Source organism: Vicia villosa, unplaced genomic scaffold (genome assembly GCF_029867415.1).
Source record: "Vicia villosa cultivar HV-30 ecotype Madison, WI unplaced genomic scaffold, Vvil1.0 ctg.001102F_1_1, whole genome shotgun sequence".
Lineage (NCBI taxonomy): Eukaryota > Viridiplantae > Streptophyta > Magnoliopsida > Fabales > Fabaceae > Vicia > Vicia villosa.
This window is the reverse complement of record NW_026705480.1, coordinates 278,030-350,118: the sequence shown is the minus strand read 5'-3', so window position 1 is coordinate 350,118 and position 72,089 is coordinate 278,030. Positions and strand designations below refer to the sequence as shown.

At 37.1% G+C, this 72,089-nt stretch overlaps 2 protein-coding genes across 2 annotated transcripts; one reads left to right on the top strand and one right to left on the bottom strand.

Moving 5' to 3' along the window:
* The first annotated feature begins 30,309 nt into the window (after positions 1-30,309).
* LOC131633268 (uncharacterized) lies at positions 30,310-31,685 on the top strand. The gene is made up of 2 exons (XM_058903979.1): positions 30,310-30,764; positions 31,473-31,685. Exons 1-2 carry the CDS (start codon positions 30,349-30,351, stop codon positions 31,519-31,521), a joined length of 465 nt encoding a protein of 154 aa, XP_058759962.1. The 5' UTR covers positions 30,310-30,348; the 3' UTR covers positions 31,522-31,685.
* A 515-nt stretch (positions 31,686-32,200) lies between these two features.
* Positions 32,201-32,521, bottom strand: LOC131633256 (uncharacterized). Its single transcript, XM_058903962.1, has one exon. The coding sequence runs from the start codon at positions 32,442-32,444 to the stop codon at positions 32,235-32,237; it is 210 nt and encodes a 69-aa protein (XP_058759945.1). The 5' UTR covers positions 32,445-32,521; the 3' UTR covers positions 32,201-32,234.
* Between the last annotated feature and the right edge of the window lie 39,568 nt (positions 32,522-72,089).

Here is a 72,089-nt window from a genome sequence, read left to right as displayed (position 1 = left end):
TGAGTCTTTCACTTATAAAATGTCCAACCTCCATTTTTCCAAGAAATAAAGGACTCACACAACTCACACTTGTTTCTCAACAATCTCCTCCTCAAGTGTGAGTCCATCCACTATTCTTCCACTCAAGCAGAAGCTCTTTCATTCACATAATTGTACCGTCGTTGACATACACCCTAACCACGTCACGGGAACTTCAACGAGACATGTCGTCTGACCACCACCATGTCAGGAAGACTTTCGATACAAGGATCTGGTCCATTACTCGAACCATGCTCTGATACCATTGATATGCCATCATGAAGAGAAACATCCACAGTTAATCAAAGACTCACATAAAGGTTAAAGACTCACCCAAACAAGTGATTGAGGCACCACATATTAATCCAAATCCTTAAGGCAATGGGTGTATAAGTTCTTTCACTTATAAATTGTTCAACCTCCACTTTTACAAACAATGTGAGACTTACACAACTCACACTTACTTCTCAATAATATCTCCCTCAATAGTGAGTCCATCTACTATTCACCCCTCAAGTGGAAGATCTTTCTTCCACATACTTGTATCGCCATTGACATACACCCTTACCACATCACGGGAATTCCACGAGACACATCGTCTGAACTCCACCATGTTAGGAAGACTTTCGATACAAGGACTCGATACCTATGTGAGGGGAACATGCACATTGAGTTTAAGACTCACCTAAAGGTTAAAGACTCTCTCAAACAAGTGATCAAGAGACACCACATATTCATTCAAAATCTTAAGACAATAGGTGTATGAGTCATCTCACTTATAAAGTGTTCAACCTCCATTTTTTTAAGTAATGTGCGACTTACACAACTCACATCTGTCTCTCAACAATTATTGTTTATGGTTGAATTAGAGATCATAAAAGGATAAAGTGATGATCATGTGATTAACGATGGTCAAAGTGGTGTTTAATAGTAATCTAATAATAACTAATGACAGTTAAAATTGTATTTGTCAGAATGGTGGTTGGAATAATGGTTAGCCATCGGTGGTAGTGACGTCTTCGTGTTAAAGTAAAAATAGAAATTATAACTTTATTTTTAATTTTGAATTTTAGAGAAAGAACATTTTTGAAATTAAATAAAATAATTTTTTCTTTATTTTTTGAATCTTAAGTTCGATTATATGGTATCTATTATTGAGGAATTTTTTTTCTCAGTGTTGTTAGTCGAAGAATTAGTAAGTTCCTTGTAAGCTAGAAAAGAGAATGTAGAGAAGTCAAGAAGACTTGTTAGATAGGGCAAGTACTCAAACTAAAGATTCATTGAAGGATGATAGAGAATTCAATAGTCAACGTAGCAATACCTATGAAATATCTCGAATGAGTTACTATATTCCATGATATGTTGTGATAATAACATCTATAAAAGAAATATCTTCAGTGACCATTTATTGATTTATTCCTTCCCTGTTATCCCCTTCATCCATGAGATTTTAGTTTGGCTGCACATGCAAAAGAGATGAATAAATTCCCTTTACGTTTCTGCTTGTCAATATTGCAACGTGTTAGTGGATGGGATGGTGGGGAGCTGATGTTACTCCTTATAATTGCAAGTTGCAACAACATAACATTGCTTGGATGGTATTGACATTATGATCCATTAGATAATCATTCTTGGTCATGCTCATTAACTACACAAAATTCAACTGACTTTCCCTTGAAACAAGACTGATTCAGACTCATTTCAAATTTTTGGAGGTTTTGATAGGAAGTTAATCCTACCAAAACTATAGTCTAGGGTTTGTAATAGAAAAGGGAAGAACACTAAAATTAAAGGACTTAAAATAAAAGATAAACATAAACTTTGATTTCTTTGATTCCTTTTTAATGTGTCAATGACACTACATATATAATGTTACTAATGGGCCAATAACTAAAATGCCCAAATACTAGTGGAAACCCAATTCAATAACAATTGAACTAAATTACCAACTAATATAAAACCTTAAATTAATAATTCTAATTAAACTAAAAATATTAAAATATAACTAAATACTCTCTATCATTGCCGCGGGGTTCACTTGAACCTTGTCCTCAAGGTTCTAAAATAACTCCCGGATCCCATTGCTTAAACGGATGATGTTTGCACTCCAACCTTTGTTGTATTAAAAACGGAATTTCTACAATCTGGGAGGACGCTGACAGACCAAGGAGTTAAATTATAGTGCATGTTGTTGAAAAGCACTCTAGCAGAAGACTTGGAGTCATAGTTTGAAAGAAAGGCAGCACAATCTCCAGATTTTGTTGAGTATACATAGGCCTGTTGGAAGTTTCCTAATGAGGTAACAACCGGGTCAGTTGAAACTAAAGCTTGCTCGCACATTTTGATAGCCTTATGAAGCTCCTTTAGATGACCATATTTTGGTTGTCTAATCAAACCATATTCGTCTAGTGGAGCATCATAGTCATAGCTGGTTGTGATAAAAGGGCCTCCTTTTTGTATGAACCTGGCAACTGCAAATGCCAAATCCTGAACAGGTCTTTTGTGAATTGGACCACCGAATTCTGAAAACCAGCCACTCCAAGCCTCTGTCCACATTGTAGGCTTGTAAGGTTTATTGGGAGTAAATTTATCACAATAAAAGCCATTGCAAGTGTTTATGACTGGATCTGGAGCATCATCTTCCTTGCACATCACCCATGGAACCCCGGTTCCCATTTCGACAGCCATTTTTGCAGCCCAGCTCATATAATTATAGCCGACAGGTCCAAGTAATTTACTCTGTGCCCCATACTCATTCTCAATCTGAGAGAGGATGATAGGACCACCTTGTGACTCATAGAGACATTCACTCTTCATCAATCCCACAATCTTCTCTGTGAACCCTTGCATTGCCTTCTTGAAAGGTTCATTGTCTTGTCTAAAGCTAATGCCTGGAACATACTTCAACCACACAGGAAAACCTCCAAAATTCCATTCTGCACAAACATAAGGTCCAATTCTAAGATGAGCATACAGTCCTGCTTTCTGTACTGTCTTAACAAACCTAACCAGATCATTTCTTCCTTCAAAATCATAATTTCCAGGAGAAGGTTCATGAACATTCCAGAAGACATAGGTTTCAATTACATTTAAACCTCCTTCTTTAGCCTTATAAATCAGATCTTCCCACATCACTTCACTTTGACCAAGCATAGGAACAAAGTCGAATGTTGAGTTTGACCTTTGAAATTTGCATAACCATTTTAAGATTGAAGAGATCGTCAGAGGCTTCATATTGCTAAAGAAAATTTTTCGATTCATCTTCAAAGCCATTTGATTCCACTGTAAAATATAAATACCATAACACCACATTCTCCACGATTCCCGTGGCCAACAAAAAGCTTTGTCAGGTGGCCATTCCATCACCGAAAAGGAAGCCGACACCGACATACGTGACGAAACTGCAGGGTTGTTGTCGTGACGATACCACATATGCAAGCAAAACCAGTTTGACAACCACCATTCATTTGCCATGACGCAACACTGCCGGTCCTGTGGCTCTGGTGGTGGTGGAGGATTGTCATTGACATCGCAGGTCAAGTTCGGCAGAGATATTGAAATTAACCGCTCAAGAAGATGGCTATCTAAATGAAATGGTTTTGAAAAATAGGTGATAGACTTACATATTGCATCGGTGTTTCTCGCTGCGTTGGAATCGATAAACCTGATTGAGTTGTTTTTGAAAGAGGAATCTGTTGCAATGGATTTTGTGGATACGAAAGGTACATCTTTATCGGCAACAATTTTGTTATCCTCGAACGATTCTACAATGGAGATAGGGGCGTCCATGGTTGCTTCTATTAGATCAACAATGTTTTCATTGAAATCATTCGTCAGAGGCACCGTTGTCACCTTTAATAACGTCGCTTGCACTGTAGGTACTTCGATCCGCTCTGTGGAAAGCAAAAAATCATCCCAAGCTTGGAGAATCTCATTCCTCTTTTCAGGTTGTTCTTGTTCAGATTCCGAATCGGATTCGTGTTCGGAGAGTTCAATTTCTTTGTCGCTGGGAGGGTCGAAGATGAAACTGGGTGACATTGTTGAGAGTGAAGAATAGAGGTTGGTTGAATCAGGGTTTAGAAAGGGTTTCTTTTTCTGTACTGTATCATGGTGTTGTCTATTTGGATTCAGACTCGGATTCGAATTTGGATCGCTCCAGCTTTCACTCGGAGCAGAATCACCGTTCCCAGCGAAATGCAGTGAGATTTCGGAGTTCAAAGAGTCACGATCGTGAGCATCGGAAGCGAAGGAACAGCGATCGACGCTAGCGGAAGCGGAGGAGAAGATACTGGCGTTAGATTCGAGAGTGAAGATGACAGAGTCAGGGCTTGTATCACCGGCCACAGTGACGGTGGTGGCGGTGTTACGTCGTGTTGAACCGGCACGCCTCCATGATATATGTTTTTCATGAAACCCTAAATCACACATTGTGAAGGAACAATACTCTATCACATTTAGATTTGCATTTGGATTTGCAAGGATTTCATCAAAATTTGCAACTCCAGCGTTGGTAATACTAGTAGGATTCTTACTGACAACCGTAAAACCCTTCTTAAAGGTTTTGGGTCTTTTCTTAAAAGAGAGGTGAGACACTTGCAAATATTTCTCAAAATCTCTTCCATGATTAGAATGAGTTTGAAATTTAGGACCAAGTATGGAGGATTTATTTGTTGGGTGTTGGAATTGATAGAAATTGTTGTAGTAGGATGAATAATGAGATGTAGGATAGGGTGAATATGGGTTAGGTGGAGGAGGTGTATACCCATGATTAAAATACAAGTATGGTGATGGAGTTGCAACATATGGATTTGTGTAAGAAGGTGAAAAAATTTCCCATGGAAATGATGGAAATGAAGGTGTGGTAGGAGTTGTGAAAGAGGGGTTTGTGGGATAAGTAGGAGGAATGCTCCATTGATGAGATGAAGGTGTATGATAAGGATAATCCATAGGAGGATTTGAGTACATGGATGAAAGCACCAATTGATAGGAAGTTAATCCTACCAAAACTATAGTCTAGGGTTTGTAATAGAAAAGGGAAGAACACTAAAATTAAAGGACTTAAAATAAAAGATAAACATAAACTTTGATTTCTTTGATTCCTTTTTAATGTGTCAATGACACTACATATATAATGTTACTAATGGGCCAATAACTAAAATGCCCAAATACTAATGGAAACCCAATTCAATAACAATTGAACTAAATTACCAACTAATATAAAACCTTAAATTAATAATTCTAATTAAACTAAAAATATTAAAATATAACTAAATACTCTCTATCAGGTTTTGTGTAGGTTAGTTATTATTTAATTATTATTGAAAAAAATAAAGGTTATATTTAATTACGATTTAGTTTAACAAATATTTTATGAGATTTTAAATAATTGTAACACGTGCTATACGTTTGAAAGCTGAACAAAAACCAGTTCATGAGAATTGACGAAACATTATGGTTCTTGCTAGATGTGGCAATAATGAATAGCATGTAATTTGTGTCGCTTTGATACTTTGTGTAGAGAGAATTATGTTATGTTGTAGTTTGTTTAATATAAATAACAAGTTTGCAAATGTTTCTCTTTAGCCTCTATGCATGAATTTTAAAGTTCAATCTTTTGTAATTAAACTTTCTTACTTCTCTAGCAAACTAACAAAGGTAGAGCTATGAAAAAAGTTATGAGGGCTCTTGTCTCTACAAAGGAAACAAAAGTTCATTAAAAAATGTTATTAATTTTTTATTCAATACAAAAAATATTATTTTTAAAGGCAAATATGATATAAAAAAAAGGAATGTACTATGACCAAAGTACAAGGGATTTTCGAAAGAGAAAAAAGGCTACAAGGAGTACCAATCTCGAAATCAAAACCATAGAAAAAATATAGTAAAATCTATTATAATAACTCCTACCATCAAAGTTAGAGTTCTCCAACTTAAGGACATTTGAAGGAGCACCGGAGTCACAAAGAATGCAGCAAAAACACATCTAATAGAGGTCAAAATCACTCACCCCTCTACTTTCATAGAAATAGGATATGATTCACAAGAAAAGACAAGAGTTTTCCATGGACCTACCAAGATATTATTTCTAAACCAAAAAGATGTTCATGACTTCCACGTTTTTTAGTGTCACCGATAATCTAGAAAATAGAGTAAATATTGTTATTTGTCACCTTCGTAAATAAATTTTTAAAGAAATTAAATATTTATAAGATATAAAATCATTGTACTGAATTTAATTTTTCTTCTAAGTTTTATCAATTCATTATCACGTGCTAAACATGCACACAACGATACAAATCAATCATATTTAAAATGAAACATCATTTAATAAATTTTTAGCTATTTTTGGAAGGATGAAAGAAATGGTTGTTGAAGGTGGTTAGAGTAGTAGTTCGAGTGTCGCCAAAGGTGGTTTTACCTATGGTGTACGAAATTGGTGATTTTGGTAATTCTTTGCTATGGTTAGAGTAGTTAGTGGTGATGATCAATGATGGTCAACATGATGGTTTGAGTGGTAGCTAGTGGTGATCAAATTTACTGATCAATTCTAGATTGTTAATGATCATAGTGGTGGTTATAGAGTTTGGAGGGTGGTGGTGTTTACGGTGATTTCCGGTAAACAACCGCTAGTCCTCCAAACTATAAATATACTTTGGTTACTCGCAGGATCGACTAGATTGATCCTAGGACATAGTCAAATAGTTGTCTTTCGAGATAATTTGGTTCATGTTTGTTGGTCTTTTGCTTCGAAACTCGGTTATAGTATGAACATGTAAGTAACTTGCGAAATAAACTAACAAAGAATGTACACAACTGAAACATAAACTGGTTATAAATGTAAGAAAAGCTTTGACGAAAAGATAAAGGAATGTAACTTTCAGAAACGTAAAGTACAGAAATGTAAAGTGCAATAATGTAAAGATTTATCGAAAAGAAAACTAGAATTGAAGGAAAAATTGGGCGAAAAGTAAAAGAAACTTAAAGACACTTTGATTCTGTAAATAGAAATACAAACATATTAAAAGTGTGGTGTCATACGTACATTTCTCAGCGAACTCTTTCTCTTAACACTTGATACTTGAGTGATTTGTGAGTTATTTGTACAAAATGAACACATTGGATCCTGATACTAAGACCCTTATTTATACTAATTCGACCCTAACGGTCCTACGCTAACGAAATGCCACGTTGCTCACATGCATACGTTTCGAATCCCTGGGGCGCCATCTGTCCTTGTTCGGTTATACAGAATATTTCGAAATTCAAATCCTCCCGCCTGAATTCTCTTTCGATACGTGGGAACGTGATCTTTGGTGAGAATGCAACGAAATACGTTAAGCTTCAGTACTCTTGTATTTCGAAAAACGCTTAAGTCTCAAAGACAATCTATCTCGATTCAACTTCGATTTCAACCATCTTCATCATAAATAACATCCTCAGAAATGGCCTTTAAAAACCATTTATTCTCAAGAATGGCCACCGAAAGCCATCTTCTTCTTCGAACTCTAATTCTTCAAGAAGCATATCCTTCAATCGAAATCTCCAGCTAACAGGTGGTCAGATTGATGGATGTTGATGGTCAAGTCAGAGATAAAGGTGGATGGGAAACATGAGGAAAAAATCCACATTGGGTCAAAGAATCGTCTAAAGTTCAAAGATTCATCAAAAAGTGAGAGAGACACAATATATTCATTCAAAACCTTAAGGAAGTGGGTGTATGAGTCCTCTCACTTATAAAGTGCTAAACCTCTATTTTTCCAAGAAATATGAGACTTACACAACTCACACTTATTTCTCAACAATCTCCCCCTCAAGTGTGAGTCCATCCACTATTCTTCCACTCAAGCGGAAGCTCTTTCATTCACATAATTGTACCGCCATTGACAAACACCATTACTGTAACGACCGTTTTCTTTAGGTATTTTGTGTTATTGTGTGTTATGTGAATTAATTGATAATTATGTGTTAATTATGTGATTAATTGGTTTTGTGTTATTTTATTGGAAATTATTAGTAAATAACATGAGTTAGTAAGTCTATTAGTATTTGAGCCTGTCATACCCCAAATTTGTCCTACCCTTTTTTAATTCTAACTGGCTTAGGCTTTGCATTCATGTACATACCTCCATTAGGTCATCTAACACACCATGCATTCATTCATTAAAAAATAATCTTGGTTCATTAAAATCATTGGTGATGGATTGAAGGCATCAATTGAATTTAAAGGTCAGGATTCCATCTATGCATGAAGATTGGAGTGCCCATTTGTTTGCAACTCAAGTTTAGCTGTGAGTTTCATATCATAAGTCAATTGGTCAGAATCTTTGTTACACATAATGGAGAAAAGCTTTGGGAAGTCATTTTGGTCAATGTGAACTTCTAGTCATATGTTGACTAAGTCTTATGGATTCTCTCTTTTGGGACCAATTACTACATATGGATCAAGGTTGTTATTTGGATTCATTTATTCAAGATTACAAGGATTGGGGAGGATTTTAGTTGATTACTTGAAAGGCAAGTCACATGAAAAGGCAATAAAAGTCAAAGGTGCATTCGAGGTCGAACTACATTGTCAAAAGTCAACATCCATATGAAAAGTCAAACTACATTGATACCATCATCAAACTTCATTATATTTTCAAAACCTGATTCAACTCCATCACATACATTCATACTTCCAAGTCCATTACAAAAAGTCCACAAAAATATCCAACATCCATCACAAAGGATTCAAATGACCAAAATCCAAAGAGTTTCATTCAAAATTCATTACATCCATTTCAAATTACAAAATTCAATTACACCGAAAAATACAACACTTCCTAATAACCTATCCTTCTCTTTCTCCATTTCTTCAGAGCTGTTTCATCTGTGCCATGTTGATAAGCGTTTCGTGTTGTTCGAGCAACGGTGCATTCCACTCTGATAGACTTTGCTCCAAACTTGATTAAACCTGCATATAAAAGAAACCAGCAATACCAATCTTGTTCATCCCTACAAACAGACCATGTACAAACGTCACAAACAGGTCCATACCAAAACTCACTTTCAAATCACTTCCAATCAACCATAAAATTCAATACAGAAAAATCCAGTTCTATACAATGCTTAAAAAGACCAAAGTACCACATCACATAATTCTGCCTATCATACCTACTATCCATCCAACACCACAAGTTCACATAATAGACAAGAAAGCCTGGTGTAGACAGTCATGCGTCTGAGTCAATTCACAAAGATTCAGCTCAGCTCCAGCTCAGGTTCAAGCAGGCAATAAAGGGTTCGATTCAAAACTGACTAGCTTCACATTCAGCTCGAAATAACAAAATACCATTCCAATTCCGACCCACACTCAATTTGCTGCAGCCCTGCAAGAAAACCAGATACAAAACCATACACAAAATCATGCCCAGTTTCAGTTTTAACAGAATTAACCTTCAGTCTTTTTGAATTCAATAATTCTAACAGGTTTATAACTAACCAAAACTAACTGCTTGCAACCTAACAGAAATAACTACTTTCCTAACCTCCTAACTGAACCTATAACGAACTTCCCTTTCAACCACCAAACAGAAAAATAACAAACTGAAAAACAGAATATAACTAACCTCGATCCTCACCACTAATCTCATAACAGACCTCACAAATCCAAGGGCTCCCATTCCATTCCCCTGTAACAAAAATCTCTCAGCTCTCACAACAGCCAAACAGAAAAATAACTGACATAACAGAATTCAGAAAAACAGAATATAACCAACCTTCATAATCAACTTCAATCCCCACCATCCAATCACTAACCGAAATTCAAAATCCAATGGCTAACAATCCCTCACACTCTAACTGAATCTCAGAACTTCAACCTATATAACTGAACCTCTCTCACTGATTCAACAGACGCCATTCTCACACTTCACTCATCATTGTCTTCATCTCTCCCAATCATCTTCTTCATCACTCTCACATTCTTCTATCATCCATCTTCAATCTCACGCCACCATTCTCCTTCATCCTCTCCCTCAATTCACTCTGCAACAAAACCTTCTTCACCCTCCCTCTCACTAGAGCTCCTTCGACATACCTCTTGAAGCCTCGCATCGAAGCTTCGACGAGGTAGAGCTAAGCCTCACGCATCTTCTCCATCGAATTCTCTCCCGTACTCAACAATTCAACAGCGATAACTATTCACTCTCTCGCTAATTCTCACTCAGTAGTTCGCAAGAATCGGAAAAGAAGAAGAAGAGAAAATCGGAAAACAAGAAGAGGAGCAGGGGGTATGCGTACGCAAGGAGAAGAAGAACAAAGACGATACCTGGCTTGAAGCTTTCCTCGCGTATTTCAGAGGCGCCGGACGGTTCTCCAGCAGGTAAGGCGTTCTTCAATCTTTCTTCGATTTTCTCGATGCTATGTGATTGATTTGTGTTCTCTGATCATTTCCCCTAAGCTTTCGCGCCTTGATTCTTCTTATGCGCCGTTGAATTTCGGTTTGAATTAGCTAGGGTTTCTGAACTTAGGCTCTCTAGTTCCGCCAATCGGTGTGGCTATCTGTGAATTCATGGTTAGATTAGCGTCTAGGAGTAGATTTTCGTTAAAACATGTAGAGGAGGTTGTTGGATTCGAGGTGTTTGGTGGCGGCGACGGCGGTAGTGTTCGCCGGAGATCGTATCAAGGAGAGAGAGGCTTTGAGAAGCTGAATAGTCACTAACGTAGAACCCTGAAATCCCTTTTTGTTTTTAGTTTTATTTTTAATTCTTCTTTTTTTTGTAAAATAAAAATCTGAAATTGAATAATGAAAATTGGATCAGTACACGCTCGGGCCAGACGAAATCGCTACACCCTCCTGAGCCCAATCATGTTATTTCTGTGCTTGTGCTGCAAACAGTGAAAAATCACCATGGGCCCTGCGCCCAGTTTCTATGCACACTCCACTCTTCAACTCTCACCCCTGTTTACATTTTTGTTTTAGATTTTAGTTAGTTTTTTTACCATTTCTTTTAGTAATAAAATTGCTAATTTTTCTTACTAATTCCTAGACTTTAATACATATTTTGTCATAGAAAATGTTCATAAAAAGTTTTAGTTTTTAGGCTTATGGTTTTAGTCTCTCTTTTTGCTTGATTTAGAGTTCACCTTTCATATCAAAAACTCATAAATAATAGTACTTTTAATTCACTTTTGTGCTATATTTTGACTTGTTCTATTTCATGCTCTTATGCTATTTTCATATACTCCACTTTTTGCTTTATTTTTCATGTGTCTTTTATTCCTAACCTTAGGTAGAAACCATGATAACATTAGGTAGAAATTCCCTTCATACCTAGGCTAGTTTCTTTTTCTTTTCAACATAAAACACTAATAAAAATACTTGAATAAATTCCCCATAAAAAATACAAAGAAAACACTTAAAAAACATTAATAAAAAAAGTGAAAATCTAAAAAAGGGAATGGAAGCTTGAACACCCCTTGCTTTAGGGAATGTTCGAGTGCTTGGATCTCCCTTGCTTTAGGGTCCCATTCAGGCGTAAGTTCCCAACTTCTAAAAAACACAAACCAATTTTCTCTCTTTTCTCTCCTTTCTTAAGGGCATTGTTATCTCCGCTCTACTGCATCCTAGGCTGTCCCCTTATGCAAGAGCGTGAGCGTTAACTCCGCCCAACTAAAAAACACAAAAACAAACAGAAAATCGTGAGCCGAGCTACGGTAACTCTGATTCCTGAAAAGGATACGTAGGCAGCGGGGTAGGGCCCGTGCGAGTACAATTCTTTATTTTCCCTACATTTTACATTCATTTCGCACTTAGACATAGACATAGATACACACCCTTTAGATAGAGACAAACATAGGTGGATACCATCGAGTACGATGGGCGTGAGAGGTGCTAACACCTTCCCCTCGCGTAACCGACTCCCGTACCTAGATTCTCTGGTCGCAAGACCTTGTTCTTATTCTTTTCCAGGTTGTCTGATATTCCTTTCCCTTATGGGATAAATATATTGGTGGCGACTCTGTTCATTTTTCGCGAGCGTGCGACAGCTGGCGACTCTGCTGGGGATACCTAAGCAAGTCGATCCTAGCCTTTGTTTGTTTCTTTTATTGGGTGTTTATTTATTTGTTTATATGTTTACATCTTGTATATATGTTTGCATATCATGTCTATTTTCCTGCTTGCATATCATGTTTACTTTCCGCATGCATATGGATTATATTTTGTGTTCCCTGGGGTCTTCTGTTCTGTTTTGCAGGTGGGGGGTTTTTGTGAGGTAAAAGGCCCAATACCCAGGCCAGAGTTGACACATAGGATACCTAGGATAGAGTGGATAGTCATGACGCCAACAGAATGTCAGGTTCTGTTGATTGCGATCATGAGACCCACGACCAGTCGAGGTTCAAATGAGATACCGTTGTTGGCATGTATTTGCGACAATGATGGTGTTTCAGGAGAACTGATAACGCTGGAAGCCATTGACCTACCTTGACCTAGATTCACCTGTGAGTGGGGTGGGATATACATGACAGGTACCGTTGGTGACTATTCTGTTCTGTTGGTGACTATTGGTTTTCCTGGTATTCAAAAAGGTGTCGAACCTTTGATCCTGTGACATTTGACCTGTATCAGTTATTCAGAGGATTGTACGGTGGTTACTAAGATTATATGGACCGTTGATCCCATGCTTTTGCATTGCATAACATCATTGCTTTGTCCACTTCATTTATGGGGGGTCCTAAAGTCTATTTCCAAAAAAAAGAGAAAATAAAAGAAAAGATATGTAAAAGAAAAGGAAATAGAAAAGAAAAAAAAAAGAAAGATATTCTATACAAAAAAAGAGAAGCTTTGATTCCAAAAAAGAAAGATGGAAGTGTGAGAAAAGACTTTAGGATCTCTCATAAATGAAACATGCATTCATACTATCATGCATTTCATGGTCCTTTCAAAGACTTATGGGACCATTTCTATTCAGATTCCAAGATCAACAACAGATTTGACTTCTCACCGTCACAACTCCAAGATCAACTATGGAACAACTCCGTGAGGAAATGGATGAGATGAGGGAACAAATGGGTCATCTCATGTTGGAGATGCAAGACTTGGTCCATAATCAGGATGCACTAAAAGAGGAAAACAATCAGTTAAAGACTCAGTTGAGCCTGATCATGGAAGTTCTGAGGACGGTACTAAGAAAAGAAGGTGATGTCGTTCCTGCTGCTGCTACAGAAGTTGTTGATTCCTTCTTCCCAATAGGATTCCTTTCCACTCATGGAATGCCTCAGGGAGCTCTCCCTCAATTTCAAGTGCCATTACCTCCACATCAATCTGTTCATGTCCCTAGAATGAATCAAGGGGGCCAAATGTGTGGGAAAAAGCCTAAGATACCTCAGAGGCTTCTCAATCCGATCCCGATACCTTATGCTCAGTTACTTCCTCGCCTGCTGGAACTTCAGTTGATTGAGCTACGAGATTTGGCTACGCCTGAAAAGCTTCCCCCCAATTTTGATGCCAATGCTCGATGCGAGTTCCATTCTGGGGCACCTGGCCATGATACTGAGAATTGTAGGGCGCTGAAACATCAAATTCAAGATCTTATCGACTCAAAAGTAGTTTGGTTCATCCCCGAGGGTATGATTGTTCAAGGAAATAAGATTCCATATGTGGTGGAGGAAAAGGTTGATTCATACTTCTATGAAGGATCTACTTCAAATCAGAAGCATAATGCACCATCTTGGGTTCCAGATTTCCCACTTCATCAGTCTCCGTTTGTTTCACAGCCAGATCAAAAGAGGAAGACACCTGAACAGAATGGGTACTCGAATCATTGCCATCAACAGGGTCCACAAATGCCAAGGAGACCACCAAGAAGAATTGACCCAATTCCTATGACCTACAGTCAGCTGCTTTCTCATTTGCTCAAGGATTCTTTGGTCCAACTAAGGGAGTTTAAGCCCCCTCCAACACTGATTCCTCAAGGATATGACTTAAATGCAAGGTGTGAGTACCATTCTGGGACGTCTGGACATTCAACTGAGGATTGTAATGTTTTGAAACACAAAGTCCAAGATCTCATTGACTCCAAAGCAATATCATTCATTCCAAATGGCCCGCACATAAATTGAGGAGTCATGAATATCCGTATTCCATGAAGCATCACAAAAAAAAAAAATAAGCCCAGATGGAGTTAAGGCTCCTCAACGATGGCAATCATCATTAGATTTTTGTATTCTCATTTCAGTATTTCCTGTTTTGTTGAAGGCTACTTCCATGATTGAACTCGTTGGTATGATAATAATGAAAACACCACAAATTCTCGAGCAACTTTGTCAGAATCTTCTTTCCAAGAAGTGATCAAGATGTTATGTAGAAGCATCTCTCATTCTCAAGGTTCTTGTGCTCAGTTATATCCGTGAAGATTGGTGTTTCAGTTGGTGTTTTGGTCTTTCCTTACAACAGATAGCTTCTCTAAGTTTGATGACCACACAAGGTTCCTCCATGTACGATGGCAATTACTACTCTAACGACTATGCTTGGGGCTCCCGCACGAGGGATAAGCAAGACGTACTCTTATCTTGAGCATTGCGCCATTTGCATTGCTCGAATCCCTAAAAGCATTACAAATTCCTATGTGAATCCGTCACAATCTTCTTCCGTGTGATAACCAAGAGTGTTCTTCACAATGATTCTCATTCTCAAGGTTCTACTTCATATATCAGTTGCCTTTTCTCAGGATCTCCTTCTCAGTGGCTTTGCTAGTTAACAGAGACAAGAAGAATATGAGAAACAAATTGATGTGATTGCCTTGTGCTTATTCGTTTCCTTGTTTGTTGGAATCACAATTGGTTAAGATTCTAGTATTGGGTCTTCTTCACCACAAGTGGCTCTCTTGAGTTGATGATCATACAAGATTCTTCCCATTTATGATGGCGATTACTAATCTAGCAGCTATGCTTGGGGCTCCCGCACGAGGGATAAGCAAGACATACTCTTATCTTGAGCATTGCATCACTCGCATTGCTCGAATCCCTAAAGCAAGGCAAAAGTTTACAACTCATGGGTGACTTTGTTGGAGTTCTCTTTTGAAGTAATCTGAAGTGTTTGGAAGGAACTGCAGAAAGTATTCAAGCTCAACAAGTCCAGACGGAGTCAAGTCTCCTCAACAACGACACCCATTTAGTTTCTTACTGCATTCTCATTGTAATTTTTCATTTGTGTGTTTAAGCATCAATAGCATGTAAAAACTTGTTAATTTCTGAATGGAAATCATAATACATTGTCTATGTTTGTCTTGAAGTAATCCATTCGTTATCACTCATAAAATGTTTTTGGCATTACGATACCAACTTTGCTAATCCCTTGCTTAGGCAAAGAGCGGAGGGAGAATGATGAAAAATAAAAATGCAGGATCTCCAATTGTGTGTTTTCGAATAAAACCCTACTGAGGATGTACAGGCATTATTTCAAATCCCCAAACACCGGAGATATAAGGGAGATAGACCCTCGTTAACCCCTTTGAGCCTTGAAGAAGGAGTTTCTTTTCTAATCATAAAAAACCCTTATTTTAACCTTGGGGCAGGGTAGTGTTCATTTAACTTGATCGAGTGTTCAAAACTCACCAAAAGGGTATGCATCCAAGGATACAACAATGGTTATCCTCCAAAAGGTTGAGGAATGTCAAAACCGCGATGATTATCCTCATTCCATTAAGAGATCAAGAGATGACGATACCACAATGGTAATCCTTCATCAAATCAAAGGAGTGAGGCAGTCGCAATCACCTCAAACGAATCAAAGACTATGCGAGGTCACACGACTTGTTCAAAAAAAAAAAGGCGAAAAAATAATGAAAATAAAAGATGAAAAGAAAATGGCAAAAGAAAAAAGATGATGAAATTGCCAAGCAAGAACAAAGTCGTGTGATAATGAATCAGAAGAATAAAAGGTGAGCGATCGCCATGCCCAAAAACAAAAAAAAAACCCCATTGATTCTTCAACCATCTCAAAATTCCTCGTGAGGGATGAACGCTCATGTTGAGTTAACTGAACATAGGAATGGAGAACATCACGAAGGGGGTGGGTACAAATAATTTTGAGCCTAAAAATCCTTTGTTTCTAAAAAACCGTGAACCCGGCCAAATTACAACCCTTAAAAGTCCTAATTGAAGTAGGGTTTATTTTGAAAGCGCACTCCGATGAGATAGCGTTTAACTGACTCCCAATGAAGCGAGACACATATCCATGTTGGTATCGTATGCTTGCTTTATCTTCCATATGCAAAAATCGAGGTTGTGTCGCAACCTCATAAAAAGTTTTAAAACTTCAAGACTAACATAGGCTTTGCATTAGAATTATCATTCTTAGAATTAACATTCTTTTGCATGCAAAATATGTGCTTAACATCAAGGAAATTTTCAAAGATGAGAATCAGTGAGTAACTTGATCATGTCAAAGTACAAGAGACTTGAGAACTCCGAGGAGGAAAAGATAATCATCTCAAACGTTGACCATCAAGGGGAAAGTTATCCAAGGAACTCCGTTGGGCATGAACAGTTGATGCGTTCTTCGATTACTCTGTGAGGAAGAGTTTGAAGACTCCGTTGAGCGTGGTAAAGTTGTCTCCATGTTCGTTTGACTTCAAAACAAAGAAAGCTTGAGGATCCTAGTAAGATGTACCTAATCAGGGGCAATTGAATCGAGGTTGACCTCTCAAATTCAACCAATCTGGGGCAGTTACGTCGAGATTTGACAAATCTTTCCAAAGATCCATTGGGGCAAATTCCTCCATAAGTCACGAAGCTTGGGGCACGATTCTGAGTTTTTTGTCGCTCCATGACCATAGGAGTTTATTTCTCCTAGAATCTTGGTCTCTCCCCAAGCATGGAGTTTATTTCTCCCAAGAGTTTGTTCCATTCCTCAAGCATAGGAGTTTATTTCTCCTAGGAGTTGTCCTACTTCCCTAATCAAGGCTCCTTATCTGGATTTCTCATCCCCAACATGGTGAATCAAGGGAATCTCCCTAAGCTGAAAATCCTCCAAGCAGTGGCACATGGTGAGAAGTCATAAATCATTCTTCAAGTCAACAAGAGTGTGCTCTTACAAGTCAAAGTCCAATATCTATTGGCACCTCCACATGGTCCTTGAGACTAAGGGGATTCTCCCTGGTGTTTACCTCACTAATGCCTTTATTTGGCACTCTGCATATAGCGTTCACTGCATATAACATTGCATCCTCAAAAGCGTAGCATATCCATCAAAATGGAACATTACGCCGTAGAAAAATTCAAACATGCATACAAAGCATAAGCCAGATAATACAAATCAACACTCAATCAAGACAATGATACTTCCCCACATAAAAGTTGTCCTTACAAACTCCGATTGATATCTGCTACCACATTGCAAATCTCCCCAAGCCACGGTGCCGATACTTGGTGTCCTCAATCCCCAGAAGAAGTCTCGTTTTTCTCTCCAGTTTGGATCGGACACAATGTCTTTCTTCGTCAGAATCGTTGTCTCCGAGGTTATTTCCCGTATGTTGCGCGCAGATTAGAGCGTGAATGAGGGTGGGCATTCAACCCATCTCATTTTTCAATCATTTGGATAACCATACTTGGTGTGTGGCAATTCGAACGATTGCCGCTCTTGAAGAGTTACACCCCGCCTCTGGCCTGAGGGATCAATGTAATTCTTATGCTTCGCAAGCATCAATATCTCCGTAATCTCCAATGGTTACTATCATCTTCTTATCGAGTCTAGTCGTCACTAGTCTTGTCGCGGTTATTTCCCGTGTGCTGCATGCAAATTAGAGCGTGAATGAGGGTGGGCATTCAACCCATCTCATTTTTCAATCGTTTGAATAACCATACTTGGTGTGTGGCAATTCGAATGATTGCCACTCTTGAAGAGCTACACCCCGCCTTTGGCCTGAGGGATTAATGTAATTCTTATGCTTCGCAAGCATCAACATCTTCGTGATTATGTCTTTTCGATCGAGTCTAGTCGTCACTAGTCTCCGTGGTCCCTTCCCCCGTATGGGAAAACTTTTCAAAGTCCAACCCCCGTGTTGCGAACCCCTGGCCTTCCGACCTTCGAACCCTTCCAAAGCCCAGTTTCCAACCTGGCAAACCCTTTCAAAGCCCAATTTCCAACCTGGCAAACCCTTTTAAAGCCCAGTTCCAACCTGGCAAACCATTTCAAAGCCCAATTTTCAACTTGGCAAACCATTTCAAAACCGAACCACGATGGTGAGTCTTAGATCGTACGAGGTCTATTCTGTCCTGAGGATCGTACGAGGTCTTCTCCCGATGTTGAGTCATAGATCGCACGAGGTCTATTTCCTTTCTGTCTTGAAGATCGTACGAGGTCTTCTCCTGATGTTGAGTCGTAGATCGCACGAGGTCTATTTCCTTTCTGTCTTGAAGATCGTACGAGGTCTTCTCCTGATGTTGAGTCGTAGATCGCACGAGGTCTATTTCCTTTCTGTCTTGAAGATCGTACGAGGTCTTCTCCTGATGTTGAGTCGTAGATCGCACGAGGTCTATTTCCTTTCTGTCTTGAAGATCGTACGAGGTTTTCTCCTGATGTTGAGTCGTAGATCGCACGAGGTCTATTTCCTTTCTGTCTTGAAGATCGTACGAGGTCTTCTCCTGATGTTGAGTCGTAGATCGCACGAGGTCTATTTCCTTTCTGTCTTGAAGATCGTACGAGATCTTCTCCCGATGTTGAGTCATAGATCGTAAGAGATCTTATTCTTTCAAGTCCTGAAGATCGTACGAGATCCTCTCCTGATGTCGAGTCGATGTTGAGTCATAGATCGTACGAGATCTTTTTTTTTCCTTTCGGTCATTGTTTCATACAACCATTCTCTTTGAAAACCCTGTATTGGCACCGTTACCACGTTACAAGCTATCACCATCCAAATCCATTGCTCACTGTAAATATATCCATAAAAAAAAAACAAATTCCTCTCTTTCCCCAGCAGATAACAAAAATAGGTATGACAATAACAACATCATTTCAGGACAAATTTCAGGTCTTGATATTTAATCTTCTTCTATCCCGAATGTTCGAAAGGCTAACGCCAATCTCACCTTCAGGTTTAAGACGATTAAATAGGGGCAGCTGTCATACCCCAAATTTGTCCTACCCTTTTTTAATTCTAACTGGCTTAGGCTTTGCATTCATGTACATACCTCCATTAGGTCATCTAACACACCATGCATTCATTCATTAAAAAATAATCTTGGTTCATTAAAATCATTGGTGATGGATTGAAGGCATCAATTGAATTTAAAGGTCAGGATTCCATCTATGCATGAAGATTGGAGTGCCCATTTGTTTGCAACTCAAGTTTAGCTGTGAGTTTCATATCATAAGTCAATTGGTCAGAATCTTTGTTACACATCATGGAGAAAAGCTTTGGGAAGTCATTTTGGTCAATGTGAACTTCTAGTCATATGTTGACTAAGTCTTATGGATTCTCTCTTTTGGGACCAATTACTACATATGGATCAAGGTTGTTATTTGGATTCATTTATTCAAGATTACAAGGATTGGGGAGGATTTTAGTTGATTACTTGAAAGGCAAGTCACATGAAAAGGCAATAAAAGTCAAAGGTGCATTCGAGGTCGAACTACATTGTCAAAAGTCAACATCCATATGAAAAGTCAAACTACATTGATACCATCATCAAACTTCATTATATTTTCAAAACCTGATTCAACTCCATCACATACATTCATACTTCCAAGTCCATTACAAAAAGTCCACAAAAATATCCAACATCCATCACAAAGGATTCAAATGACCAAAATCCAAAGAGTTTCATTCAAAATTCATTACATCCATTTCAAATTACAAAATTCAATTACACCGAAAAATACAACACTTCCTAAAAACCTATCCTTCTCTTTCTCCATTTCTTCAGAGCTGTTTCATCTGTGCCATGTTGATAAGCGTTTCGTGTTGTTCGAGCAACGGTGCATTCCACTCTGATAGACTTTGCTCCAAACTTGATTAAACCTGCATATAAAAGAAACCAGCAATACCAATCTTGTTCATCCCTACAAACAGACCATGTACAAACGTCACAAACAGGTCCATACCAAAACTCACTTTCAAATCACTTCCAATCAACCATAAAATTCAATACAGAAAAATCCAGTTCTATACAATGCTTAAAAAGACCAAAGTACCACATCACATAATTCTGCCTATCATACCTACTATCCATCCAACACCACAAGTTCACATAATAGACAAGAAAGCCTGGTGTAGACAGTCATGCGTCTGAGTCAATTCACAAAGATTCAGCTCAGCTCCAGCTCAGGTTCAAGCAGGCAATAAAGGGTTCGATTCAAAACTGACTAGCTTCACATTCAGCTCGAAATAACAAAATACCATTCCAATTCCGACCCACACTCAATTTGCTGCAGCCCTGCAAGAAAACCAGATACAAAACCATACACAAAATCATGCCCAGTTTCAGTTTTAACAGAATTAACCTTCAGTCTTTTTGAATTCAATAATTCTAACAGGTTTATAACTAACCAAAACTAACTGCTTGCAACCTAACAGAAATAACTACTTTCCTAACCTCCTAACTGAACCTATAACGAACTTCCCTTTCAACCACCAAACAGAAAAATAACAAACTGAAAAACAGAATATAACTAACCTCGATCCTCACCACTAATCTCATAACAGACCTCACAAATCCAAGGGCTCCCATTCCATTCCCCTGTAACAAAAATCTCTCAGCTCTCACAACAGCCAAACAGAAAAATAACTGACATAACAGAATTCAGAAAAACAGAATATAACCAACCTTCATAATCAACTTCAATCCCCACCATCCAATCACTAACCGAAATTCAAAATCCAATGGCTAACAATCCCTCACACTCTAACTGAATCTCAGAACTTCAACCTATATAACTGAACCTCTCTCACTGATTCAACAGACGCCATTCTCACACTTCACTCATCATTGTCTTCATCTCTCCCAATCATCTTCTTCATCACTCTCACATTCTTCTATCATCCATCTTCAATCTCACGCCACCATTCTCCTTCATCCTCTCCCTCAATTCACTCTGCAACAAAACCTTCTTCACCCTCCCTCTCACTAGAGCTCCTTCGACATACCTCTTGAAGCCTCGCATCGAAGCTTCGACGAGGTAGAGCTAAGCCTCACGCATCTTCTCCATCGAATTCTCTCCCGTACTCAACAATTCAACAGCGATAACTATTCACTCTCTCGCTAATTCTCACTCAGTAGTTCGCAAGAATCGGAAAAGAAGAAGAAGAGAAAATCGGAAAACAAGAAGAGGAGCAGGGGGTATGCGTACGCAAGGAGAAGAAGAACAAAGACGATACCTGGCTTGAAGCTTTCCTCGCGTATTTCAGAGGCGCCGGACGGTTCTCCAGCAGGTAAGGCGTTCTTCAATCTTTCTTCGATTTTCTCGATGCTATGTGATTGATTTGTGTTCTCTGATCATTTCCCCTAAGCTTTCGCGCCTTGATTCTTCTTATGCGCCGTTGAATTTCGGTTTGAATTAGCTAGGGTTTCTGAACTTAGGCTCTCTAGTTCCGCCAATCGGTGTGGCTATCTGTGAATTCATGGTTAGATTAGCGTCTAGGAGTAGTTTTTCGTTAAAACATGTAGAGGAGGTTGTTGGATTCGAGGTGTTTGGTGGCGGCGACGGCGGTAGTGTTCGCCGGAGATCGTATCAAGGAGAGAGAGGCTTTGAGAAGCTGAATAGTCACTAACGTAGAACCCTGAAATCCCTTTTTGTTTTTAGTTTTATTTTTAATTCTTCTTTTTTTTTGTAAAATAAAAATCTGAAATTGAATAATGAAAATTGGATCAGTACACGCTCGGGCCAGACGAAATCGCTACACCCTCCTGAGCCCAATCATGTTATTTCTGTGCTTGTGCTGCATACTGTGAAAATTCACCATGGGCCCTGCGCCCAGTTTCTATGCACACTCCACTCTTCAACTCTCACCCCTGTTTACATTTTTGTTTTAGATTTTAGTTAGTTTTTTTACCATTTCTTTTAGTAATAAAATTGCTAATTTTTCTTACTAATTCCTAGACTTTAATACATATTTTGTCATAGAAAATGTTCATAAAAAATTTTAGTTTTTAGGCTTATGGTTTTAGTCTCTCTTTTTGCTTGATTTAGAGTTCACCTTTCATATCAAAAACTCATAAATAATAGTACTTTTAATTCACTTTTGTGCTATATTTTGACTTGTTCTATTTCATGCTCTTATGCTATTTTCATATACTCCACTTTTTGCTTTATTTTTCATGTGTCTTTTATTCCTAACCTTAGGTAGAAACCATGATAACATTAGGTAGAAATTCCCTTCATACCTAGGCTAGTTTCTTTTTCTTTTCAACATAAAACACTAATAAAAATACTTGAATAAATTCCCCATAAAAAATACAAAGAAAACACTTAAAAAACATTAATAAAAAAAGTGAAAATCTAAAAAAGGGAATGGAAGCTTGAACACCCCTTGCTTTAGGGAATGTTCGAGTGCTTGGATCTCCCTTGCTTTAGGGTCCCATTCAGGCGTAAGTTCCCAACTTCTAAAAAACACAAACCAATTTTCTCTCTTTTCTCTCCTTTCTTAAGGGCATTGTTATCTCCGCTCTACTGCATCCTAGGCTGTCCCCTTATGCAAGAGCGCGAGCGTTAACTCCGCCCAACTAAAAAACACAAAAACAAACAGAAAATCGTGAGCCGAGCTACGGTAACTCTGATTCCTGAAAAGGATACGTAGGCAGCGGGGTAGGGCCCGTGCGAGTACAATTCTTTATTTTCCCTACATTTTACATTCATTTCGCACTTAGACATAGACATAGATACACACCCTTTAGATAGAGACAAACATATGTGGATACCATCGAGTACGATGGGCGTGAGGGGTGCTAACACCTTCCCCTCGCGTAACCGACTCCCGTACCTAGATTCTCTGGTCGCAAGACCTTGTTCTTATTCTTTTCTAGGTTGTCTGATATTCCTTTCCCTTATGGGATAAATATATTGGTGGCGACTCTGTTCATTTTTCGCGAGCGTGCGACAGAGCCTAAGTTAGTGTTAGTAAATAAGAGGTGCTAATTAGAGCCCATTAGCAATATAGTAAGTTAGTAAGGGTTTAACAAAATAAGGAAATTGTGAAAATAGAATTAGAAGCTCATTTGGTGAAATTAGAGAAAGAAGCGAGAAGAGAAGAGGAGAAAGCTAGGTCAACCCCAAGATTGAAGATTAGAGTTGCTTCAATCCAAAACCTAAGGTAAGGGTGGGGTTCCTTCAATATAAGGGTTTATATGATGGTAGTTTATGGTGGGGTTTGATTGTATGTTGATTTCCCATGAATGTGTGAATTGAAATTGTTAGGGTTCATACTAGATTCCATGAATTTGTGTTCTAAACATGTTTTTGATGATGATTCTTGATAATGGATGTTCAATATGGGTTATATTCGTAGTTAATTATTAGCTGGAAGTGTTTTGAGTTGTGGGTTAGCCTTTTTGCAGAATTGAGTTTGCTGTCATTTTTCTGCAAAATCGTGCGTCCGCTAAGCGACCCCTGGGAACAAAATTGGAAAATTTGTGAGCTCGCTAAGCGGAGCTGGTCCACTAATCGGAGACGCAAAGACTGAAAGTTTCTGGATTTAGTTGTGAGAAGTGCGCTTGAGTTCGCTAAGCGAACCGTGCTGTTAGAAACTTTTTTGAAACTTCTATTTGCTGTATCTTTTGATCCGTAACTCATTTTTAAGTGTCGTTTGATCCTCCGTGAAGCTTCAATCAATGTTTATCTAATGAAAATGATTTGAAAACTTTGGAAACCTTTTTGAGAGCTTTTATTGGATTTTATGTTGCCAATTTGATGATATTTTGTGAAGTGAATATTTTTGTATAGTTGAATACCGTAAAGATTGTGATTGATATATGATAAGTTGCTATCATAGTAATGATAAGGTTATTGCCACAGAACCTTGGCATTAAGTTGATGTTGTTTAGATGATGTTGTGACGTGTTGTTTATGTTGTATTTATGGATGTGCATCATTTGAGTCGCATCCATTGCATTGTTTGAGACGACCCAAGTGGCAAATGTTTGAGACGCCCTTAATGGCAAATGTTTGAGACGGGAGTTTTACTCCAATGGTACCACATGCATACGCATAAGTTGAGTCACACTTTTGTCGCATTTTGAATTATTGTGATTATGAGATGAATATCATTATTATGTGTTGATGAGATAATTGTGATGTGATTATGTCGTTATAATTGATTAGTAACTATGTTGAGGTGATGCAAGTGCTTAAGTTCAGAAGTGGTGGATTAAGTATAATCGTATCTTTGCTATAAGTATTATCATACGTTCCTTTATATTGTTTGATATATCACTCCTTCTGTTTGAATGTTACCCTTTGTTGGTAACGTGCAGGTAACTATGAGGAGTGGCCGTTTGCCGTTAGTAGCTCGAGTCGTGTCCATTACTCTGATACATAGCACTCGGGGGGATTGTCGTTTGCTTTGACTTATGTTGTTTTGTTTGGTTGGATTTTGTTTTTGTCCTGTGGAGACATTTTGTTTATTCGTTGTTATGTTGACAAACATGTTATGTTTTGAAGTGTAAGAGTTTATGAATTCTGCTGCGATGTTTTAAAGTTGTTTGATTTGAATGAATATTTGGTTATGATTCCTTCCGTGGATATGTGCTATGTATCTTTATTAATAAGCTGTTATGTTGCATGTATTTTAAGTCGATAAATGTGATGCCTCGAATATGTTGATTGTTTTTGTAATTTGTGCACTCTGATTTCCATATTAATTGTGGGGTAGATTTGGGGTGTTACAATTACCACGTCACGAGAACTTCAACAGGACACGCCATCTAACCACCACCATCTCAGGAAGACTGTCGATACAAGGAGCTGATCCCTTACTTAAATCAGGCTCTGATACCATGGAAGGAAATATCCACATTGGATCAAAGCCTCACCTAAAGGTTAAAGACACGCTCAAACAAGAGAGAGAGAGAGAGAGAGAGAGAGAGAGACCATTTTCATCCAAAACCTTAAGGCAATGGCGATTGGGTCCTCTCACTTATAAAGTGTTCTACCTCCATTTTTTCAAGAAATGTGAAACTTACATAAGTCACACTTGTTTCTCAATAATCTCCCCTTCAAGTGTGAGTTCATCCACTATTCGCACACTTAAGCGGAATTTATTTCATCCACATAATTGTACTGTCGTTGACAGACACACTTACCACGTCAAAGACACTTCAATGGATTATGTCTCCTGACCACCACCATGTCAGAACGACTTTCGATACAAGGAACTGATTCATTACTCAAACCATGCTCTGATACCAGTGATAGGTCATCATGAGGGGAAACATCAACATTAGATCAAAGACTCCCATAAAGGTTAAAGACTCACCCAAACAAGTTTGAGAAAAAGCATATATTCATTCAAAACCTTAAGACAATAGGTGTATGGGTCCTCTTACCTATAAAGTGCTCAGCTTGCGCCTTTCCAAACAATGTGGGACTTACAAAACTCACACTTTCGTCTCAATAATCTCTCTCTCTCTCTCTCTCTCTCTCTCTCTCTCTCGAAAGTGAGTCCATCCATTAGTCTCCCCCTAAAGTGGAAGCTCTTTCATCCACACACTTGTACCGCCATTGACAGACACCCTTACCACGTCACGGGGACTTCCACAAGACACATCATTTGAACACCACCATGTTAGGAAAACTTAGGAGTCGATCCCTTTCTCCAACAGGGCTTTAATACCACTTATGGTTCATCGTGAGGGGAAACATGCACATTGAGTTTAAGACTCACCTAAAGGTTAAAAACTCCCTCAAACAAGTGATCGAGAGACACCACATATTCATCTAAAATCTTAAGACAGTAGGTGTATGAGTCATGTCACTTATAAAGTGCTCAACCTCCATTTTTTCAAGTAATGTGCGATTTACAAAACTCACACTTGTCTCTCAATAATGAGTGTACGTGGTCGGAGGGATGGTTATAATGATAGTTAGTGATGGTCATATTGGTGATCATAGAAGGATAAAGTGATGGTCAGGTGAATAACAATGGTCAACGTGGTGTTTAATAGTAATTGGAATGATAACTAATGACAGTTAAAATGGTAGTTGTCAAAATGGTGGTTGGAATTATTGTCAACCATCGGTGGTGGTAGCGACATCTTGGTCTTAAGATAAAAATGGAAATTATAATTTTTTTAATTTTGAAATCAAATAAAAATAAATTTGTATTTATTTATTGAATCTTAAGTTTGATTATATGGTATTTGTTATTGAGGAATACTTTTTTTATTCAATATTGTTAGTGGAAGAATTAGGGCTTGTTTGATATGATTTCTAAAAACTGTATTTTAGTTTTTAAGAATTATAAAACTAAAAACTGTATTTTAGTTTTGGCTTAAATAGTCTTTTGGTCCCTGTAAGTCGGCGTGTTTTCGTTTTTCATCCCTGTATTTTTATTTTTGGGGATAAAGTCCTCAAATGTTAAATTTCATTTGATTTTAGTCCCTAAAGTGAAAATTCGTAGAAAAATATGCAAGTTTCCTGCGGATTTTCCTTCGAATTTTTCTGTGGATTTCAATTTTAAGGACGAAAACTAAAAGGATTTTAACATTGAGGGACTATTTGCAAAAAAAAAAGAAGATATAGGAACGAAAATAAAAAATACGCCAACTTACAGGGATCTAAAGACTATTTAAGCCTTTAGTTTTTAAAAGTTATAAAACTAAAAGCTTTGTTTGAAAGGCTCGTGTCCCAGAGTTTTATAAATTAATTTTAGTTTTCTATTTTTAAAAACTAAAAAAGTGGAAACACCTATTATATGTTTTCCTTTTCAATTGTGTTTTAAAAACACACCGAAAAGAGTGATTTTTTTAATGGCATTATTATAAATATGTTAAAGTTTTTATTATGGCATCTTTTCAATTCTACTTTTAATCAGTATTTTAAAAATCGAATCGGTCATTAAATCGGTAAGGGTACTGGTCACTGATTCATTGGTTGAACTATTGGATCACTGGTCAAACCGCATGACTAAATCGGTTTAAACCGGATAACTCAATTGAATAAACCAGTTTTCTATTGCAATACTATATATTTATTAAATCGGTCGAACCGAATGACTTAGTCTCTACAAAAATATCACAACACCTACAAAATTTTACAATTTTAAAATATTATAATTTCACATGTTTATTTTTTACATTCAAATTTTAAATATAATCATCACTCACAATAAAATAATACAAAATATAAATTTAAACAAATTTTAAACAACGTTTAATTGCAAATAGGGGAAAGTTATTCTAAATAAGGTTTGAATAAAGTCTAATTATAATTATATTTTTTATTAAAAAATTATGAAAACGACTTCGTTTTGCGCGGAAAAAAAATGCATTTGAACCACCAGTTTTTTAAAATCTCGATTCAACGGTTTTTTTCAGTTTTGACCGGTTCACACCGGTTCAACAGCATATCTGGTCCAACAATCAAATCAGACCGGTGACCCTTCGGTTTTCGATTTGACCGATCCGACCAGCCGATTCGGTCTAATTTTTAAAACATTGTGCTTTCAATGGATGATAATGTTTGTAATTTTTTAATTTTGTTTTAGCATGTTTGTGAGATTTTTTATTGTAGCATACTTTTTATTCCTTTTTAATTCGATGAAGAAAAGACACTCTAATATGTAATAAAAAAACACTCTAATATAAAATTGTCAATAAGATTTTGACATTTTTGATTAAAAAGTCAATTCTATAATAATAAAAAAATGTAAATAAATATAACATTTTATAAAAATATATTCAAATTGGCAAACTTTATTTTTTTAATGGCTTAGCGAGTTTTTTATTTTCGTCCCTGTAAGTTTTTTTTTTCTGGGTCTGAGTCCCTATATTTCACTTTCGCGTTTGTTTTAGTCCCTAAAATCAAAATTCGCAGGAAAATTCTCAGGAAAACCTGCAGATTTTCCTGCGGATTTCGGCTTTAGGGACCAAACCGCAAGCAAAAAGTAAGATATAGGAACTCATACCAACAAAAAAGACTTACAGGGACGAAAATTAAAAACTCCCTAACTTACAGGGACCAGAGGTGCATTTAAGCCTTTTTTTAATTGAGTCCACGTTAGAAGACTCATGAAAAATATTATATTTTCTAGTTGACACCATTTATTTAGACTTTTAATTAGGTTTGATTTTTATTTTAGATCCCGTAATTTTCTTGGCCCTGGTATTATAGTGCTAAACACTTTAGCACTTTTTGATTTTTTGATTGAAGATATAAAATACTAAAGGTAAAAGAATAAATAAATTAATATTAATTTTATTTGCGTCCGTCAAAGGCTGAAATGGGTGAATTCTCAAATCAACCCAAGTTCACTCTACATGATTGAAGATATAAAATAAATGTCACACAAAAAGTAAGATATATTTTCCGATCTCTATTTTTCATTACAATCATCTTGAACTGACTTGAGTTTTAGAGGGCTAACCCTCCAAATCTTCCCATGCATTGTCGTATCGGAGATCAGCACCATCAGTTCTGTTGTAAAGACAATGTTAAGAACAAAGTATAATAGGGAACACAATGGGAAGCAAGAAGAACAACAACAATCGGTTATAATAACTATTCTTTACTTTCTCTATTAATCAAGATTACAAGTTGTTCTTTCTGGTTGAACAGGTGGCCAGCAACGGTAGGTTTGATCTTCAGTGATGGTTGAGAAAAAAAGGGTTGTACCTGCAAGGCCTTCCGATGCCAAAGTAAGGTAGAACATAAAGTATTAGATTTGAGTGGGAGAAAATGAATTACCTTGCTCTATAGGGGTAGAGGGCTATTTATAATGGTCTCTTTGGATTGGATCCCCTATTTTCATGGGCTTTGGCGCTATTTGCGGCCCAAAATATAGGGGACTATTAGACTGAGTTCTGATCGGTCGTGCTCGGGCAACTATCTGTTGCCAAGGATGGGGTCTCCGCGTGCTCGGTTGGTCAGCAGTCGTGCCCGGCAGAAAGGGATGTTTCTTTGCTTGTGGACAGCATGTGTTGGGCCAAGGAATGGATTGAGCCAATTGGAATGATTGAGCTAGTCCAGAACATTAGTGTTACAAGAATAACAAATAATCCTCTCATCCTAAATTAGGATTTGCAGTATGCAATGATGAGAGACTAGTATGCTATTTATAATAAACTAACATACTTAAACTAATGAGCTTTTTCATAAATACCCATTACAGACTAACTTATGGTACAAGCTTACTTAAACAATTGGACATTACAAATATGCCCAATTCTAAATACTAACAACCCTATCATTTCGATACCCACATACTAGAATACACTTCGACTATAGTATGTAGGTCTTCGACATCAGCATGTGAACATACTTCGACGACATACATATATCCTGTCGAACCAGAAGCCACTCTTTGACCCAATAGAGTTTGATCTAATTCTAAAAGGTTTATGATCCCTCACCACCTACTTCTAGGGGTGTTCGCGGTGCGCTTTAAATTGATTTTGACTTTTGAGATAAAAAGTCATTCGAATCAAAGATAATTTTACGGGCGATTGGTTATCAAAATATTAAAAATTATTTTATATTTGTTTTTTCTTAATTGAAACACTAATTTTGATATTCTATGATATAAATATACATTATTAAAAATTAAATCGTAGTCGGAATCTTAATTTTTTCAAAAAGATGTATTTTAAAAATGATTTTTATGAAAAACTATTTGAAATATTTCTAAAATTAAGTAATTTTTTAAAATTTTGATATTCAAAAATTATTTCACTAAAATGATAAAATATCTAAAATATTATTTTAAACATATTTATTCAAACAAAGTTTATATTTAAAATTTTTATAAAAAAATTCTTTTGTAAATTTCTTTTACATAAAACTATATTACACCATAAAAATCATTTATAAAAAAGTCAAAAACTAACTGGCCCATTGTAAATCCATTAAATTTAAGTATTTGAAAATTCTTTCTTATATACATTAAAGTAACTTTAATTTTTTATTAAAGTATATTAATATTTATAAAGAAATTAATTATAATAATATTTTTGTTTATAGTTATAATGTTTTTCTTTTTACCAGCACATTCCATATTTCCATATATATTATATTATATTATATATACTATTAATTTCCTTAGTTCCCAATAATATAATAAGACAATTTTCTTTCTCTTTCAATTTCAATTTCTCAAATTGCTTAATTTTTTCAAGTTTCACAAGATAGAGAGAACCATGATAATCCAAGAGGAAGGAGACCAGCAATCAAAGATTTTATACGACCTAGTTTCCATGATCATCAACACTCTCAAGCTCCCTCCATTACCCTTCCCTCTCTCCACTCCATATCCATCATCATATTCTTCAACTTCTTCGTCTTCGTCTTCCTCTAAGAGACAGCCATGGTGGATGACAATATTGTTAAAATTTCCGTATGATTCACCGGCAGTATTGGTGTCTCTTTTTCTATGCATATACTTAGCCTTGATGCTTTTTGGATCGGTGATTTTCTTGACTGGGTTGCTTTTGTTGCCGTGGATTACTGTTCTAGTGGTGGTTTTCTATGCTGCTGCTTTTGTTTCCAATGTATCCTTCATGGGTCGTTTTTTTCTTGGTTCCATTGGGGTTGCACTTGCACGAGGGTGTTCTAGGTAAGTCTCTCTTTCTTGATTGCTAGATTCTACACCATTCTTATTTTTTCATCTTTCTTATATATATTTTCTTGTCTCATGGGTTTTGTTCGTTAAGTGAATATTCATTTTTTTTTATCACTGTCGGTTTAGTTCGGTTTAGGGGTCAGTTCTGACATCAAGTGGTTTCAGCCCCTCCCGATCGCAGTTGTGGGGATCGTGGTTTTCCCTACCAAGTGAAAAAAAATTCTTAATTAATACATTTAAGTGTTGATGAAATTAGGTATGGCTGAATGTTGACTAAATGTTTGTTGGAATGACAGTTATTCTGGAACTTTTAGAGTTGGATATTATATCAGAATTTTAAATTGTGGTCTGCAACCGTATTTGCAACGTAAATATTGTTGAAGTGGTAGTCTCTCTCTGCAACCGCGCCGAACTGATTTATAATCACGTGTCCGACTACATTAAAAACCCCAACCTACAACTTTTCATGTTTTTTCAAGTATTTTCTTCAAAATTCAATATTTCATAACACCAAAACTCAATTTAATTATGATGTAATGAAATATCTTAACATTGTCTGCAATGCGCATCTCATTGACCGCAATGTGCATCGCAAATACTCCACAATTAATTTAATGACATGCATTAGTGATAAGTTTAATGTTTTGTAACTTATTAGTACCTAGTTATTTATTTTGAGTGTCTAAATTTGTTGTTTTGCAGAGGAGATAAGGCCAACATGCTGCTAAAGCGCCATGATAATGTCAAATAACAGAGTCTTGTAACTTAGAATTGTTATTGATATTGACATTTTACATTTGCAAGAACTTATGTATTTCATCTAGTTACTTGTTTCAATTTTGATTTCTTCAATCAACTGAGCTAGCCTGTTTTATTGATATGTATTTTCTTCACTTAAAATTTGGTCTCTAATGTAAGTACAATGATTTTAAATTGCTTTTGCAATTGTAGATATTGCGAATATTGTGATCATTACCGTTGCTGCGGCACGTATTGTGCCCTTTGCAACATGAATTTAGATATGAACATGTTTGAAATACATAATTGAAAAACACTTCATGTTAATACTTTTCATTACATAAAAAGTATATTGAGTTTTACTCTAAACTTTTAAGTTTCGATGAAAACACTTGAAGAAAAATGGACAGAATTGGTTGATTCAGTTTCTAGTGCAGTCAGACACGTCATTTAAAATTACACAGCAATTGCGGTTCAAGTGGTTGAAGAGAAAACCGCATAAAATTGTGAACCACAATTTAAAACCATTTTAAAACCATGCTAAAAATTCAAACTGAATTAAGAACTAAATGAATTGATGGTATGTAATGGTAGCAAGAAAATTTTCAACCTTTCAAATTGTTGAATACAAATTAACAAACTCACCACTAAGACAGGTGGATATATTATACAATATGATGACTTAACCACTACCAATATGAATTTTGTATTATATCACATGATAACTTAACCACTACCAATATGAACTTTAATGGCAACAAGAAAGATAACCATAAAGCCAAAGAAGAGAAGAGAATGAACAAAAATGGAAATAGCACTTGTTTGGAAATTAACAAACTCGATTGCCCTGCCTTTGCCTGGTAGCTGAAACAGTAATCCAGGAGAAAATATTACAAACAGGACCAAGCCTATTATAATAGGAGCCCAATCTGCCATTTATGTTAATTTGTGATAAGAGATACAAATGCTAAAGAAAAATGTAACATATGTTTTGAGATGTAGGTGAATTTATAAACAAATTATTGAAGGCTTGAAAGCATAGCACAAATATGGATGAAATAAAGGACGACATAAGGGATAAAAACTAAAAGGGAAGATAGGGACAAATAGAATGGTTTTGGCTTTCATCAAATTCGGCAGAAGCATTGGATAAAACGATAACTTGAAAGTTATACATGGACGGCTGCCAAAGGGAGGCATGGAATAATATCAAGCTTGTCAAATATTTGTTTTGAATGGTTTCTTGAAAAATATAGGAAAGTTTATTTATTTTTGGTTACTAAGCAAAACGAAAAAAAAAAACTAGATTCTTAAAAATAAAGTTCATGCAGCATTAACGGTATTAAAGTTTGACATAACTCATCTTTACAAAACCGATTGGTAAGGTGAGAAGTGTCCCTCTATATATACTTTTTCAATGCTCTATCTCCAACCAATGTGAAACTTTTGGATCTTCCTATTAAACGGTAACAGCATTACTCAATTAATTTAAGAGAAGAGAAAGTGTGAATTAGAAGTTCTTCGTTAGTAGATGTGTCTAGCTTTTTCATGTATTTTGCACTTTAATTTCCTTTTTGGAGAGTGTGGATATAACTCTAAAAAGAGTGCTCTCAAGCAAAAGTTCCTTAATATTTTGGATCAACACCACTGATAGAGAGTTTAATAGAATAATTTATTATTAGTTAATTAGTATTTTGATGTATTAGATGATATAATATTTTCTAGAATATTCTTAAGACGTTATGGGCTTTTAATAGTTTTTGGACTTTTAGTTATTTATCCATTAAGAGTATTATATATGTAGTGTCTTTGACACATTTTAGAATATCAAAGAAATGAAATGAGGTTTAATTTTTATAGCTTAGTTTTATCTTTCTCTTTTATTTTATAGCTTTTCCTTAGTTTGTTAGGGTTCTAAATTAGCTTCCTAACATTGGTGCTTTCATTCTTGCACTCAATCTCTCCCATGGAGTATTCCAACTTCACACCTCAATTCCATTAATGGAACATTCCTCCAACCTATCCTTATTATTTCACTGTTTCAACCTCACCACCTATATCATCTAACCCATATCCACCATCCATAAACTCATACCCTGCATTTTATTATCCAACCTCATATCCTCCATACATCTCATACCATCAACAACAACCCATAGTTTCTGCTCCACCTGAACAACTATCCTCATCTCCAAATTTCTTTTCACAACCAGAAACACTTCACCAGTTAGAAGTTCTAAAACAATATATAACCGAAACTCATGAAATCTCAAACAGATCTAGAGAAGAGTTGAAAGAACAAATTCAAGCCTTTGGCCTTTTTCTCAAGGCATCACAGTTTGCATACAAAAAAAATATCAAAAGTATGTAGCAGAAAAACCAAATTCTGACCAAAAGCCTACGACTCAAATCGTGCCTTCTCTAAAGTATGGTTTAAAGTATGGTTTAACATCAGAATCACACTCGAAGAAAGAAAAACCAGAAGAAAAAAACGTGAATGAAGCCATCAATTATATAAAAATACCTTTCAACACAAAAATCACATCAAAAAAAAGAAATTCAACTAGTACAAAGTTCATCAACACAGTGGTGCAATCAATTGCAAAGGCGTGCACCGTCACTATAGCAGTGTCACTTTCACAAAAATTACTCTTTATTTTTTATCCCGGCGGAACTCTCCATGTTTGTTCTGTTGCACTTCGTTATCTCAAAATCAGAAAGTCAAGAGGTTCAACCTATTCATCTTCTTCCTTATTACCATTACAAAGTTTCTCAGCTTTATTTTCACTTTAATGGCTTCCATGGGATAGAGGAAAATTGATGTCATTTTCACTTCAATGGCTTCCATGGGATAGAGGAAAACTGATGAATAGAAATAATTTGCGACTGGACTTAACAATTTCTCTTCTCTGTTTACACCTTCAAAAACACGGTCTAGTGCTGATTGTCTTTCCATTACAGAGCCGTCACTTGAAATTTGGATTCAAACTAGGGTTACAAAGTTCTTTTCCTCTTCTTTTGTTAAATGGGCCGGGTTTTTTTAGCCTTTAAAAGAAGAAAAATGTTTGGAAATTTATTTTGGGTTTCTACTCATTATGTCTTTCAGTCCATTAATTTCAATTGCAACACTATCTGCCACCTAAGCCTACTACTGCACAAAATAGTACGTGCATCACTTTTAATGTCTCTCTTGGGGAAAAAAACATCACATGCTCATTTTCTTTCTCATAGATGACCGTTTAGTCCAAATATTATTTTTCATTTCTTCAAGGTGAACAAATGCTGGGCTTAATATCATGGAGTTAAAGTTTTGGTTTCTTGAAGACATTATCTATTTTGAGGCTATTTTAGAACCTTGAGGAAAAGGATCAAGTGAACCCGACGGCAATGATAAAGAGTTTAATAGAATAATTTATTATTAGTTAATTAGTATTTTGATGTATTAGATGATATAATGATTTCTAGAATATTCTTAAGACGTTATGGGCTTTTAATAGTTTTTGGACTTTTAGTTATTTATCCATTAAGAGTATTATATATGTAGTGTCTTTGACACATTTTAGAATATCAAAGAAATGAAATGAAGTTTAATTTTCATAGCTTAGTTTTATCTTTCTCTTTTATTTTATAGCTTTTCCTTAGTTTGCTGAACCTTCTATCAATGGTGCTTTCATCTATTGTTCCCATGGCCCCTCCCAAACCTCCTAACCCTTCTTCTAAAGAAATCATTGAAGAAGTTGTCCAAACAGCTGTGCAAACAGCCCATCTGCATCTTCATAATGCAATGCAAGAACAGCAACACATGCTTGATGACCAATTGGGATTAGTAACTTCAGATCTGCATCAACAAGTTGGACAGCTCAACACTCGTTTGGATAAAGAAAAACAGATCGGAGACAATCGTTTTGATTCATTAATGTCTATTTTAACCAAACTGGTTGCTGATAGAGAGTCCCAATCTGGTGTTTCTGCCCTCATAGCAGCATCTGCACATACTGCAGCGCCATCCCCTTCTTACTTAGGTACAACTAAACACCCTTCTTCCTTACCCATTACTTCAGCTACTGTTCCACACACTACAACTTCTGTCTACACCCCCTCGATTTTCCACCATTTTTACACAAGCCACAGTACCACCCACAACTTCCACACCAATCAGATTGCAATCTCAACACACACAATCATCACCCTTCATTCCGTATATACCCTCCTTTTCGTCTTTTACACCTACCCCAACCTATTCCATTCCCTTTACCACACCTGGTTTTTCACCCTCCCAAACTACCCCCATGTCTTTTAACCAACATATTCCTTTTAACCCAAGCCCCCAACCAGCCCCATTACCACCATTTCATACCCCTAAATTAGAACTTGCAATGTTTGATGGATCTAACCCCTTGGAGTGGTTATTCCAAGCAGAACTATTTTTTGAGTTTTATAATTTACCTCCTGCCAATCGTCTTTCTATGATGTCCTTTTACATGAAAGGGGAAGCCTTGTGTTGGTTTAAATGGATGCATTAACATAATGAATTAAAAGATTGGGCTTCTTTTACTAGAGACTTGGATCTGCGTTTTGGGCCTTCTACTTATGCTAATCATCAAGCAGAATTATTCAAGTTAAAACAAACAGGATCTATTATAGAGTATCAAGCTAGGTTTGAAAAACTTGGCAACCAAGTGGTTGGATTATCTCAAGAGGCCTTTCTTAATTGTTTTATTTCTGGTTTAGTACCGGATATTCAGAGTGAATTAGCCATTCATAAACCTGTGTCTATTTCACAAGCTATTGGACTTGCCAAACTAATTGAGTCAAAACTTGCTGATGTTAAACCAAAAGCCCAAAAACCTTTTTCCCACATATTTATATTTATGATACTTGTTCAAAGTTGTTTAAATGAAGTTGATATTGAATAAATAGTCCGTGTAATTAACTAAGTAATGTTCATACAATTATCTATTGAGAGCTCATTGTGAATAACCCAAAGTTCTGCGTGGAGTATATTTGAAGAATTTGAAATGAAATCAGAGAAGCCAATTACCAATTCACAATTGAGGTGCAAAAGGTACTGTACTGCCAAAGGAAGTATGAGTTTGTGTGTCACTATAATTTCCATCTACATTGATAGTAGTGCAAGAGTAATTAAGGGAGTTTCACTTGATGAAACATTTTTTCTGTGTGTCCTGTTTGAGGTTTAATTAAGCAAGTTTGGAAAAAATATTTTATGGAGTAGGATAGTATATACCTAAGGATAGTTTTATGTGATATATAACTATAATTGCTGTTTTTCCAAGCCCACGAGATTTTCCTGAAAAGAGGTTATGATGGGTACCATGTAACTTGTTTTTTTTATCGAAATATTTATATCCTGGGTCAAAAAGAAACCAAGATGTTTATACCCAAGGTACAAGCAAAGGTTTATAAAATATATACGGTTACAAACACAATGAAGGAAAGTTTCATCTTCTAGGTAACATTTAGAGCATATAGTTAAGGGGGTCATGCCGCGATTGTGAGGGAGAGAGTGTAACGCCCCATTTTTATCATATTTATTTTTATATTTAAAAATAAGGGATGTGGTATGTTATGTGTGTTGTGATGTGAGGTGTGGGGTAGAAGACCCTAGAATGAGGTAGTTGTGACGCGAGGTTAAGGATAGAGGTAGAAATATAGTTATATTTGTATTTTTGGGATTATTAGTATTATTGTTATTTTAATAGTATTAATAATAGATTTAACAATTAAATAACTAATAAAAAATAAGGAAAAGTAAGATGGGATTATCATATTAGAGGTCTAAGGGTTAATATTGGGAAAACAAGGAAGAGGGAATGACAATTGTTGAATCTATCGTGAAATCGGAGAAAGGAGAGAAGAGGTGGCTAGGGCTCGGGAGAGGAAGAATTCTCATAGCTAAGGTTGAAGCTTTTGCAAGAATACTAAGGTAAGGGTGGGGCTCCAGCCTTCAAATGGGTGGTATAATTGTAGGTATGTAGGGATTTATCATAGGTTGGGTTTTGATGAAATCGTTATTAGAAGTTTGTTAATTGTGATTGAAATTGATGTAATGATGTTGTTGTGTTTTGGTATATGTGTATGTGCAATAAACTGAATATAGATGTTGTTGTGAACCTGTAAAAATGAGGATTTATCAATTATGTAGAGTGGCTGAGAGTTAGAGGAAATTAGGTTGGAAAGATGCTGTCAAAAACAGAGATTTTTGGTTCTGGTTACGCTGTAACCGGGTAGCAGCCCTGTTGTAACCGGTTACAGCGTTGTAAAATAGGCAAAATTGGGCATTTTTAGGTTCTGTAACCGGATAACAGCCATGCTGTAACCGGTTACAGCTGAACGTAACAAATAACGAATGCAGTGACGGTGATGTGTAACCGGGTAACAGCCCTACTGTAACCCGTTACACCTGACAATTTTCATAAAAGCTTAATTTTGTAAAACTCATAACTTTTGATTCGTAAGCCCGATTTAGGTGTCGTTTTGACCGTAGCGAAGCTAAAATTATTTCCTAACTGATGGAATTGAGTTAATAACCTTTGGAGAAATATTGTAAAAATTTGCAGTTCAGTGTTTGTTATAAACTAATATTTAAGAATATCGAGATGAGTATTTGATGTGATTTTGTTGACTGATGTGTGTAAACGATGAATGAAATTTTGTTGTATTATGATATTCCTGTGTGGTGATAATAATTGTTGTTCGCCTTGATCGGTAAATTGCTGAAGGCTTATGCCTTGATGTTTCATAATGATGTTGTTGCTGGCCTTGATTGGAAATTGTTGAAGGCTTATGCCTTGTTATTTCATAATGATGATGGTCTGGAATTAATGGCATAATTTTTGAAGGATTATGCCTTGTTATTGCATATTTATGTTGTTGCACGTAGATGTCGCATACATTGTATTGTTGAAGGCTTATGCCTTGTTGTTGGCCTAGAATGGCAAAATGTTGAGGGCTTATGCCCTGTTGTTGAAGGCTTATGCCTTGTTATTGCCCAGCATTGGCATTTTTTGAGAGGGCTTATTGATGTGGGTCTGGGTGAAAAATCTCGAACCCAACGGATGTGGACGTGGGTGTTATTTTGTCACCCGAATAGTCTTTGGGTTCGGGTTGTGATTTCGGGTGCGGGTTTGGATAGTGTGAAACCTGTAACACCCTTCTAACCCCGCGGCAATTTAAACAAATAATCAGAGTGAAAACATACACACAAGGGTGTCACAATTATTTAAAATAAATAAACCAATCATGGTCAAAATCATGCTTCATTAGGAAACGGTTCACCAAAACGTAATTGTAATACGGTGAACTGACTTTTATAACGAAAAATGTACGGTTAAGCATGAGTCGCCACCGACTTTTATTTTATCCAAATATTATAAAGGCTAAAAGAATAGATAAAGACCTTTTGAAAAGATTTTGAGTTCGGGGGGTAATTTATGCAAAGGGAAGGTGTAAGGCACCATTTGCATCCATGGTTATCCATGGGCTCTTAATTGCTTTGCTCTTTGATTTCAGAAATGTAGAAGAAGTGAATACGGACTTTAGCTCGTAAATGAGCGTAGCCATTTTGAAGGTTTATGAGAAAGAATATGAAAATGTTTTTAGCCAGAGCAAGGCAATTAGGGGCAATTACCTTAATAATGTAGAAAATAGTTCTTTTAGCCTTTCAGGGTGAAAGGGTCTATCCATGCCATAAGAGGGCAGGAAGCCTTTCATTTGGAGGTTGAAGGGTCATCGCATTGTCGTTCGCCACAAGACTGACCCATGCTATAGAGAGGCAGGTATTCTAATGGAAGGACCAGAATAGCCTCTTTCGTAGGCAACCAGAGAATACCTCAGCCTTTTTCGTAGGCAACTTTTGAGGGTCGAAGTCATATTCGTGTACCGACAGCAGCATCATTTTAGGGACTTGTGACTTTTATTTGTATCGAGGCAACATGACTGAGGTATCCTCGTATTCGAGGGACATGGCTATTCTGCAAAAAAACACAAGGCAACAAGGCAACATGCAACAGAGAGGTTACCCCAAAAGTGTGCGTGGGTGCAAAAATCACGTGATTATATTCAGATATTTATCTTATAGTTAGTGATTCTAATTCAATTAACAAGTTGCACTCCCTAAAATTACTAACCATAACAATTAATATTAACAGTAATAATGGGGGAAGGGAAATTGCAACCAGCGGAGGAGAGGGGAATTGAAACCAGCAGGATAAAACAGATTAATAAGTTTAACACAAGTAATAATTGAGATCAGGGTTTAGGGTTACCGATATTCGACGCTTTGGCAATTGACAAACCCTGAAAAAGTGGGAAAAATAGCAATCAAAAATAGGGTGAGTGCATTATCGGTTCGGAGGCAAACGAAGCTAACCACAATCAATAAAAGTAAAAATACAAGAAAAGGGTAAAGATACTTAGCTTCGATTGATGAAGGTTGATGGTCGGGGTTGCCTGAAGCATTGACTCTGAACATCTGGGAATTAGCAGGAAGATAATAGGAAGTGAGTGTATGGACAATTCATTGGCATTTAAGAATAAATCCTAATTTAATCTATGAAGCATAAATTAAAAGTAAAATAATATTTAAATAAATAAATGAAATAAAGATTGAAACTTAGCTTTTTGATTGGTATAGCGCGTAGTCGGAGGATGCTGGAGTAACCCTGAAAATTGGGCATAAAAGAAGAGAAATGTGATGAAGAAATTCAATGTTTAATTACCAAACCTAAAACCTGGGGGTGTAATTGAGTGTGATGACTTTTGAAGGTCTATGGTGTGTTGCATTCTCTGAATCCTTAGATTTGGAATTAGCGAGATTAGTGGAGGAGATTGAGGATCAATTTGCGAATATCCACGAGAGATAAATAGCTCGAATGTACCGAGTGTGGATTGCTCGCGGAAAAATGCTGCGTTGTTATTACGGATCTTGTGGTACTGATGCGGAGGCCGCGATTTGGATTACGGTGGAGGGTGTTGAGTTCGATGTCGCCGGATCGGACGATTGCGGTGGTGGATGTTTTGCTGACGTCGGTGTGGCTTTTCGCGGTGGATTTGAACGGAGATGATGGGCTACACCGTTGAAGGCCTGGTTTCGTCGTGTTGGTGGTAGATGTGTGGTTTTGACTCGCTGTGGTTGCGGTGCTGCATATGGAGCGTGGACGGGAGCGGATCGGAGGAGAAGCCGATGATGGCCGGCGGTGGTTATGGATGAAGAGTGGTCCGATCTGAAAAAGATAATAAATATACCAGTCGTATTGTTAGTTTGTGAGTCATTATTCTTGTAAGTTTGCAGCTTGATGTATTGTTGGATTTGTTGTTGTTGTAATTTTGAGTTTGTAATGATTCTACCTGCAAAACAAAAAAAAAACAAAACAAACAAAAAAAAATGTACAAGTTAACTTTGTTAGAATTATTTGAATATGTATCAGGTGGTTTCTCTGCTGAGCTTTGAGCTGTAGTGAGGATTTTTGAATAGTGTTCAAGGTTGAATCAAAGGTGGTGGTAATGGTTCGTCTTGTTATGGTGATCTTCGCGAACGGTTTTGCGGTGTGGGATAGTCATGCGACTGATAGAAAAGTTAATAGGGTCGGTAGTGTAGGCTAAGAATTGTTCATGTGAATCCGAAAATAAGGATTAGAAAGTTCTCTATTTATAATATACAAAATTAGGTTAAATCTAATGGACCATAAAAATGACCAAAAGTCCAAAAAGAGGAATTATCTTTAATTGAGTTTTTATGACTATATTTAACTAATAATAAAAAAAACCTAAACTAAATAACAAAAGATGTAGAAATTAAAATCTTTCTATTTAATTTTTTTTTTATAAAAAAAGTGAAAAAAAACTATGAAAATAAATTGTAAATAATAAAAACAATTTTTTTTTGTGATTTTAAGGAAAATTAATTTAAAACAGAAATTAAGTTAGTAACAAATAAAATAATTAAATTAAAAGAAAAAAAAACTGTTAGTAGTGGGACTCAAACACGGGACCTCGCGCTATTGTAGCTTTCACGCTCAAATTCTTACCAAGTGTGCCAATTCATTTATTCGAAATAAAATGGCGTTTGTAAATATATGAGGGCAAATTTTGGGGTATGACAGCTGCCCCTGTTCAATTTTCTTAAACCTGAAGATGTAGAGTGGTTTGTATGCCAATCGGTATCTGAAGGTGGAAGATGATTGAACACTAGAATACCAAGAAATTTGCCCTTGCTGAAGTAGGGACCTTTGTCGGAGATGGGCTTGAAGATGCCATCCAGTAAATCATGCATCAGATTATGTTTGGAGTGTTTGAGAAGTAGTTGTTTGAGTGTTGATCGTTACGGAACTGCTTTTAGATTTTGAAAAGTTGATTATTTAAGGAATCGTCTGAGATATCGACTTAAATCTGTAGGTAGATTGTTAAGGAACCGTCCAAGGCATCGACTTAACTCTGAAGGTGGATCATTAAGGAACCGTCCAAGGTATCGACTTAACTCCAAAGGTAGATCATTAAGGAACCGTCCAAGGTATCGACTTAGATCTAAAGGCAGATTGTTAAGGAACCGTCCAAGGTATCGACTTAACTCTGAAGGTGGATCATTAAGGAACCGTCCAAGGTATCGACTTAACTCCAAAGGTAGATCATTAAGGAACCGTCCAAGGTATCGACTTAGATCTGAAGGTAGATTGTTAAGGAACCGTCCAAGGTATCGACTTAACTCTGAAGGTGGATCATTAAGGAACCGTCCAAGGTATCGACTTAACTCCAAAGGTAGATCATTAAGGAACCGTCCAAGGTATCGACTTAGATCTGAAGGTAGATTGTTAAGGAACCGTCCAAGGTATCGACTTAACTCTGAAGGTGGATCATTAAGGAACCGTCCAAGGTATCGACTTAACTCCAAAGGCAGATCATTAAGGAACCGTCCAAGGTATCGACTTAGATCTGAAGGTAGATAATGTTTATTTGACTGCAGCAGTAACCTGAAAAAGGTAAAGTTAGTTTTTTATGCCATGTCATGATGCATGTAATGCGTTTATGTAACGGGATTCTCAAAATAAATGAGAACCTCGCATGTTATGTATGCACTTGTCGCGATGCTTTATGTATTATGTATGAACGTGTATGCAATTGTATGAATATGTTTATGACATGTGATATGTGAAGATGATTTATATTGTCTTGATTGAGAAAATAAATCTCTGTATCCTTGTGGTTTTATTGTCCAATCTTGTCTTGAAGATGCTTAACTGGGGATTTATGGTTTCAGCTTGGGGATGATTAGTAGTTTGATGTACCCTGATTTAGAGATATTAATAAACCATGTTGGAGAAGAGCAACATGTTGGATTACCGGTAGTGTTGAAGATGTAAGCTCTGTTGGGGAGCCATGTCTTTGTCGGGACGAGTATGTTTGAAGATATCTTAATGATTACTCTGTGGGGATATGATCTTATGACCGTGGCTCTGTGGAGAGATGTGGGTGTCTTGAAAGTTGCCCCCAGTATCATAGTAACTTACTACTTGATTCAGGGCACGCCACTGAGTATTGATCAAGACGTTGAACTGGACTTGCATAGATTTGCCCCAATTAGCAGGAACTCTTGGAAAGATTCGCCTTGCGAGGATTTTATGAGATGTTTACTATAGGCGATATGCCCCCAGTAATCATAGGCTCATGACAATGTCTCGCGTTGATTGGGGAGTAGCTTTAGATATACTTGGATGCATGCCCCTGATTGTTCGAGCATCCATGAGAGATTCTCGGAATCTTGACTTGATTGCCCCAGATTGATTGGACAAAACATGTCATGCCCCTTGTATACGTAAGAGACATGGCTTCTTGGAGTAATTTTGTTTGTCGGGATAACCTTCAGTCATTAGCCATACCCTGTGCAAGTTTATTCTGATGCTAACATTTTGAAATTATGTAGCAGAATATGTTTAATAATGAATTCATGAGATGCAATGCATACGTCTGTCTTGAGTTTTTGAAAAACATTAAAACTAGAGATGTAAAAACATGACATTTGTAAGAACATGATATTTATAACAACGTGCCGTTTGTAAAAACGTGACATCAACTTGGCATTTATGGTAAACCTTAAGGAGTCAGGATACCCTTTTGGTGACAGTATGATTTTGAACTAACCATGCTTCAATTAGGACTTTCAAGGGTTGTAACGTGGCTTGGTTCACGGTTTAAGAAACAAAGGATAAATGCTCAAAATTTGATTGTACCCGCCCCTCTTCGTGATGATCTTCAATCCTAAGCTCAGTTGATTCAGCTTATGCATTCAGGTTCCAAGAGACTTTTGGATTTGTACCTTTGATAATGATGATGGTTCACAAGCGGAGAGAACTTTTGAGATGGAAGTCACTTCTTCCTTTTGGTAGTCACAACTTTGAGTTGTTCAAGAATTTATTGACTTCTTTTTTTCATCTTTTTGATATCCCTAACTTTTGCCTGAACTATCTCTTTTGAGCTTACAGTCAGCGGGACGCCTTGATTTTTGCCTAAGTCTTCTTTTTGATTTTTGACTTAGCAGGCTTTTCTTTGTATATATGTTTCTTCCATTTTTTTCCTTTTTGAAAGATATTGACTGCCTTGTTTGATGATTGATGAACCGTCATTGTCTTTTGATTGACATCTCCAACACTTCTTTGATGTGTGCGGATGAACGCTTGTGATTGAAACCTTTGTTGAAAGGTGTACTGAATGATTCTCTTAAAATAGAATGCACAACCAAATTAACTGAGAACTACCCTGCCCCAGGTCACGATCAAGGGTTTTAATTAGCACAAGAAAGAAACTTCTACTTCTTAGGCTCAAAGGGGTTAACGAGGGATTAACATCCTTATATCTCCACTGTTTAGGAATTGAAACAATGCCTGTACATCGTCAACATAGTCCGTTCAAAAGCATACTGTATAAGGTTGTGGTATCGTTTTCGTCATCCTCCCTCAAAAGGTATACAACTTTAGCAGGAGTTGAATATCACACAACATATGCAAAGTAAAGACATAATTTAAAATGAGTGATAGCGAAATAATTAATTCAAGACAAACATATGCAATGCACTGATGATGATTATTAAAATATATAATTTCTATCATAATTCGAATGTTTAAACAAACAGAATAGAAATTGCAAATGAAAGTAAAACTAATGATTAAAAGTTCATCCACTTCAGACATTAGTTAGTCTTGTCGTGACTAGGCATAGGAGCGGTGATCACCACAGGAGTTCTCGGATGGTTGAATTCAATTTCTCCAGCATCGATCATGTCTTGAATCTTGTTTTTCAATGACCAGCAACTATTTGTATCATGACCAGGACTATCAGAGTGATATGCACATCTCACATTAGGATTATAGCTACGAGCAGAAGTACTAGGATTCTTAGGGGGATCCTTTAAAGTGATCAACTGCGACTTCAGTAGGTGTTGTAATGATTGAGCCAATGACATATTGATCTTTGTGAATTGACGCTTAGGTACATATGACTTGCGTCTTTGTTGCGGAACTGGTGTAGAGATCAAAATTGTCCCCACATATTGGTTTTGTTCATTGCGACCTTTCTGATTGTGCTCAGCATTAGTCAAGTGAGGTTCTTCAGATGAGTTGAAGGCAATGATCTTTTCATCAATTAATTCTTGAATCTTGTGCTTTAATTGCCAACAATCCTTTGTATCATGATGAGGACTATTCGAATGATAAGCACATCTCGCATGGTACTTATACCCAGGAGTGGGGTTGGTAGGAAATGAATATGGAGGTAGTAGAGTTATCAAATTCTGATTGAGCAGTTGTTGGAGAACTTGAGACAACGGTATACGTAATGGAGTAAATGACCGCTTAGGCTTGGATCTCTAATTATCTTGACCACCTTGATGCTTATATTGATTCTTCTCTTTCTCTATCAAAAGTGCCTTCAATTCTTCTTGCCCTTGGCCAAGTGAAAATTATTTTCTGGAACTGGTTATTCTGAGCCAGAAGATTTTTGACTGATTGCTCGAGATTCATGATGCTGAAATAAACAGCGAGGAGGTGAGAAACCTGTGGTAAGAAACCTGTTATGCGATGTTATGAATGCAAATGCAATACTTTCAAGGATCTTTAGGCATTTAGTTAGCAACATTAGAAAATGATTTGACCGCGTCCTTATTTGAAGAAATCTGAACTTTGTCTCTGAACGTCTTTCTTTGAGAATCAAGCTCACCATATCGAGTGGGTCATCGCCTCTGATTCGGGACACTTCTGAATTTGAAGATACATGGCTAGAGGAAAATAAATCCTCTTGCCCCTTGATAGGTACTGAGTCTTTGAATTGGAAGGCATGCGGCTTGAGGAAGATAAATCCTCTTGCCCCTTGATTAGGAATTCAATCCTTGATAAGAGCACCTGAAATAGTGCGCCCTAAATCCCTAAGATCCTTGAAAGGGTCAGTTAAATCATGTTATGCTTATGATGTCATGATGTCATGAAGTTATGCAAATGCAGTTCATTAGGCATAGTGTGGGGTAGTTAGGACAAACAAGTCCTTTTAACAAAACCTGCAAGGAAACGAAAGTTAGTAGCAAACACAAACAAGTCACGCAAGTCACACAAGTCACACAATTTTGCCTTATGGTTAGGCTTGCACGTGGTCAAAAGGTATGTACCCTCCTCCTGAAGTTTAGTTGGTTCAAACCTTTCCTATATAAAGATCGGGTTCTAGGGAGCTCATATCATTGACCTTTCTCGAAGGCGCTTATCTCAGATCGGCAATCGAATCACCAACCGAAAAGGTCCTGAAAGTCCAGTCCATATGAGTGTAGCTTCGAGTATCAACCAACTTCAGTTGGAACCAAAGTCAGCCATCTCGCTACTTTCTAATAGGCTAAAGTCAAGTTCGACTAAGGTTCTAAGGGCAAATTAGTGCTTAATGACACCACGCGGCAGCCAAGCATTTCCTCAGGTCGGATCCCAAGGAACACCAGGACAAACCAATGTGTCACACTAACGATGGCCATCAGATCAACCACATCAGTATACGCTGTACAGTCTCCTTGATCTCATGCCATATACCTAAGGTACTCAGATCCGGGTTAGGATCTTTCACACATCAAGATACCCAAAACAGCCCTGCAAAAATAAAGCAAGCAAAGCAAACAATAGAAAACATTTAAGGTGAATCCTAAACTTTTAAGGTAACCCCTCTTTTATCGAAATTAATCCCCAGCAGAGTCGCCAGTTCTGTAATACGGTGAACTGACTTTTATATCGAAAAATGTACGGTTAAGCATGAGTCTCCACCGACTTTTATTTTATCCAAATATTAGAAAGGCTAAAAGAACAGAAAAAGACCTTTTGAAAAGATTTTGAGTTCGGGGGGTAATTTATGCAAAGGGAAGGTGTAAGGCACAATTTGCATCCATGGTTATCCATGGGCTTTTAATTGCTTTGCTCTTTGATTTCAGAAATGTAGAAGAAGTGAATACGGACTTTAGCTCGTAAATGAGCGTAGCCATTTTGAAGGTTTATGAGAAAGAATATGAAAATGTTTTTAGCCAGAGCAAGGCAATTAGGGGCAATTACCTTAATAATGTAGAAAATAGTTCTTTTAGCCTTTCAGGGTGAAAGGGTCTATCCATGCCATAAGAGGGCAGGAAGCCTTTCATTTGGAGGTTGAAGGGTCATCGCATTGTCGTTCGCCACAAGACTGACCCAAGCTATAGAGAGGCAGGTAGTCTAATGGAAGGACCAGAATAGCCTCTTTCGTAGGCAACCAGAGAATACCTCAGCCTTTTTCGTAGGCAACTTTCGAGGGTCGAAGTCATATTCGTGTACCGATAGCAGCATCATTTTAGGGACTTGTGACTTTTATTTGTATCGAGGCAACATGGCTGAGGTATCCTCGTATTCGAGAGACATGGCTATTCTGCAAAAAAACACAAGGCAACAAGGCAACAGGCAACAGAGAGGTTACCCCAAAAGTGTGCGTGGGTGCAAAAATCACGTGATTATATTCAGATATTTATCTTATAGTTAGTGATTCTAATTCAATTAACAAGTTGCACTCCCTAAAATTACTAACCATAACAATTAATATTAACAGTAATAATGGGGGAAGGGAAATTGCAACCAGCGGAGGAGAGGGGAATTGAAACCAGCGGGATAAAACAGATTAATAAGTTTAACACAAGTAATAATTGAGATCAGGGTTTAGGGTTACCGATATTCGACGCTTTGGCAATTGACAAACCCTGAAAAAGTGGGAAAAATAGCAATCAAAAATAGGGTGAGTGCATTATCGGTTCGAAGGCAAACGAAGCTAACCACAATCAATAAAAGTAAAAATACAGGAAAAGGGTAAAGATACTTAGCTTCGATTGATGAAGGTTGATGGTCGGGGTTGCCTGAAGCATTGACTCTGAACATCTGGGAATTAGCAGGAAGATAATAGGAAGTGAGTGTATGGACAATTCATTGGCATTTAAGAATAAATCCTAATTTAATCTATGAAGCATAAATTAAAATTAAAATAATATTTAAATAAATAAATGAAATAAAGATTGAAACTTAGCTTTTTGATTGGTATAGCGCGTAGTCGGAGGATGCTGGAGTAACCCTGAAAATTGGGCATAAAAGAAGAGAAATGTGATGAAGAAATTCAATGTTTAATTACCAAACCTAAAACCTGGGGGTGTAATTGAGTGTGATGACTTTTGAAGGTCTATGGTGTGTTGCATTCTCTGAATCCTTAGATTTGGAATTAGCGAGATTAGTGGAGGAGATTGAGGATCAATTTGCGAATATCCACGAGAGATAAATAGCTCGAATGTACCGAGTGTGGATTGCTCGCGGACAAATGTTGCGTTGTTATTACGGATCTTGCGGTACTGATGCGGAGGCCGCGATTTGGATTACGGCGGAGGGTGTTGAGTTCGATGTCGCCGGATCGGACGATTGCGGTGGTGGATGTTTTGCTGACGTCGGTGTGGCTTTTCGCGGTGGATCTGAACGGAGATGATGGGCTACACCGTTGAAGGCATGGTTTCGTCGTGTTGGTGGTAGATGTGTGGTTTTGACTCGCTGTGGTTGCGGTGCTGCATATGGAGCGTGGACAAGAGCGGATCGGAGGAGAAACCGATGATGGTCGGCGGTGGTTATGGATGAAGAGTGGTCCGATCTGAAAAAGATAATAAATATACCAGTCATATTGTTAGTTTGTGAGTCATTATTCTTGTAAGTTTGCAGCTTGATGTATTGTTGGATTTGTTGTTGTTGTAATTTTGAGTTTGTAATGATTCTACCTGCAAAACAAAAAAAAAACAAAACAAACAAAAAAAAATGTACAAGTTAACTTTGTTAGAATTATTTGAATATGTATCAGGTGGTTTCTCTGCTGAGCTTTGAGCTGTAGTGAGGATTTTTGAATAGTGTTCAAGGTTGAATCAAAGGTGGTGGTAATGGTTCGTCTTGTTATGGTGATCTTCGCGAACGGTTTTGCGGTGTGGGATAGTCATGCGACTGATAGAAAAGTTAATAGGGTCGGTAGTGTAGGCTAAGAATTGTTCATGTGAATCCGAAAATAAGGATTAGAAAGTTCTCTATTTATAATATACAAAATTAGGTTAAACCTAATGGACCATAAAAATGACCAAAAGTCCAAAAAGAGGAATTATCTTTAATTGAGTTTTTATGACTATATTTAACTAATAATAAAAAAAACCTAAACTAAATAACAAAAGATGTAGAAATTAAAATCTTTCTATTTAATTTTTTTATTTATAAAAAAAGTGAAAAAAACTATGAAAATAAATTGTAAATAATAAAAACAAATTTTTTTTGTGATTTTAAGGAAAATTAATTTAAAACAGAAATTAAGTTAGTAACAAATAAAATAATTAAATTAAAAGAAAAAAAACTGTTAGTAGTGGGACTCAAACACGGGACCTCGCGCTATTGTAGCTTTCACGCTCAAATTCTTACCAAGTGTGCCAATTCATTTATTCGGAATAAAATGGCATTTGTAAATATATGAGGGCAAATTTTGGGGTATGACAGTAATCATGTTTATTACAGCGGAATACGAAACATCATCAACTACAACCAAACAGAAATATAATCCAGCACCAATAAAATGGAATAATCTCATAAAACTCTAAAACTCTCGTTCCCCAGTGTTACAAGACCAGAGCATGACTGACACGACCCAACATAAATGGATAAACTCTACGAGTCATCCTCACCAAGCACTAATGCCGCTACTCCTCAATCTGAAAATGACAACATGTAAGGGTGAGTCTCATTCTCAATTAGTAAATATTATGCAATTCATAAATAACAAGCATCATAATATACCGTTCACCCAATTATACATATTCAGATTCACACAATAATGGATTACAATGCATAACACAAAAATCCATACAATCATGTTATGACGAAATGCAATGACACAACCGACACTATGCATGTGGTACCAATAAACCGTGGAATCAATCCACCTAACCGATCTACGCCTCCTCGAGATACGGCCCACCGACACAATTTCCGCACAATGGGAAATATGTCCACCAACGATCCAAAACATCACCGGGATCCAACATCAAATGCATATAAATGAAAGAAACACACATAACATACTTAAAACATCACCGAATCACGATGGACAGTTCATCTCAACACCACATCACCGAAATAGTATGTACATTTTTTCAACATCATTCAAACAGTCATGCATTCATCACAATCATAATAATAATCACAACCAATTCATCATCACATCAAACACATTGTCACACCTATCTCATATGCACACAATGTTCAATTCTCATCAAGTAATTAAATCGAGTTTTAAAAAAATAAAGTCGGCCACCGCCCACATTCATCATTTGTCATATAAAACATTTAATTACTTGCACAACGCTCAAAACAGCACTAAGAAATGATACACGGATCAAAAGATACGTTATTTTAAAGTTTTAGAAATATTCACACACAGCAAGGTTCGCTCAGTGAAGCAAGACAGAAGCGAATCCTTCAGACCTCCGCTCAATGGACCACTAGCGATGCCCAACAGAAACGAACTGCGTTGGGACCTCCGCTCAGCGGACCCCCCTCCGCTCAGCGGACCTGCGATTTCAGCAAACCCCAAGTCTGCGACAGACCCTGCGATTTCACACCCTTTTCACCCAAAAACGATTCCAAACATCACATACATGCATACAATTATCATATATTCAATTATACACCACAAAACACCATTTAAACGCATTATTAACCAAATAGTTCACACAATTATCATCAATTCAATCCAATTATAACAACCTAACCTAACAACCCCAATGTCTAATTGAATCAAACCATACATCAATCTACCTATTACCTAAGACCACATAAGTGTTAGAACAATATTTGTTCTGATCAATATTCTTAGTTTTGATGATAACAATGTATATGAATTTTGTATGAGATAATGTGGTACTCTAATACTATGCAGTTTCCATTTCAGGAATTATATAAAGAGTATGCACAAAATCAGCGCAAGAAGCACTGACTCAGAAAGTTCAGCAAGCAACATCAGAACATGGTCTGGCAAGACATCAGAAGATGGTCAAGCAGAATCAGAACATGGGTCTATGGAAGCATCAGAAGAACTTGAGATCAGAAGCAGAAGCTCTGAAGTTCTCATGGTATCACGCTCAGAAGCACTTCAAGGTCAGAAGACAAGAAGATGCTCTGCACCAAGCTGTTTGACTCTAATGATATTCAAACGTTGTTCACACAAACATCAGATCAGAAGCAAGTACTAGCTGGCAGGCTACGCTGACTGACAAAAGGAACGTTGAAAGCTATGAAAGGCAATGTCAGTAGACACAGCGAAATCAAGGCTCGAGGTAGTTGACAAAAGAGTGAAACATTAAATGCAATACTGTACGGAATACGCAAAGCATTAAATGCTCCCAACGGTCATCTTCTCAAACGCCTATAAATATGAAGTTCTGATGAGAAGCAAAGTTACGAATTCTGAAAACGATCTCTGAACCAACTTGCTGAAACGCTGTTCAAATCAAAAAGCTCTCAAACTTCATCATCAACCTCACTACATTGCTGTTGTAATACTTTAGTGAGATTAAGCTTAAACTTAAGAGAAAATCACAGTTGTGATAATAGCTTTATAAGAAGCATTGTAACTCTTAAAAGAATTTGTTTACATTAAGTTGTAAGAACTAGAGTGATCAGGTTGTTGATTAGTATACTCTAGAAAGTCTTAGAGGGTATCTAAGCAGGTTGTTCCTAGAGTGATCAGGTTGTGATCAATATACTCTAGAAGACTTAGAAGTTGCCTAAGTGGAAAACCATTGTAATCTCGTGTGATTAGTGGATTAAATCCTCAGGTGAGGTAAATCACTCCAAGGGGGTGGACTGGAGTAGTTTAGTTAACAACGAACCAGGATAAAAATCATTGTGCAAATTGTTTTTATCTTACAAGTTTTAAATCTACACTTATTCAAACCCCCCCCCCCCTTTTCTAAGTGTTTTTCTATCCTTCAATTGGCATCAGAGCGCCGGTTCTAAGGTGCAAGCACTTAACCGTGTTTAGAAAAGATTCAGGAAGAGAAAAACACTAAGTCAAGATGGTTGAGACTCCACCACCTACATCTACATCTGGCTCAGCTGAGCATTACAATGGAAATGGTAACAATGGTTATACTAGACCGCCAGTATTTAATGGTGAAAACTTTGAATATTGGAAAGATAAACTTGAAAGTTACTTCCTTGGTATAAATGGTGACTTATGGGATCTTCTGATGGATGGTTACAAACATCCAGTGAACGCTACTGGCGTAAGGCTTACAAGACAAGAAATGAATGATGATCAAAAGAAACTTTTCAAAAATCATCATAAATGTAGGACTGTTTTGCTGAATGCTATCTTTCATGCTGAGTATGAGAAGATATCTAACAGGGAAACTGCCTATGATATATATGATTCATTGAAAATGACCCATGAAGGAAATGCTCAAGTCAAGGAGACCAAAGCTCTTGCTCTAATCCAGAAATATGAAGCCTTCAAGATGGAGGACGATGAAAATATTGAGAAGATGTTTTCAAGATTTCAAACGCTAACTGCTGGATTAAGAGTTCTGGACAAAGGCTACACCAAGGCTGATCATGTAAAGAAGATCATCAGAAGCTTGCCCAGAAGATGGGGTCCAATGGTGAATGCATTCAAGATTACAAAGAATCTGAATGAGGTTTCTTTGGAAGAGCTAATCAGTGCCTTGAGAAGCCATGAGATAGAGCTGGATGCAAATGAGCCTCAGAAGAAAGGTAAGTCTGTTGCATTAAAATCTAATTATAAAAAATGCACTAACGCTTTTCAGGCTGAAGAAGTAGATTCTGAAGAATCAGAATCAGAAGAAGAAGATGAATTGTCCATGATCTCCAGAAGGGTAAACCATCTCTGGAAGAGCAAGCAAAGGAAGTTCAAGAGCTTCAGAAGTTCAAAGGAGCCTGAAAGAGGAGAATCTTTTGGAGGCAGAAGATCTGACAAGAAGAAGGTCATCTGCTATGAGTGCAATGAGCCTGGACACTTCAAGAATGAATGTCCAAAACATCAGAAGGAGAATCCCAAGAAGAAGTTTCATAAGAAGAAAGGTCTTATGGCAACATGGGATGATTCTGAATCTGAATCAGAATCAGACTCTGAAGGAGAGCAAGCAAACCTTGCACTAATGGCCACAGTGGATGATGGATCAGAATCTACATCAGAATCAGATTCTGAAGAGGTATTTTCTAAACTATCTAGAGAAGAGTTAGTTTCCAGTTTAACAGAACTTCTGGAACTCAAGGCTCATCTTAGTATCAAATACAAAAAGCTGAAAAAGCAATTTGAATTTGAAACTAAGAAGCTGGAAGTGGAAAATTCTGAACTGAAGGAAAAAGTTTTAAAATTATCCAAAGATATTGGATCTCCTTCTGAATCAAAAAAATCCATTCCTAGTCTCAATCATATTCTGAAAGAATATGACTCGAGCTTCAGAAAGTTCCTATCTAGAAGTATTGGCAGAAGTTATCTTGCTTCTATGATATATGGTGTTTCTGGAAACAAAAGGTTTGGTTTTGGATATGAGGGTGATACCTCACATAAATTTGAACCTGTTGATGATTTGAAAATCACATACAAGCCATTCTATGATCAGTTCAAATATGGCCACTCACATGATATTAGGCTCACTTCACATGCACAGAGTTTTCACACTACACACACCAAGAAGCATGTGACACAACCTAAAAGATATCATGCTGCCAAACCTAAAGAATATCATGCTATTCCTCCTGTTACTTATAATTATAAACCCAAGTTCAATCAGAACTTGAGGAAAACTAACAAGAAAGGACCCAAGAAATTGTGGGTACCTAAGGAGAAGATAATTTATGTTGCAGATATCCTTAGCAGCAAAGAAGACAAGGCACAAAATGTCATGGTACCTGGACTCTGGGTGCTCGCGACACATGACGGGAAGAAGGTCTATGTTCCAAGACCTGGTGCTTAAGTCTGGTGGAGAAGTCAAGTTTGGAGGAGATCAGAAGGGCAAGATTATTGGCTCTAGAACCATAAGTATTGGTAACTCTCCTTCCATAACTAATGTACTTCTTGTAGAAGGATTAACGCATAACTTATTGTCCATAAGTCAATTAAGTGACAATGGTTAAGACATAATCTTCAATCAAAAGTCTTGCAAGGCTGTAAGTCAGAAGGATGGCTCAATCCTATTTACAGGCAAGAGAAAGAACAACATTTATAAGATCGATCTTTCAGATCTTGAGAAGCAGAAGGTGACTTGCCTTATGTCTGTTTCTGAAGAGCAATGGGTCTGGCACAGAAGATTAGGACATGCTAGTTTGAGAAAGATTTCTCAGATTAACAAACTAAATCTGGTCAGAGAACTCCCAAATCTGAAATACAAATCAGATGCTCTTTGTGAAGCATGTCAAAAGGGCAAGTTCTCCAGACCTGCATTCAAATCTAAGAATGTTATCTCTTCCTCAAGGCCGTTAGAACTTCTGCACATTGATCTGTTTGGACCAGTCAAAACAGCATCTGTCAGAGGGAAGAAATACGGATTAGTCATCGTAGATGATTATAGCCGCTGGACATGGGTAAAGTTCTTAAAACACAAGGACGAGTCCCATTCAGTGTTCTTGAAATTCTGCACTCAGATTCAATCTGAGAAGGAGTGCAAAATCATAAAGGTCAGAAGTGATCATGGTGGTGAATTTAAGAAAAGATTCTTTGAGGAGTTCTTCAAAGAAAATGGTATTGCCCATGATTTCTCTTGCCCTAGAACTCCACAGCAAAATGGAGTTGTAGAGCGAAAGAATAGGACTCTACAAGAAATGGCCAGAACCATTATCAATGAAACCAATACGGTTAAGCACTTCTGGGCAGAAGCAATAAACACTGCATGTTATATTCAGAATAGAATCTCTATAAGACCTATTCTAAATAAGACTCCTTATGAATTGTGGAAGAACAAAAAGCCCAACATTTCATATTTTCATCCTTTTGGATGTGTTTGTTTCATTCTGAATACTAAAGATCATCTTGGTAAGTTTGATTCTAAGGCACAAAAATGTTTCCTTCTTGGATATTCTGAACGCTCCAAAGGCTACAGAGTATACAATACTGAAACTTTGGTTGTAGAAGAATCAATCAATATCAGATTTGATGATAAGCTTGGTCTTTAAAAGCCAAAGCAGTTTGAGAATTTTGCAGATATAGATATTGATATATCAGAAGCTGTAGAACCAAGAAGCAAAGTTTCAGAAGCTGAAAATCTCATAAGCAAAGAATCAGAAGATCAAGTTGCTGCATCTTTAGAGAATCTCAGAATTTCTGAAGAGCCAACAGTCAGAAGATCTTCTAGACTCACCTCAGCTCACTCAGAAGATGTGATCCTTGGGAAGAAAGATGATCCTATCAGAACAAGAGCATTCCTTAAGAACAATGCAGAATGTCAATTAGGTATTGTCTCTTTGATCGAGCCAACTTCTGTTGATCAAGCTCTAGAAGATCCAGACTGGATAATTGCCATGTAAGAAGAACTTAATCAGTTTACGAGGAATGATGTATGGGATCTTGTTCCTAAACCAAAAGGATTCAACATCATTGGTACAAAGTGGGTTTTCAGAAACAAGCTCGGTGAGAAGGGAGAAGTGGTAAGAAACAAAGCCAGACTGGTGGCTCAGGGATATAGTCAGCAAGAAGGGATTGACTATACAGAAACCTTTGCACCAGTGGCCAGGTTAGAATCTACTCGCTTATTAATTTCCTTTGCCACTCAGCATAACATCACTCTGTATCATATGGATGTTAAGAGTGCCTTCTTAAATGGTTATATAGATGAGGAAGTCTATGTTCACCAACCTCTTGGTTTTGAAGACTCTAACTCTCCAGAACATGTTTTCAAACTTAAGAAATCATTGTATGGATTGAAGCAAGCTCCTAGAGCTTGTTATGAAAGATTAAGTTCTTTCCTTCTGGATAATGGTTTCACTAGAGGACAAGTGGATACAACTCTCTTCTGTAAAACATCTAAGAAGGACATCTTAATTTGTCAAATTTATGTTGATGATATTATTTTTGGAACATCTAATGCTTCACTTGGAAAGGAGTTTGCTAAGTCTATGCAGGCTGAATTTGAAATGAGTATGATGGGTGAACTCAAGTACTTTCTTGGGATTCAAATCAATCAAACTTCTGATGGAACTTATGTTCATCAAACGAAGTATGTGAAGGAACTTCTGAAGAAGTTTAATCTTTCTGAAAGCAAAGAAGCCAAAACCCATATGCATCCAACGTGTGTTCTAGGTAAGGATGAGGTAAGTAAGAAGGTAGATCAAAAGTTGTACAGAGGTATGATTGGATCTCTTTTATATCTTACTGCTTCTAGACCTGATATTCTATTCAGTGTTTGTTTTTGTGCTAGATTCCAATCAGATCCTAGAGAATCTCACTTAACTGCTGTTAAGAGAATTCTGAGGTATCTGAAAGTTACTACTAATGTTGGTTTAGTCTACAGAAGATCTAAAGAATACAACTTAGTAGGATTTTTTGATGCTGACTATGCTGGGGATAGAATTGAAAGGAAAAGTACTTCTGGAAGTTGTCAATTTCTAGGAAGTCATCTGATCTCCTGGTACAGCAAGAAGCAAGCTACCATTGCCCTCTCAACAACAGAAGCAGAATATGTTGCTGCTGCTGGTTGTAGCACACAAATGCTCTGGATGAAGAGCCAGCTAGAAGATTATCGAATATATGAGAGTAACATTCCTATCTTCGGTGATAATACTTCTGCTATATGTCTTTCAAAGAATCCTATCTTACATTCCAAAGCTAAACATATTGAGATTAAACATCATTTCATTAGGGACTATGTTCAGAAGGGTGTTCTCTCTTTAAACTTTGTGGATACAGACCATCAATGGGCTGATATCTTTACAAAACCCCTTGCTGAAGATAGGTTTAAGTTCATTCTGAAAAATATCAGTATGGATTTATGCCTAGAATGAGAAGATGAGAAGATCTTATGTATGGGTATATTCTGAAATATGTTAGGATTATGTGTTTATAAGAAGTTCTGATAATGATCAATTAGAAGTTCTGATTCTGTTATTACTAACGTTTCACTATCTAAGTTGATTCAGAAGCTCTTTTAAAGCAAAACAGCTGTCACCAGTCTTTCCAGAAAACAAACACGTGTTTACTATTTCTGGACAAGCATGCGTGCAGTTGAGGAGACGCCGCCCTAGGTAACTGTGCAAATCACTTCATTTTGTCACTTTATCTCTCCTAACGTCATTTCTCATTAAATGCAAATTGATGTCCTGTTTTTTCTGTAATCATTTCATTAAACCATACTGCATTTATTATTTTCTTTTATTCATCTTTTAAATACCCGCTTCATCTTCATTTCATCTTTTTCGTTCCCTCTCTATTCATTTGTCTCTCTCTTTACATTCATCGCACGAACCCTAGCTTTATTCTGAAACCAAGCATTTCACCATGAATCCTTCATCAAGCTTTGCAAGCCAAACAGAAGTATCATCCACTCAACTAGTTATGAGCAAGCGTGATTTTGCTCCGTTGAAAACCTGCTCCATTCCTACTGAAGAGTTGGAAGTTCTTTGTGAGTCTGCTGTAGATTTTGAAAATCTGAAAGCAAATGGTTTCCATCCTGATGCAAGAATCTTGGAGCAAGGCTGGTCAAATTATCTTGGTAGATTGGTTGGACCAATTTATCCAACTCTTGTGAAAGACTTCTGGGCTCATGCAACCGTTACTCCAACTGCTATCATCTCCTTCGTGTTAGGGCATGAAGTTGTGATAACTGAGAAATTGATCAGGAAACTGTAGAACCTGAATGATGAAGAAGGATGCACTGGTCCTCTTCCTGGTAGAGTTAACTGGCTACAGGTTGAAAAGCAAATCTCGCTTGTTACTGGTATTGAATCACATAAAACCGGTACATTGAGGGCGTTTTATCAAGTGTGGGCTGAAATTATTCTGGGTTCTCTCCATCACAGAAGGCAATCATTCTCCTCCTCTTACATCAGTCCAGATCACAAATACACTCGCTTCTGCATTGGTAGAAGAATTGAACTCAACATCTCCAACATTCTCTTTCAGAATCCGAAGTTGGCTATTGAAGAGTCAAGGGATGAAGAACGTGAGAAATATCCTCATCTTCAAAGAAATACTATTCCTTTCGCCAGAATGATCTCAGATATTATGATAGAAAGCAATTTGATGGACTCCCTAAGGACTATTGGAACGCCTAGGTTCTTTGGAATTATTCAAGGTCCTGTCTTCAATGGTGTTGATCTGTTAAGGATGCAACTTATCAGAGATGTAACTTCTGCTCCTGCAAGCTTCCCAGATATTATGTCTAGAAGAACTCCTGTGGAAGGCTTTGCTACATTGTTCCAAGCAGAACTTCACAAGGTCGTTAAGCGTTACTTGGAAGCTTCTGTTAGAACTCAATCTTCTGTTGATCCTGCGTGGATTTGTGGAAGAGTGCTTCCTTCTCAAGCTGATCTTCAGAAGAAGGCTCAGAGGAATCAAGAAGCAAGGCTGAAGAGAAAGGCTGCAGAAGAAGCTGCTAGAGAAGCTAAGAGGCAGAAGGTCACTTATGACCCTCTTAAAGTAGATTCTTTTGAAGCTATAAAAACGGGTAAGTTCTCCAGGAAAGTATATCAACTACCTCCTTCTGAACCTCAATCTTCTATCCAACCTCCTCCCTCTGAACCTCAAAACACCTTCACCATTCCAAATCCTTCTCAACCATCCCTTTCTACACCTGTTTTAAACCCCACTCCACTAAATGTTTATCCTCCCACACCTTCTGATATCCCATCATCATCATCAATCCTCCCCACTGATATACCATCCTCATCAACCATCTCCCCAGATATTCCATCTTCTTCAACCACAGCACCTCCACCTTCTTTATCCCATCTCCTTCCTACCAGAAAATCCAACCCATACTGCCTTCTCTACCCTGACTAAAAATTTACCTTCAACCCTCCTGAACCTGAACCTCATATCTACCTGGAGCTGTTCAGAAATGAAGTTATCAGTAGGCTGGATCTCTTGAAGGATGCCTTCTTCAATGATCTTGATGATGTTTCTACTAGAAACCTCTGGAGAAGCTTTCGCCAGGATTTTCAAGTTGGAGCTATGGCTGTTCAGAAGAGACTAGTGGGTGCTGCTCCTGGTTATGCTGGTTATCTTCTTGAGGTTGATAATGGTGTCTATTATCATCCCATCAGAAACAGGAGAGTTCTTGAGGAGAAAATATTTGTTGATGAGCTTGTAGAAGCAAGGATTGCTGCGGCAATGGAAGCTAACCCTTGCAGGGATATTGTGGTATGGAGACCTAAGTATCCAGTTCTGACTGGAGACTTCAAATCTTTGTTCGACTTTCTGAGGGAAAATCCTTCTGAGAAAGACCCCAACTTGGTCATTCCAGAAGTTGTTGACCCGCCAGAAGTTGAAGGTCCTTGTTGCCATTCTTCAGGCTCTTGAGAATGGAGATTCTAATCTGCCTGCTGCAGAATATGAAGGAGATGCTTCTATGGAAGAAGCTGATGCTGAAGATCATCTTGCTGAGTCTGTTCCTGTTGAGGAAAATCAAGATGATGATCTGATTATGGAAGCTGCGGTTCAGAATGCTGTCCCTCTGGACAGAAGTTGTGAAGCTTCTTCTGGTGAACCCTCTCTTCTGGTGAAGACTCTAGAGGTATTCAGAAGAACCAAGCTGAGTTATCTTCTCGCATGGACGCGCAAGATACCACCAATGCTGAGTTCCGCACTTTCATGGAGAGGCAGACTGAGAGCAATGTTGGGATTCATGACATGCTGGCCAAGATTATGTCTAAGCTAGGATCGTCTTAGTCTTTGTGTCTTAGTAGTTTCTCTTTGTTTATGCATCTGCTTTCTATGCATCCTCCTTGTACTTCTGACAATTCTCCTTTTGCTAATCAATGAAAATTATCCTTCCTTCTCTCATATTGTTTGTTTTTCATCTGAATCTTTTATGTTTTTTGATGTTATGACAAAAAGGGGGAGAAAATGTGATAAATGATCTGATTTATATTATCAGTTGCTGGGAGAAAATCTCCACATTTCTAACAAGAATTTGCAAGTTCTGTGTCTTTGAGTGTTTTGCAGGAAGTGAAGATCTTCTTAAAAGCTCAACATGAGAAGCAAAGAAATGGGGAAAAGCAATTCTGTATGGAATCAAGCTCATGGAATTTGAAGCAAGCTGAGTGCTATAAAGCTTCAAGATCAGAAGCAAGAAGGAAGAATATTCTGATATTCTGATGATAGAATATGCTCTAACTCATTCTTATTCCTTATATGTTCTGATGCATGTTTTTAGTTCTAAAATATGCTCTGAAACATTATTGTTTGCTCTGATACATAACTATATGTTCTGATACATATTTTATGTTCTGTTTCATTCATGCTCTGACTGTTGTCGTTTAGTTTTTTCTGTAACATTTTAGGATGTAGAGATACTATGATGATGCTCTGGTACATTCAAACAATGTTCTGATACAATCTAGCATGCAATGATTCAAGAAGAAATTCAAGCTCTGAAGCTGTCCTATGGAAGCAAGAATCAGAAGCTATGAATGTTCTGAAGATCTATGCATATGTGATAGTCTCAACTGAAATGGAAAATACGCCTCATCGAGATACGGCCCACCTACACAATTTCCGCACAATGGAAAATATGTCCACCAACGATCCAAAACATCATTGGGATCCAACATCAAATGCATATGAATGAAAGAAACACACATAATATACTTAAAACATTCCGAATCACGATGGACAATTCATCTCAACACCACATCACCGAAATAGTATGTACATGTTTTCAACATCATTCAAACAGTCATGCATTCATCACAATCATAATAATAATCACAACCAATTCATCATCACATCAAACACATTGTCACACCTATCTCATATGCACACAATGTTCAATTCTCATCAAGTAATTAAATTGAGTTTTAAAAAAATAAAGTCGGCCACCGCCCACATTCATCATTCGCCATATAAAACATTTAATTACTTGCACAACGCTCAAAATGGCACTAAGAAATGATACACGGATCAAAAGATACGTTATTTTAAAGTTTTAGAAATATTCACACACAGCAAGGTTCGCTCAGTGAAGCAAGATAGAAGCAAATCCTTCAGACCTCCGCTCAGCGGACCACTAGCGACGTCCAACAGAAGCGAACTACGTTGGGACCTCCGCTCAGCGGACCCCCCTCCGCTCAGCGGACCTGCGATTTCAGCAAACCCCAAGTCTGCGACAGACCCTGCGATTTCACACCCTTTTCACCCAAAAACGATTCCAGACATCACATACATGCATACAATTATCATATATTCAATTATACACCACAAAACATCATTTAAACGCATTATTAAACAAATAGTTCACACAATTATCATCAATTCAATCCAATTATAACAACCTAACCTAACAACCCCAATGTCTAATTGAATCAAACCATACATCAATCTACCTATTACCTAAGACCACATAAGTGTTAGAACAAGATTTGTTCTGATCAATATTCTTAGTTTTGATGATAACAATGTATATGAATTTTGTATGAGATAATGTGGTACTCTAATACTATGCAGTTTCCATTTCAGGAATTATATAAAGAGTATGCACAAAATCAGCGCAAGAAGCACTGACTCAGAAGGTTCAGCATGCAACATCAGAACATGGTCTGGCAAGACATCAAAAGATGATCAAGCAGAATCAGAACATGGGTCTATGGAAGCATCAGAAGAACTTGAGATCAGAAGCAGAAGCACTGAAGTTCTCATGGTATCACGCTCAGAAGCACTTCAAGGTCAGAAGACAAGAAGATGCTCTGCACTAAGCTGTTTGACTCTGATGATATTCAAACGTTGTTCACACAAACATCAGATCAGAAGCAAGTACTAGCTGGCAGGCTACGCTGACTGACAAAAGGAACGTTGAAAACTATGAAAGGCAATGTCAGTAGACACAGCGAAAGCAAGGCTCGAGGTAGTTGACAAAAGAGTGAAACATTAAATGCAATGCTGTACTGAATACGCAAAGAAATGCTCCCAACGGTCATCTTCTCAAACGCCTATAAATATGAAGTTCTGATGAGAAGCAAAGTTACGAATTCTGAAAACAAACTCTAAACCAACTTGCTGAAACGCTGTTCAAATCAAAAAGCTCTCAAACTTCATCATCAACCTCACTACATTGCTGTTGTAATACTTTAGTGAGATTAAGCTTAAACTTAAGAGAAAATCACAGTTGTGATAATAGCTTTATAAGAAGCATTGTAACTCTTAAAAGAATTTGTTTACATTAAGTTGTAAGAACTAGAGTTATCAGGTTGTTGATCAGTATACTCTAGAAAGTCTTAGAGGGTATCTAAGCAGATTGTTCCTAGAGTGATCAGGTTGTGATCAGTATACTCTAGAAGACTTAGAAGTTGTCTAAGTGGAAAACCATTGTAATCTCGTGTGATTAGTGGATTAAATCCTCAGGTGAGGTAAATCACTCCAAGGGGGTGGACTGGAGTAGTTTAGTTAACAACGAACCAGGATAAAAATCATTGTGCAAATTGTTTTTATCTTACAAGTTTTAAAGCTACACTTATTCAACCCCCCCCTTCTAAGTGTTTTTCTATCCTTCAATAAGAGATACTAAAAGGAAGAGTCCCCCCTTACCTCGATGAATCTCTTGAATGTTCTCCTTCCGGTTCCACGTTCTTGCCTCTTTCTCTTCTCTTGCCCTTTTCACGTGTTCTTCCTTTTTTCCCCAAATGGTTCCTTTTTCTTATTTTATCTAAAATAAAATAAATTAACCACAACTTAGTAAAAGGCCTAACTAATTAGCACCCCTCTTTTACTAACATCACACCATAAGCCCAATAGCTTTACTCCATCATTTTCCAATTAAAATACTAAAATTCCACCTATTTAATTTAAATCCAAATCAAATTAATAAACTGAAATTATGGGGTGTTACAACTCTCCCCCACTAAAAGAGTTTTCGTCCTCGAAAACATACCTTAGATGAAAATTTCCGGGTAAGAGTCCTTCATTTGGCTCTCTAACTCCCATGTAACATTTCCACCGGCTGGTCCTCCCCTAACCACTTTCACCGTTGCTATCTCTTTACCCCGCAACTGCTTCACTTTACGATCCTCAATCCTCATAGGTAATGTCTCTACAGTCATATTATCTCGCACCTGTACATCATCTACTTGAATCTCATGAGACGGATCCGCAATGTATTTCCTCAACTGAGATACATGGAACACATCATGCAAATTAGCGAGTGCAGGCAGTAAAGCAATTTGATAAGCAACCTTTCCAATCTTCTTAGTAATCTGAAATGGACCAATGAAACGCGGAGTTAACTTCTTCGACTTCAAGGCTCTCCCAATGCCAGTCATCAGAGTAACTCGCATGAACACATGATCCCCCTCCTTGAATTCAATATCCTTCCTTCTTTTGTCATGGTAACTTTTCTGGCGACTTTGAGAAGCTCTCATCTTCTCCTGAATCATCTTGATCTATTCTGTAGTTTGTTGCACAATCTCCGGTCCAACCACCACATTCTCTCCAGATTCGTACCAACACAACGGTGTTCTACATCTCCTACCATACAATGCTTCAAACGGAGCCATACCAATACTCGAATGATAACTATTGTTGTAGGTAAACTCAATCAAAGGTAAGTAACTATCCCAAGCACCATTTTTTTCCAATACACATGCTCGCAACAAATCCTCTAACGATTGAATCGTTCCCTCCGTCTGACCATCTGTCTGCGGATGATAAGCAGAACTCAATCTCAACTTAGTACCTAAGGCTTTTTGCAATTCTGTCCAGAACTTAGAAGTAAACCTCGGGTCTCTATCTGACACAATACTAGCCGGAACACCATGCAAACTCACTATCTTCTCAACATACAACTGAGCTAACTTCTCCATCGGATAATCCATTCTTATTGGAATAAAGTGAGCAGATTTCGTCAACCTGTCCACAATAACCCAGATAGAATCACAATTCTTGCTCGTTCTAGGTAAACCAGATACAAAGTCCATAGAAATTCCATCCCACTTCCAATCCGGAACAAACAACGGTTCCATCAATCCAGACGGTTTCTGATATTCAATTTTCGACTTCTGACAAATTAAGCAAGCATAAACAAACTCAGCAATTTCTTTCTTCATTCCAGGCCACCAAAACAACTTCTTCAAGTCATGATACATCTTGGTAGCACCAGGATGAATACTCAATCCACTTCGGTGTCCTTCTTCCAGAATACTCTTTCTGATCTCAGCAACATCGGGTACACACACTCGGCCTCCAAACCTTATAACACCATTCTCATAGACTCGAAATTCACCTCCTCGACCTTGGTTAATCAATGTCAACTTATCTACCAAGCCAACGTCAGATTTCTGCCCATTTCTAATCTCCTCAAGGATGCTATTAGTCAACTTCAACATTCCCAACTTAACACTATTGGAAGTACTTTCGTATACTAAACTCAAATCTCGAAATTTCTCGATTAACTCCAATTCTCGCACCATTAACATAGACATATGCAATGACTTCCTGCTTAATGCATCAGCAACCACATTTGCTTTACCAGGATGGTAATTCAAACCGAAATCATAATCTTTCAGAAATTCTAACCATCTCCTCTGCCTCATATTAAGTTCCTTCTGATCGAAGAGATACTTCAAACTCTTATGATCGCTGAATACTTCAAATCGAGAACCATAAAGATAATGTCTCCATAATTTCAACACAAACACCACAGCCGCCAATTCCAAATCATGAGTCGGATAATTCCTTTCATGAATTTTCAATTGTCTTGAAGCATAAGCTACTACCTGCTTATCTTGCATCAACACACCACCTAAACCCATCAGTGAAGCATCACAGTACACATTGAAAGACTTCGCTAGATTAGGCAAGATTAAGATCGGAGCACTTGTCAATCTTTTCTTCAATTCTTGAAAACCTTTTTCACATTCTGAATCCCATACAAATACTTGTCATTTTCTTGTTAACTTAGTCATTGGTAACGCCAACTTTGAAAATCCTTCAATGAACTTTCTATAGTAACCTGCCAGACCAAGAAAACTACGAATCTCTGAAGCATTCTTCGGCCTTTCCCACTGAGATATTGCTTCTACCTTCATAGGATCCACCGCGATACCATTCTTCAAAATTACATGGCCAAGAAAACCTACTTTCTTCAACCAGAATTCACATTTAGACAATTTCGCATACAACTTCTTCTCCTTCAATAGCTCCAATACCACTCTCAAATGCTCTGCATGTTCTTCATCACTCTTCGAGTAAATTAGAATGTCATCAATGAACACTACCACAAACTTGTCAAGATACGGGTGAAATATCCTGTTCATATACTCCATGAAAACACTAGGTGCATTAGTAACACCAAATGGCATAGCAGAATATTCATAGTGTCCATACCTCGTTCGGAATGCCGTTTTCTGAATATCTTCCGCCTTCACACGAATTTGGTGATATCCAGACCTCAGATCAATTTTGCTAAACACACAAGCTTCAACCAGCTGATCCATCAAATCATCAATCCTCGGCAACGGGTATCGATTCTTGATTGTCACCTTGTTCAGTTGTCTATAATCAACACATAGTCTCATTGAACCTTCTTTCTTCTTAACCAACAGTACCGGTGCACCCCACGGTGACACACTAGGATGGATAAACTTCTTTTCAAACAATTCCTCTAATTGTTTCTTCAGTTCAGTCAATTCTAACGCCGACATGTGATACGGTGCCATCGACACAGGACTAGTTCCAGGAATCAATTCTATAGCGAACTCCACTTCTCTTTCAGGTGGCATCTCATTAACATCTCCTGGAAATACTTCCGGAAACTCATTCACTACTCGTAGTTCACCAGTATTATCGCCCCCTTTCGCTTCCATCGAAGAGAACAACATAAATACCACTGCTCCATCATTGACAGCTAAATTCATCTGTTTGGCCGACATAGTCAAATCCTCAACACTAACCTCTTCACGAAAGATAACCGTCTTCGTAAAACAATTGATATGAACTCTATTAAATTGCAACCAGTTCATCCCCAAAATAACGTCAAGTTGTTCAAGAGGAAGGCACACTAAGTCCATTCCAAACTTTCTACCAAATATGTCCATAGGACAGTTTAAACAAGCAGAAGAAGTAGTTATTGAACCCGACGCAGGAGTGTCAATAACCATACTTCCATGAATAACAGATATTTCTAATCCCAATCGTTTAGCACAATCCAATGAAATGAACGAATGAGTCGCTCCAGTATCAATAATGGCAACTAAAGGTGTGTCATGGATAAAACACGTACTTTTAATCAGACGATCTTCCGGAGTAGTCTCTGACCCAGACAAGGCAAAGACTTTTCCACCAACCTGATCCTTCTTCGGTTTAGTGCAGTGTGGACTGACATGACCCTCTTCGCCGCAATTGTAGCAAGTCACGATCTTCACCCTACAATCAGAAGCAATATAACCCGTCTTACCACACTTGAAGCATTTCTTTTCTCCACTCTTGCACTCATTCCTTATATGCCCAGTCTCACCACAGTTATAGCACCTAACGAGAGGACCAGAATCTCCCCCACTAGGCCTCTTCCAATCCCTAGATCTAGGATTTCCTCTACCATATGGCTTACCTCTATCCATAGGCTTCTTACCTTTCTTGTCAACCAACTCGCGAGAGTGAGATGACTTCAGCTTAAGGTTATCCTCTTCGAAGATCCTACTACAGTCCACCAAATCGACAAATCACCGAATTCTTTGGTACCTGATTCCTTGCTTGATCTCATCGCGAAGACCATTCTCAAACTTGATGCACTTTGAGAATTCACTAGCTTCGTCATTGTTGTAGTGAACGTAGTACTTCGCCAACTCAACAAATTTCGAAGCATACTCTGGTACCGTCATATTACCCTGAGTCAGCTCCAAAAATTCGATTTCTTTCCTGCCTCGAACGTCTTCAGGAAAATACCTCCTCAGAAACTCTCTTTTGAACACAGCCCAGAAAATAGCTACACCGTCAGCATCCAGTTCAGCTCTAGTAGCCATCCACCAGTCATCAGCCTCTTCGGACAACATATGAGTACCATACCTCACTTTCAGGTTCTCAGCACAATCGATGACTCTGAAAATCCTCTCGATCTCCTTAAGCCACTTCTGAGAACCTTCAGGATCATGCGTGCCCTTGAACAACGGAGGATTGTTCCTCTGAAAACTGTTCAGCTGCCTGCAGCACCAATCACAGCTCCATTGACATTCCCTCCCAGCACACCAGCAATCATGCCCAAAGCCTCAGCGATAGCATCGTCGTTTCTTCCAGCCATTGTTCTGCTAATCCACAAAATAATTCCATTAGAATCAAAGTATCGACAGTGATAACTCGCACTCGTCGCATACAAAAGGGAAAGACTAACACTAAGACTCTGGTCACAACGACCGACTATGCTCTGATACCACTATTGTAACACCCTTCTAACCCCGCGGCAATTTAAACAAATAATCAGACTGAAAACATACACACAAGGGTGTCACAATTATTTAAAATAAATAAACCAATCATGGTCAAAATCATGCTTCATTAGGAAACGGTACACCAAAACGTAATCATGTTTATTACAGCGGAATACGAAACATCATCAACTACAACCAAACAGAAATATAATCCAGCACCAATAAAATGGAATAATCTCATAAAACTCTAAAACTCTCGTTCCCCAGTGTTACAAGACCAGAGCATGACTGACACGACCCAACATAAATGGATAAACTCTACGAGTCATCCTCACCAAGCACTAATGCCGCTACTCCTCAATCTGAAAATGACAATATGTAAGGGTGAGTCTCATTCTCAATTAGTAAATATTATGCAACTCATAAATAACAAGCATCATAATATACCGTTCACCCAATTAAGCATATTCAGATTCACACAATAATGGATTACAATACATAACACAGAAATCCATACAATTATGTTATGACGAAATGCAATGACACAACCGACACTATGCATGTGGTACCAATAAACCGTGGAATCAATCCACCTAACCGATCTACGCCTCATCGAGATACGGCCCACCGACACAATTTCCGCACAATGGGAAATATGTCCACCAACGATCCAAAACATCACCGGGATCCAACATCAAATGCATATGAATGAAAGAAACACACATAACATACTTAAAACATCACCGAATCACGATGGACAATTCATCTCAACACCACATCACCGAAATAGTATGTACATATTTTCAACATCATTCAAACAGTCATGCATTCATCACAATCATAATAATAATCACAACCAATTCATCATCACATCAAACACATTGTCACACCTATCTCATATGCACACAATGTTCAATTCTCATCAAGTAATTAAATCGAGTTTGAAAGAAATAAAGTCGGCCACCGCCCACATTCATCATTCATCATATAAAACATTTAATTACTTGCACAACGCTCAAAACGGCACTAAGAAATGATACACGGATCAAAAGATACGTTATTTTAAATTTTTAGAAATATTCACACACACCAAGGTTCGCTCAGCGAAGCAAGACAGAAGCGAATCCTTCAGACCTCCGCTCAGCGGACCACTAGCGACGTCCAACAGAAGCGAACTACGTTGGGACCTCCGCTCAGCGGACCCCCCTCCGCTCAGCACACCTGCGATTTCAGCAAACCCCAAGTCTGCGATAGACCCTGCGATTTCACACCCTTTTCACCAAAAAACGATTCCAGACATCACATACAGGCATACAATTATCATATATTCAATTATACACCACAAAACATCATTTAAACGCATTATTAACCAAATAGTTCACACAATTATCATCAATTCAATCCAATTATAACAACCTAACCTAACAACCCCAATGTCTAATTGAATCAAACCATACATCAATCTATCTATTACCTAAGACCACATAAGAGATACTAAACGGAAGAGTCCCCCCTTACCTCGATGAATCTCTTGAATGTTCTCCTTCCGGTTCCACGTTCTTGCCTCTTTCTCTTCTCTTGCCCTTTTCACGTGTTCTTCCTTTTTCCCCAAATGGTTCCTTTTTCTTATTTTATGAAAAATAAAATAAAATAAATTAACCACAACTTAGTAAAAGGCCTAACTAATTAGCACCCCTCTTTTACTAACATCACACCATAAGCCCAATAGCTTTACTCCATCATTTTCCAATTAAAATACTAAAATTCCACCTATTTAATTTAAATCCAAATCAAATTAATAAACTGAAATTATGGGGTGTTACAAAACTCGCACCTGACCCAACCCGTTTCCATCCATAGAGAAGACGCAACAACTATTGGATACTTACAAAAGCATTCTATGAAAGTGAGGAGCTTTCTTAGGTTAAAAAATTGAAGGAATTTCAATTATATAATATAATATCTTTAAAAAAAATTAAAAAAACTGCATAATAGAAAAAATATTTTATTTTATAATTGTTCTCTTTTTTAAATTTTCCCTATAACTTTATAATTGTTAAAAGATATTATCTAACAACTATTGGATACTTATAATTGTTAAAAGATATTATCTACGGATCTTGCATGTATTTGTTTCTAGAAAAAAAAGGATAAGAAAATTAATATCAATAATCAAAAATATTTTCGGTACAAATTAAAATTTAATAGAACAAACCTTAAACCCATATGATTTTCTGCTCTTGCAATCAATCGTAGAGAATTTTTCCAAGCTTCCTTAGGTTTCAAGCGTTTCATATATTTCATTTAGATTTCCAATATCGTAAGAGAACTTATATAATGGACGTCCCTTAAGTTTCACGCGGATCACTAATGGTGGATTCTTGAGCGTTGATAACCTTTAAATGGACTGCAAAGATTTATTTAAGGCCATTGATTAAAAATAGTGGAAAAAACATTTAACCATCATCTCAGTTTTTAAAACAACCGAGGGGTTCGAGTACAAATTTTTTTACCCCTTGTAATATAGGCGTCGTTTTACACCCCTGTAAAAAATATTTGGGTCACCCCCTTGAAATGTTTAAATTTATGTCTTTTCCCCCCGAAGTGCACAAGTTACCCCCTGTAATAATATATTTTTTGATTTACCCCCCCCCCCCTGCGATTTAATGATTAAGTTGTACACTTAGAGGGGAATCCAAAAAATAGAAATATTACAGGGCATAATCAAATTATTGCAGGGGGTAAAGCGAAAATCGCTTACATTACAGGGGATAAAGTGGTATAACATGTTTTTAACAAAATTGGTTACTTTGTATACCAAGAATATTAAGAATACATTGTATGAAACAAATCTTCGAAGAATATCAATATTGTTTATCCAAAATATTAAAAGACTTAATTACAGTTTTGATCCCCCTATTTTACCTAATTCATGAAATTGGTTCCCCTATTTTAGATTTAAACATTCTTGGTCCCTCTGTTTTAAATTTAAACAATTTTGTCCTCATATTTTAAATTTTAAACAGTTTTAGTCCCCCTTTCATACTTTTGCACTTAAAATTAACGATGTTTTCATTTTTTAAATAACAAATTATTTGTGAAACATGACAAATAATTGTATATAAACATATTGTTGTACTTTTAAACATAAAAATATAAATTAAACAAATAAAAATATCTCATAGATTTTCTTTAAAAAAAAACGTGAGAGGGGGACTGAAACATTTAGAATTTAAAATAGGGGGACTAAAACTATTTAAATTTGAAATTGGGGGACTAATTTCGTGAATCAGGCAAAATGAAGGGACAAAAACTGTAATTTAGCTATATTAAAATTACAGCATGAGCATGTCTTATACAATACTTGTTGCATATAACGTATTTTTAATATTTTGGGTAAACTATCTAACTATTTTTGTAAAAAAAAAATTATTTTACTCTAACCCCTCAGTTTAAAAAAAAGAGAGAGGGGTTAGAGTATTATTATTATTATTTTCAAAAAATAGCTAAATTGTTTATCCAGAATATCAAAAATACATTGTATGCAACAAATCTTCGCAGAATATCAAAATTGTTTACCCAAAATATTAAAAATACAGCATGTCCAGGTCCCATACAAGATGCTAGAGATCGACACTTGAATGTTAGTCATGCCTTCACCAAGATTGATTGTTGATTCTATCATTATCAGTGCTTTCACTAGCATATATAATTTGCATGCTTTGAATGCATTCAACTTCTAAACAGGTGTTTCTTCTAAAAAATGGAAAATATTTTTTCAGCACTTGCAATCCATCAGTAAAGACTTTTGGAATAAATTATAGTTGTTCAAAACTTTTAACAATAAAAACAACAACAACAACAACACCAACACCGTTGTTTGAGATGGATTGCAAAAGCTGAAAAGATATTTTGTTCAAGGTAGAAGAACATTTTTTTCAGTTTTGCAATCCATCCTAAAAAAATGATGCATTAGACAGTGGGGCGGCTACAAATAAGATAGATTAGGGTGGAATCTGTTCAGCGAGTGTTTTATAGTAAAATCTGATTATTTTATCCCTTAGGTTATCAAAGAAACCGAAGGATAAATCATTTATTTTAGCAACATGCACCTTAAGTGCATTTAACTATTTTGCAGTTAATGTTTGTTAAAATAGACCTTCATAAAAACAAGTGGGTCTCCGTTAGCAAATCCATATATATATATATATATATATATATATATATATATATATATATATATATATATATATATATATATATATATATATATATATATATATATATATATATATATATATATATATACTATGTGTGTAAAAGAGAGATACATAAACTATTATTTTAAAAAATTTAAAATTTGAAAATTTTAATATGGAACTATGCGAGAACGCATATGGAGAACAAAACTATTTATTAGTAGTGAAGATTTAGAACATAGATG

Bases quoted from the DNA above. Each gene is read 5' to 3' on its own strand.
- LOC131633256 (XM_058903962.1), bottom strand. From the start codon at position 32,444: ATGGCAGATTGGGCTCCTATTATAATAGGCTTGGTCCTGTTTGTAATA.
- LOC131633268 (XM_058903979.1), top strand. From the start codon at position 30,349: ATGATAATCCAAGAGGAAGGAGACCAGCAATCAAAGATTTTATACGAC. The intron at 30,765-31,472 runs GTAAGTCTCTCT...GTTGTTTTGCAG, and splicing joins CTTGCACGAGGGTGTTCTAG to AGGAGATAAGGCCAACATGC.